Here is a 72,089-nt window from a genome sequence, read left to right on the forward strand (position 1 = left end):
ATATATATTATTATATATTGTATTATTATATTATATTATACATATATTTTTATATATATTATTACATAAACTTTTTATATTATTATATTATATTATATCAATGTTTTTATGCATGATAGAGATATTTTGCCAGTCCACCTCTATTTCACGATCTTATAATTTACAGTCCTCTTTGGCAATTCATCACTGAATAAAATATTTTTAAAATTTACTTTTTTAAAAACCTTGATTACTACATATCAGGATGAGTTCAAGAGAAAACTGTACAGGCAGACTGTTTTTTTTTAGTTATTCCGCTTCTGACTAAATATAGCGATTTGCTCGATCTACTTTTTTTGGGTGACTTCTATAGGCACAAAACGCTTACTATGTTTCGGCAAATGCATTTTTCCATAAGAGATTAAAGTCACCAAAATGGTTTTCTTTCATTGGCAAATGTTACTATCACAAGAACTAATAGTTTTATGATGCTACAGGTTTCATTGATTTTATCAACATATGTGTTAGCCAATAGATGGCCTCACCAGTGGCGTAACTACATTTTTCAGGCCTGTAAGCAAATTCTAACTAAGGGGCCCCTACCAACATACTAAGGGGCTCTTTTTATACTCTTTACACGAAAAAATGTAAAAAAGGTATATAAGGTTTGTCAAGATTTTCGTAACGCAGTAAAGGAAACTTCGGAAATACCATTAAGTATATATCAGTATACTTTTACAGTTCAAACTACTCTCTCAGCTTTTGAACTCTTCGAATGAAACTTTATACACATACTTTTCGGGAGCGCACCCTGTTCACCATTTGATTTGATTGAAATTGGACGTCTATTACAACGTACAAAATTATTTTCAAATGGGTTTAAACTTAGATATAGCCTCCATATAAACTCTCGATTAAGACACATATTTTTCTTAGAAAAACTTTTTTATTTCATAAATAGGTTTAATATTTTATTTGAAGTACATACATATTATGTACTTTAAATTTAAAATTACGTATCTTTTATAAAATGCAATATGAAGTTATTCCAACAAAAAACGTTTCGTCCCACTTTTGATAATTTATTAAAAAGAAACACAATGAATACAAAAATTTATAGTGGGGCCCCCTAAATTCGGGGGCCCGAAAGCGTTGCTTCCAGTTGCTTCCCTGTAGTTACGCCACTGGGCCTCACTAACATACATATATCTGTACGTATAACACTTCTTCACTTTTCAATGCATCCTGTTTATTGGTAATCTTGAAGCTGAGAAATGCTAAAGTATATCACTTGAATTCGAATAAATGATATTTTTTTATACTTAATTTCACTGAGTATTTTTATAAACTACAACAAACATTTTTGTTGCATTCGTATGAGTTCATGTAATTTTGATATAAATTTTTGGCAGTTTATAAAGATCTATTGTCTGCCTTTATGTATATGTACATAGATCTTAGTTTGATTATGAATTAATATTTTATAATCAAATTTAGGTCTGTTGAGAAATACGCAATAGTACATCGGCACATAACTCACCCCCCGAACTCCTTTCAGTTGTAATCCATTAACAGAAGCACCTATTGCGAAAGATACTTCAATATAATCATAAAGTAGTAAAATTCGAAAATAGATTCCTCATAAAATGCTAAAAGTAACATTTCCTTGAAAGGCATTGCATTAATTTGTGATAAGCTTATATCATTTAAAATTGAAGACAAAGCCATTCCACTTTGGAATAATTTACATTCTATATTTATATTAGTGACAGCGTTATACGCTGCAGTAATTAAAAGCAGATACCCGATTGGATATCTGATATCTGCTATATCTGATGTTTTAGATATTGTGCAGAGTAAAATTTTTTTAGTTTTCTTGGTTTAATAAAGGGAAATTCTTCAAATGGTATTCCCTCTTGAGTTGCTATCTGAGTTCGCTCATACAATTCCACATCTGCAATATGACATCATAATTGTTGTATATAATCTCATATATGTCTATTGAGATTTTAAACAATAATGATATTGCAGTTGTAATGTATAACAGTATTTCTAGGGTTCTATATACGTTAGGTAAGGTTAGGTTGAAGTAGTGGCCTTGTATCTATGAGTCCACTTGAACTCAAAGAATAGTTCGGTGTAGCACCACAGGAATGGTGTTGGTTTGTACATAAACTAAAAGGTTAGTATATGACAGATTCTTCATATATTTATATTTCTATTGAATTTTAAATTAATAAAAATATTTTCATGTCCAAATATGTTGAAACTAAGTAAATAACTTTTAGTAATTAAAATATTTTAATTTAAACTCACAGCCGGCAATGGACTGTATAAAGCATATGCCATAAAAATACCAAGAGACGAGATGGTAAAACCACACCCATTTCTAGATTTACAGTAAATTATTATTCAACATAATTTAAACTAGTTTCATAGAAAATATTTCTTTTAAATTTAAAATCCATTGAAACACATTTTCAAAAGAATATCTCTCACAATAGCCGCAAAGAAACTGAGGAATATTTTCAAGTGCAAATTTTCGTAATGACCTTCGCCTGCACTTAAATGCATTTTTATTGCATGTTTTCGCCTTGCCAGGTATGACTGTCTCTTCGCCATTGTGATCAGCAATTGAACCAGCACTAAACTTGGCAAACATTTAGAACTTCCATTAAATTGCTGAAATGCTACCACAAAGTAAGCTCCTGCGTGTTTATTGTGAAAAATCAACAGCAGCCAAGGATCTCTAAGCGAATGGGTGGGTTCCACTCACTTTTTATTTACTTTTGGCTTGAATATTTTTTTATGTTATGGAGAAAGTACGCTTTCTCAGTACACAATGTCTTCGATGTATATTTTTAAGTTCAAAGCATGCGGACAAAAGCAAAACTGTTTAACCCTAACAGTAAAAAAATATCCTGGAGCCATTTGCTTGATATCCTTTTTAGTTAAACTTTTGCTTATTTTTCTAAAAAATTTCTAAATATTATTTTAGCCTGTGTCACTTTTTGTTTTTTTTTTCTCATGTTTCTTCAGTTATTGCTTTGGTAATCACTTTTTTCATTAGTTTCCTTTTTTCCTTGTACCTGGAGGCACTTTCATGGTGTTCTGACTTATTTGAATCACTTCTCTTGTTGATTGAAATTACGGAGGGAGCAGATCTCAGTAGCAGAAGCTTGAAAAGATTTTTAACTCAACAGATTCAACATTTTACATCTTATGAATATGATTTATTATTATTCATATTCTCGTAGATGAAATTTACTTGGAAGCTTTCAATAAATAGAAAAGAAGTTAATATTTTAATAAAAAATATTTTTAAATCTTTTTCTTAAAATGAAACTTCCTTTCCTTATAGTGTAAAATGTTCTATATTAAAATATTTTATTTAAAATTTCCTCAAAATTGAAAAATTCTTAAATTATTTTTGAAAACAATTGAGTATATTAAAAATTTAGTTTCTTTCGTCGAAACGGACACTAAAAATCAATATAATATAAAATTATTTTTATTTTAAATTTACTTTTAATATTTATGTATGTATGTATATTTATATAAGTGAGAGTAGGTAAGTATATATATGAGTTGGTCGAGAACTCGAAAGGATTTTTAATAATCCGTAGCGATATCAGAATCGAGTCATTTAAGCCATTACCGAAGATGTGTTTTAAGTAATACGGCACAGACTTTGGATAATTATCGATTTGAAAATTATCAAAGAAAAATGTAGCTAAATGTAACTCAAAGGAAAATGTACCGTATATAAGATACATGTACCATATATGCAAATCTGAGGTCAATTATTAGTCTGATGAAGTGATAAACAATAATCCAGTCAAGGCGCAAAGAGGGGTTTTGAAGAAACCTCACAGTTAATAGAGAGTAAAGTGCTCAGGTGCACTGACTCAACTAGCCTCAACATAATAATATGTAAAATATATGTACCATATATAAAATATATGTATCATATATAAAATATATGTATCATATATAAAATATATGTACCATATATAAAATATATTTACCATATATAAAATATATGTACCATATATAAAATATATGTACCATATATAAGATATATGTACCATATATAAGATATATGTACCATATATAAGATATATGTACCATATATAAGATATATGTACCATATATAAGATATATGTACCATATATAAAATATATGTACCATATATAAGATATATGTACCATATATAAGATATATGTATCATATATAAGATACATGTACCATATATAAGATATATGTATCATATATAAGATATATGTATCTTACTGAGAGCAAGAGGTAGGATACAAATAAAGCCCGGCCTGCAGAAAGACCGGCTCAATTTGATCTTAATAATTGTTCTCAGTATGATAACACGATTAATATTGGTGAACTAAGTGTTTCAAGAAAACCCTACTGTGCACCGAGCATTTACTTTGTCGCTTTAATGATATATATATATTTATATATATATATATATGAATAGTCTGTCTTCTTCCAAATATAGGATCTCTTCTTCCAACCCTTGCCAATATTACAGTGTACTTTCAATTTGGTGATTGTATTTGACAAAGAGTGGGTTCAAGTAAGCCTAAAAATTTACTCTGTTTAAGCTTCCTGAGCAATCAATCTACATAAATGAACTTATTAAGTCCATAATTTCCGTGATGATCTGTTGTGAATAAATATTATCATTGTAGTTTCAAGTTACGTTTCAGAATAGTTTGCGAATAAACGCTTCATTGAAAAGAATTACATCAGTACCAATTGAGGAATGAGTTTCAATCAATTACTGCTCTTTTTAAGTTACAACACCCGACTAAAAAGTCCAACATCCTAGTCATTTGGTTCAAGATGGTTTAGTTTAAGAGCTAATTGCGAACGTATTCAAATTTATTTGTTTTCTAGTTCAAGATGAATTTATGAATAAACTTATGAAAGTGGTTTCATGATATCAAATCGTTTAGGTTTACAGATATTTTTTTTTATTTATATATTTATTTATTTTTAATTCATATTCACATTTCTATATATTTTTAATGTATATAAACATCTCTAATTACTTAATCTATTTCATTGGTATGGTTTTCAAGTATGATTTATAATGCAAAATCATCTGTTACAGGAAAGCGTTTCAGAAATTCCGATACTGTTTCTGAATTGCGCTCTATACGCCTTTGGCGTTTCTTCTTAGCATCCACCAGATCTTCTAAATAATGTTTCCACTTTACTACATTATTCGGTAAATTTTCAATTGCAGTGACAGATTCTGGTGTCCACGGTGGTGATTCCATATCGATCGTCTCCGGAACTATGCTTGCATATTCATTTTCAGGATTTTGCAAATTTCGGTGATCTAAAATCATTTTCTACACTAACAAATTTTAACTGCTGCAGATAATATATTATTTTTGATAGTTTTAAAACAACTAACTGCACCTAACTGAGATATTAACGATTACTGTTTGGCATTATATAGTGATTTTTAATATAAACAGGTAGGGGTCCGTCACGAATAACTCGTTAGTTAGCGCATGTTTAAAAAGTATGACTTCAAATGGAAATTTGTTGTATGTCTTACATTTGGGCTACCTTTTTTAATGCATATACCATATTATTGAAGTTAGGTAGAGATATATTACTATTTGCTTGACTAACAACAATGCATTTTATAAACAAATTTTGTGAACTTTGTATTTCAGTTTACCTGAATAAAATGTTTAAAAGTCACGGTTTTATATTCGTCATTCCCTAATAGATTGTTAAAAAATTCTTTCCTAGAAGTTATTACTTAAGGTTTTTGAAATAAACATTGGAAGTTCACATAGGAGTTTGAGTTTATTTATAAAATTCAAGGTATTAGTGTTATAAAATCGTATTACGTCTTCTTTTATTTACAGATTATAAGGGCTGTATAATTTAACGACCTTATAGATTATAAAACTATAAGGCTATTCTGAGTGAAAATTATGTAGGTAGAAAAATATTTTTAGATCAAATCAGATCAGACGTTAATAAAACTGATATCGTCATTGCAAAAGTAGAAATATATAAATGAAAATAATAACATTAAGTATTTTTTATAAAATTTAAAAGCATATTAATTAAAAACTTTTAATTAAATTATGAACATAAAATAAAATTGTACAAACAGAAGTTCCTTTTGCACACTTTCAGACGCACGGCATATATCTCTGCCTAATTTGATTGCTTTTATTTAATATCGTTTGAATAAAAAATTCAATAAAATGATTACTAACTAATATTATCATACAAGAAACTAATACATTAAAAAAAACATTAAACAATATTGTAAATAATATGCACTCATATTACTAAGTGCAATTAAAAAGAAATACTTATTAATTTGTTAAAAGATTTCAAAATCCGATAAAGTGAAAAATTTCTAATGACTAAATTGTGTAAAAACGTTTAATAGTCAGTATGTTTTACAAAGCGATATTAATCGATGTATTAAAAATTTTAAGCATTCCTAACTGCTGAATTAAATTTCCTCTTTTCAGAGCTTGGTGTCTCCAGAGACCATATCTATGGGATCCCAGACAATATCAAGCTAAAATAATAACGGGTGCAACGAAGGAAATATAATAATTCCTCTCGGTGTAATCTGTTACTAATAAAAAGTACATCTAGAACATTTTTTTTGCACTAGAGGGGTCAAAAAGGAAATACGTTAATAACTTAAATGCCTAATAGAGCCAAAGTCATAGTTAGACTGTCAACCAGAGTAATCAAGAACAAAGTCATTTATGGCATTTTCAAAATAAAACGATTTAACAATTTTATGAAATCAAATCAAAACTACTTAAGAATCAGTACAGGAATTCTGAGCATTGCAGGTTAAGTTATTACCTTACAAATAGGGAACATAATTTAAGTTCCATTCCATAGTGAAGACCACGAGACCTTAAACTATGTGGTAGGTATATATCGGGAACTGATGCATAAAAAAAGAAAACGATGGGTTTTGCAGTAAGCAAAAGACGGCAGCGTTATGGTAGCACATTGCTAGATATATGTATGGCGTTAAATTGTATCATAAATATTCAAAATTCAAGAAAATATGACAAAATTTCTGTTTTAAGTGTTGTGAAGTGTTATTTAATAACACATTGAAGTTTTGCAATAGCACTATTTTTATTAATTTTTTGTTTGGTTTTACGGTGTAGTGAGAAACTAGTGGTGCTTATAGTTTATATTTTTACAACAGATGTTTAAGTAATTACTTGTTTTTAGTATTTCTGATGTTCAATTTACGTATTGTAGTCATCTCTTTAAGTAAGCTTGCGCTTTTTACTTAAATAGAATAGTTAATTACAATATTATAAAATACTTTAAATTGATGAAATTAATAATTACAAAAACTTGTGTTTAATTGAGTGCATTTTTAAGCTGACCAGACAGCTATTTTGAATATTACCAAATATCCATCATTAGTGGTCAATGACCACACAGTTGCTTTTAATATTGTCAAATTCAAAAATTAGCTGTAGAGATGTATTTGTCATTTAATGGACCACAACAAAAATTGCACATACAAACTTGTAGTTTAAAACTTATATATGGATAATTAAAACCAACAAATATTTACAAAGTCAGGTGGTGAGAAATATTTGAATATTTCCAAAACAGTTGTGTGGTCATGCGAAAAACTTATTAAACACGGTGACAATTCATTTTATTTTATTCCGTATTAATATTGAACAAATTTATAAAAGTATTTATAAAATTTTATAAAACTGCAAACAATTTTCCATAATATTTTTCTATATATTTTATTTTTCATGTACATTTTTGCTGCTGTTAAACGCACCTATTTTATCTTTTTCGCTTATTTAATGCTGTTAGCTAGCACTTGGATTTAGTATTATGTATTTAACTGAATTCCATTTTTGTAATTTTGTAAATTAGCACTCTAACTGTTTCATCTTAATATTAGTTAGTTAGTACTCAAATTGTCTACATATGGTCTGCAATCTGTTCAGTTCAAATAGTAAGAATCTGTGTTCTTCAACGTAAGGTCCTCCGTGATTATATCAAGTATAAGCAACAGCCTAACGGTAAGCTTTTCTCTAGCCCAATCTTTTACAAAACACTCAAATAATTCGTATGGATGAGTACCTCCTTATGCTCACCAGATGACACCACCAGACATAACCCACCTCCGACATTTCACCTACTAACACCTCTCCTGTGGCCTCTTTCTATCCATGCGTCATAAGACTCTGCAATATCTCAACTTATACTTCGATGACAAACATTCAGATTAAAGCATCTAAAGTCACATCATGAGACTTTAACACACTAAAACCACTTTCTAGGAATTAGTGAAGAGAACATTTTCACCATAAGCGCTGAGAGCAGTATAGGAAACTTTATTGCAATAATTAGGAGAGAAAGTTAAGATGAGACTTAAAACCTAGCTAGAAGTTTATGTTTATTAAACCAAAAGATGGGGTTAAGGTGGTATATATATGTACATAAATATAAAAATACATATTTATATGTGCATATTTATTGTATATAATCATATATGTGTATTGTCAGTGTTGAATACATTTATAAGTAATGTGATTGTAATTAGTTCATTATTTATTTCATTTGCATTTTTATACTATATATATAATTATTACAACATTAGCAAATTCTTCAAATTTTTACGCTTCATCACTTTCTAATATTTAATTGCCTGAGAAAATTACTTTTCTACTGTCTGCAGTTGGACAACTGTTTTATAATTTCTTCCCAGCTTAAAAGTATACAACCAAAGACCGCTTGTATTACTTTGCTTACCTGTTTTTAGTACTGTTGGTTGAATATTATTAAGTCTACTGCACATATTTGAGTTAAGTTGAGCATTAGCTGCGTGCGTAAGTGATGTGAATGGGTTTCCTTTGTGACCTTTCTTTGAGTGACCTCCACTCAACTCCCCTACTTCTTCCACAGGGTATAGAGGCTCTTAGTTTGAATTAGTAAAAATTTTATATAAGGAGATATTTTATTTCAATAGTATTTCACTTAAATATGAAAATTTTCACAAGCAATTTGTTTAGTATCTAATGACAACACTTTTAATTTCTTAATTCTTTTTGTAAACACTTTTTTTTAACATTATAAATACATAACAATATATATAGTTTATCTAAAAAAAATATTTAATAAAACTTCTTTGGTGTTATAACTTACGTGTCAAATGATTTAAAACAGGATTAAGCTTACCTGTAAAGAAAAAGAAGATATAGTAATAAGTAAAATATTCATAGGATAAAAATAAATTCTGTAGAAATATAATGGGTTTCTTTATTCCGGTCACTTGTGTGATAATCAAAAGTTGCACTTATATAAAAATGTGAGAAAAGCGTAGGAAAATTCACCAATAACTCAAATTGCAAAAGCACAAAGGAAAAAAAGTTGAAGAAGGAAAAAAGGAAGTATCTGTCGCTCCATTATCAACCTGAGTGAGCAGCTGCTCTAGAATTTTTTCTCAAAGTGCAAGGTTCATCATAGTTGTCGTCATCGTCGCCAGCACCATCACTAAAATTATTTACCGAAAGTATAATAAACGCATTGTAAGCGCAACAAGACGTTCCAGGAACAGGAATAAGTTTTGTTGTAAAAGGATAAAAATTCAGAAAGCGTAGCAAAAACAAGCCAAAAGCAAAATTTTCCTCAATTTCCGTTGGTATGAAGAACGATAAGCTCGTGTAAGGAAAAATCACTTACACTCCGACTGCCGTAAACGTGAAAGCATTTTATCCTTACAATTTCTTATTGCTTTATTTGCTTAAAAGCACAGTGACACCGTCAACAGCAGTAGCGGCAATAGCGGCAGCAAAGCGTTGCATACATGCGGCTACCAAAAGTTGCTGGTATAAAAGTATCTAAAAAAAGTATCTCATAAAAAATTGAAATAAAAATAAAAATGAAAATGGAAATATAAAAGTGGAAGAATGTTGAGAAAAAATATTTGAAAATTGCTTTAAAGAAAACAGTACCATCCGACCAGGCAAACAAAAATTTTTGCAAAATTTGCAGAACTTCAAGGAAGAATAATAAAAGATTATTCATTTTCAATAATAAGTTTTAAAGCATTTTTACTATTATTTTCTTATGCTGGATTTTCATTTTACTTACATTTCACTCACAACTCACAAAAAGTTTGTTTGTATAAAAATTTCTCTTTTATTTATTTTTAAACTGTTTTTCGAAATTTGTTCCCTTAAAACATGCAAATTTATTTAAGTCGATAATGTCGAAAGACTGGCGAAATAGTTGCAATGCGCGCTTCCAAGTAAAAACGCTCCAAAAAAATATAATCAAATAAACAATCTTGTGCAGATGATAGAAAATATAAAATAAAATAAAAATAAAATAGAATAAAATAAAATTTGTGCTTTCATTGTACTTCATAGCTTGTTTCAAAATGTGAAGCAATTTGTTTCAATTACGTCCCTGTTGGCAGGCACATTGTTCCCAATCAATTGCATGTAAAACACGCACAAAATTAAAGCGAAAACATTAATCCGAATTGTGTGTTCGAGGACTTTTTAGGTGAAAAAACAGGAACAAACAGAAGTCGCTTTCAAAACTTTTTTCTTTACTCAAAAAAAAAGAATAATCACAAATTCACAATTGACGATCGACATCAATTTTTGGGGCCAACAGTTTGTATGAATGAGTTTTGGATTTGTTTATGTTCACTCAAGTTCATCCCGATTTATTGAAGTTTATAGTCGAGTGGTTCACGAATATATTTATTTAGATTAAAATATTTAGATTAAAAAAAATTTAGTTTAAATTAAACAGCAAAAAAATTATTGACTTTAAAATTAGAAAACATTCTAGATAGTCTTTTGGAGTATAAATATATCAATTATTGCCTAAGCGTTTAACTACTAATAAGTGTCTTTTGGAAAATGAATATATCAATTATTGCCTAGGCGTTCAACTATTAATAAGTGTCAATATAAATTTTTTTTTTCGAAACACTATACTGCTCAAAAGTTGCCCCTACTATAGAGTAGAAAACTGTAAAAAAATAAAAATTATCAGTTGATATCTTCCGCTCGCACATCGCCTCCAAAAGTTGACAAAACTGATTAAATCGATCATTTAAAAAAAATACAATTATATAATTAATATTATTAATATACAGTTTAAACACCAAAGTATTAGGATAAAATAACAAATCATTGATATAATAATATTAACCTCTCGCCCTATATCATCTCAAAATTGATAATACGCGTAATTTTCGCGCCTTTCTTAAAAGTGACGACAGTTACAAACTGAACATAAAGGCAGTATAATATGGTCTATTACCATAGTATATTGTGCAAAATATCAGAAATATAAATACTATTTAACATCACTCATTTTATATATAAAATATATCAATCATTCATATTATATATATCAATCGCATTTTTACTGAATATATTCAAAATTGTCCACCCTTTCCCTACCCAACCAACCAGCCAAGTAGAGTGTGTTATTAATTTCCTTACATTTCATATCTAACCACGCAGCTGTCCAAACGAATTAGATTAAGACCTTACTGATATTCTAATTTAATAAACTTATAATCTGACTTTTACGAAAAATCAGGCATGTTCGATCTTGATAAGGTTTTGCTCTGATTGAATCATCCGTCGCATTTTGTTCGCATATGACATGAATAATTCTTGAAACCTAAAAGTGTTTCGGACTTTTGTTTACAAATAGCTTTAATTTCTTATTAGTTACTTCTTGTAACTAATGGTACTGTTAATTTGCACAACTTCCAATCAATAATTTGTGTATAATCTTCATCTCTAAAATTTTACTTTAGCAATACAAATTCTCTAATCATTTTATCTTTAAATTGCTTTTCTTTAATAATTCTTTCGTATCCAGTTGTCGAATATTGTCCCTCTTATCATATATTATTGCCAAAAGCAAATTCTCGGCATATATTTCATATTCTTCTTTTTTTAGTTTAGAAATTAATTATTTATATACCTAGTTGGCTATTACTGATCTGAGTCTCCATCAGCCAGCTCGATCAGTGGCTTGCTATTGTCAGTTGGTGTTACCGAGTGCCATCATATCGTTGGTCACCTGTTGTTTCCATCGAAAATGCGAATATTCCCTACAGAGTTCTCAACCAACAGGTACCGAATAAACACCTTATATTATTCAGAGAACTTTCTTCTACTCTTGAAATTGCTTTATTTATACAGCCTTGAAAGGTAATACTCTGTTAAAGGAACTGTTACAGGTAATTATGGTTTACATGCTATATGGTTTACATGCTACTTATGCGCACAATTACTTAACCTTAACGGTTTTGATATAGATAATATTAATTTTAATTAAAATCGTTAATTGTTTGGAAATCCTATTATATGGCTTTCAATATTGAATAGAATAATTTGCATATCTGTATAACACTAAGCAAATATGGAAAAGAAAATGTTTGAAATTAGTCAGATTAAATTGTTACTTTCTTAAGCATTATTAGATGATATAAACGTGTTGTCGCCAGTGAGAATTTAATTATGCAGTCACGGCACAATGACACGAGTAAAGTCACAAATGAACATCTGCCTTGAATAAAAGAATGCCTGATTAACCTTTGAACTTTTCCACACAGCCTATTATTGCATGCTCAATGAGGCTGCTGACAATTCCATATGAATTTTAATCCGAAGTTTACATAATTAACAGTTAATGCAAACTTTCAAAATATTTTCAAGTGTATTTGTCTCAATTACACACATATATACGAATTGAAATTGGTGTGGAAACTTTTTTGTAGGAGACATTTTAATGGCATATTACGCTTAAAAGTGCGCTACGAAAATTTTGCACAATAAAAGTTATTTTGTTTGCTGAAGCCACGATTATTTATTATCATTTGTTTTCCTACTACTCTGCTTATACTGCCATTGTTGTTGTTTACATATTCATGTTGATGTTGTTTTTATTGTTGTTGTTGGTGTTATTGTAGTGGTTGTTGTTTTTGTCGTAGTACAATGTAATGATATTGTATCTTTGTAAGCCATAAATTTTGTTATATTTTACTGTATTAGTTGAAAATAAGCATGGCTTAAGTGGGGTGCAGACTATCATACTGGTGTGTCATACGAGTTGCGCTCTCTCTTGCTCAAATTTCTTCTAGCGACCGAATTTGAACAGGTATGACACACAAGATTAGGCAAAATTTTTGAAGAGTGCTTTTGCGGGTAGTGCTGTGAAAATTTGTGTGTTTAAAATAAAATTTTAAAATTGAAAAAATTGATAGTTAACGTATAGGTTGTGCTTTGCTTATAATTGATTATAATTTTGTATATTTTATATATGCCGCGTTTTTTTTTTGCGATCTTTATATTCACAGCTTTGGACATCCCACAAACAGCGATTACTTTTATTAACATTCGATGAAAGCATCTAAAAATGCTTTATCTGCATCCATATTCATATTTTTTTTAGGTTTATTGGTCATTAAGCACAGTAGTTAAAATGAAAAGATCAGTAAAGGACCGTAGTTAATTTCATTCACTACCTGTAAAGTTTCTTAAAAAATTTTTCATAAATAGATCATACAAATAATGTATATATATATATACATAAGAATGTATATATCTTCATTGTTTTTCAAGAAATTTGATCATTTCCATATTTTTGTTAGTTAAAGGTTATTAACATTTAAAATTCTTTTATTTTAATAACAAGTTTTAACAAAGAAAAGCATATTTAGAATACAAAGTATTATATCTTAAATTTAGGTTATTAATTAATTGTTATTACGACCAATTTTCAATATGTTTTTTTATTACTGGGCTTAGATCATAAATTTAACGATGTTTATATATAGATGTTTTTTTAAAAAAAATTTTACTTATAATCATCGTTTATAAATTAAAATAAAAGAAAATAAAATATTTAATAAATTAAACAAAATATTTAATATATTACATAAAATATTTAATTGTATTTTAATTTTTTATAAGAATTTTATGTAAAAATTTATATTTTTTTTAACTAAGATACAATTAAATATTTAACACAAATTTATAAGTGTAATTTTAATAATAATAATAAATACATTAATAATAAAATAATATAAAACATATTAAATTTATATTATAATTCTACATATTCCACCTGCTTACAATAAATTTGCAAGGCAAAAATGCTCTTGTATGACGTATGAATCGTTAGGGGTGACAGACTATCATACACAACGCGTATGCGAGAGCTGTTCACCAAAATTTTGGTGAGCACGCCAACACGTTGGTAAAGGTGGCAGACTATCATACCTGTGTGTCATACGACGTTTTTCTCTCTCGTATGACATACCAGTATGATAGTCTGCACCCCGCTTTAGCCTGTGCATGAGCACAGATGTGCGTTTGTGTGTGTGTTGTGTGTATGTGGTTTTTATGTTATTTGGATTTGTATTTTAAGATTTTTTCACATAGTATTTATTTTTAATTTTTTTTTTTATTTATTTTTTTTTTATGTATGCATTGTACGAAATACCTGTATTGCTGCTGATTGTTATGCTTGTGTGAGTAATTGTGCTGTTGACTATGTGCTTGAGTATGTGTAAAATTGCTGTGTGCTCCTGTACATTTATGCACATTTCAGCACATGACAAAGTTAATACATTGTGAACCCAATAGAAAATAATACAATACAAAACAATAAAAAAAAAACAAACCAAAAGAAACAAGCAGCAAAAAAAAAAAATTTCAAAATTCATGCTAAATTTAATTTCAATACAACTGTGCAGAGTGTGTGCTTCAATAATTGAAGGTGGAGAGAACGTGGATGGGTAAATGTGTAACTCCATTGCATGTAACCAACTATTGCAATTTCGTTTGTATGTGTATGTGTGTGTATGTATTTTGAGCTCAATTGATTTTTATTGTGATTTATTAGTTTTCGAATGTGCATATGAATTTTATTCTGCATTTTTTAAGTGATTTTAAAATGAGTTTTTTCAAATAAATTTCGTTTAGAACAAAGCAAAGGAATAAACATAAATAAACATTAATAAAAAACAAAAAAATCTTTTAAAATTAGAAATCCAAAACTATAAATCTTTAGAAGAAAGTTTTTCTCCATCTAACCAATAACTGAAAGCTTTGCTTTTTTAAGTGACTTTTTAATCCTTTTCAGGCATAGTGGTGCATACCATACATGTTGGACCCGACCTCGACACGTTTCACTAATTCAACTAAGCTGGTATACCATATATTTCCACCATGTTTTGCAGGATAATAAAACATTTTTATGTTACACCAAAGCCATTCCGCAATTCCATTCTACGTGTCCCAGAATAAAGCAACAAGATTTACTATTCCAGAATTAAACTCACATGAAGCATAATTTATTTCATTACTCCTGTAAGGAGCCAACATAATGCTTTCCTTGTCCAAAATTGATGTTCCTTTTTCACGGTAACTTCCTTCAAAAACGTTGAGAAATGTTCACTTACATTAAATAGCCAAATTAATTATTGTTTACCACATGTTAAATTAATAATAAAGTTTAGCCAATTAAAGATACCCTGTATTTGATACGAATTCAATATTTTTATTTAGGAAAAGTGAGGATATCGAACATTTTCGATTTCAATAGAGAAATAATAAATTAAAAAAGAGTAGAATAGAATTTTTTTATGTCAGTTTGACTAAATAATAAAAACTCTTATTTTGGGCAAATGTAGAAAATAAGGTAAAAGTTTTTAAATTTTTATACGTTATTATTTTATTATCTCAAATATTTATCAAAAAAAAAAATTTTTTTCAATATTTATATGAGAATCCTAATACATTGAAAATTGGAAAAGTTAATATAACTTTCTAAATTTTCAATAGATTTTTATATTTAACCATTCCAAATGTTTTCAATAAAATCACCTTCAACATGAGTTTAAAAATAATTGCTTTCATTTCAATTTTTACGAGAATCCAATTACATAGAAAATAAAAAAGAGCTGAAAGTAGCAACTATTAAATAATACCTGTCAAAATTTCATTACATTGCAATTATTACTCATTTAGTTACAGCTGTTTTAGTGATACTACTTTTTATATTTTTAGAACAATGGATTCAAAACAATTTCAAGTCTGGATTTATTATTGCTCTTTGATAGAAAAAAATATCGTCATAACAAAACCTTGATTATTCTACCCTGACTCTACGAGACAAATAATAGAGAAATTGTTTGCTAACTTTAAACGAGACCCTACAAGACATTTGTCAGCATCGGTGCAAAAGGAGGGAACCAAAAAAGGTGGTGACTTTAAACCGTATAAAAAAGTTCACAAAATCAATTTGGTGATCCGTTAAGCGAAGTTGCAAGCGACAGCTAACACTTTAAAGATTTCACGGAAACGTTCATCTCCCGCATCACCTTTTTTGGTGGTATACTACTAAGTATATAACAATAGGTGAAACTGCGACTCGCTTTACTCCATATTCGATCCAACAAGTTTAGATTTTGAATACTGATCATGAAATCTCTTAAGGCCATGTTATGTCGAGTATCATGGACTCATCAAAATTGTCTCTTTTCGACTTTGACGAAAATGAATATTATGCAGAGTGTTACAGAAATTGTAATCATTTGTGTCTAAAAGACACAAATGTTAATATTTATTACTGAATAACACTGCTTTGCCTAAGTAATGAGGCACAGATAGCCACAGCTCTCATGACCAAATTTGAACCGATAGATTGTTTTTTCTCTCACTCTCAATTTTATGACTTGTATTGAAAACAACAGTTTTGATTTTGACGAGCCCATGAGACTACATAGTATGGCACTCAATTTTTTAATTTATATAAATACTTATACAAGAATAAAACCAAAACTACTTGAATATATAAAAATAATGTTATTATAAGAAATCTACAAAATTTTTTAAAAACATTTAAAAGTAAATTGTTTTATAAATTTTTTAAATATATAATATTGGAATGTCTGCCTACGGATTATCAATTTCAATTTGTTCATCATATATATATGTATATACAGTCAATATATATTCATATATATAGGTCTGTAACAATATTGATGTATTTGCTGTCACATTTTTGTAATTCAGACCATTCTTTCATTAAAGCTGTTGTGACTGGATGATTAAGGAAATAAAAAGTCAATAATCAAAATGTCAGATACGCAGTTCAATAGATGCAATTTCATATTAATTCGTTCAAATCACTGACCACAAAATATAATTTAATTCATTTTATCCGTAGTCAATTTTTTTGACGGATAATTGTTAAATAATTGAATAGTCTTTTTTATACAAAATGTATTATTTACATATTTTTATTACACAATTCGCAAAAAGTTTATTGTATAAAAAAATCTGTAATTAAATTAATCAAGAAAATTTGTAATTTAAATAGGATCTATTGACATATATGTGAATTTTATTTGGATTTAATTCAATTAATTTTAAAAACATGCATGTATTTAAATTTCGATTATAAATACAAATTCATAGAAAAAAATTTTATAGATTTTTTTTGAATAAAAAGGAATTATGTAGTTGTTTAAAATAATAAAAAAATATAAACACTTTTTAATGTTTTTTCTTGTAATTCAGTGATGACCCACAGGATGTAGTTCCATTATGTAAAGTCGACACGGTGTTTTATGTATTCGTTTATGGTACGAGTGGGTAAGAGATTGACAAAGTTTTGAGAGCAGAACAGAGAGCAGAACAATAGTTTAATAATTTAAATTTAAATAAGTGCTTAATAATAAATTATTTAATATCAAAAAGTTTAATCGCTAAACAGATCAAGGAATCAATTTATTTTATTTTTTAAGAACTATAAATTTATCATAAGCTTCTTTTAACAGAATTAAAGAAATTAAGATCCGTAAATTATGTATGATTCTTAATTATATTTAAATTTTATTTTGATTTTCCATTAAGTAAAGGATAGTAGTGATTTCCCAGGGGTAGGAAAATATTTTTTTTTTGGTCGTACTTTTTCAGTTTACTAAATTTTTGCATTATGTGTATTATAAATCTCCGCTACACCCCACACTAAATACACCACTTTTAAAAGAATTTCTATTGAATTAACACATTATTGAGTTTTGCAACTCATTTAAAATGAATTGAAAGTTTTATCAATCCATTATTGCATGTACTTAAATTAAGACTTCAGTTACCACATAGCCTTTGAAATTGTCTTTGAGTCTTTGCTGATTAGAGAACAGAAGGTATTCGTACTTATATCCTTAATAAATTAATTAATAAGGTATTGAAAAGGATTTATTGTATGATTTAATAGCAAGTGCAATTTCTAATAATAAATAACGATATTTATCAATCGATTAATGTTCATGGATATGTTAATTGACAACGCCAAGATTATTAACTCACCATCATAATTTAAAAGATAGTGGCCATCTTATCACATGTCAAAATACAAATATTCATATATAATTTTAAGTTAAATTTAAAAATTTCATATAAAATAAATTTTAAAAATTAGTAGAATTCATTACAAAAATAAAATTTAATATTTCGGTTTAAAATTACACTTAAGTAAATCAGTTTAAAAGAGGTTATTGTGAATTTTGTAGAAATGGCTGAAGCTCTTCCACCTGATCCTACTACAATATTTATGGAAACAGAACTGGGTCAGTTTTTTAATAATGCTATAAAGGATTACCAATTCGCAAATTTGCTTTTATGTGCAACGCCCTCTTTGGCTGTGGGCTTTTGGCATATATATCTATATGAAAAAACCGATGGATCTATAAAACTATTAGCTGAATTTATGGCTCAGGAAAATCAATATCGTATTTTCCAATACACCCCAGTCTATTACGATATTCATAAAATAGTGCTTCAACATTTTGTTACTAGAACCAAAATCGAAGAATTGGCAATGATCTCTATTGGTTAAGAACCCAAAATAACACATACATTTTAGTATTTAAGGTAATTTAATTTCATATTAATATTAATAATTAATATTAATTATATTATTTTTTTAGTATTTGTTTTTTTTTCTTTAAACACTAAATCAAAAATTTTAGTGGACTGGAAGCTTGATGCATTTTGGATTCAGATGATATGTCAATTCTTCTTAATATAAGAAATTTATTAAGTTATTTTGTTCAATTTTGTTATGGCCGTATTTGTACTGAAAGTGTTAATGTGTACAAAAAGTTTTGGGAATTTACTTCAAAATGCAAATTAAAGTTAAAATTATGCAAAATTATAAAAAGTTATATATTCATTTCATTGTTGTATTAATTGAATTTTTAGATGATCATATAGCTGTTTCGAGTTTTTGCCAAATACACATTATCAGTGGTGTTGGAATTATTACTTATATTCAATTATTCGTAAATAGTTTTTTAAGACTGCAAGTACCATTATTTGCGAAAACTGATAGACTTAACAACATCGCATTATCAAATTTCAAAATGGTGACAGGCTCCTCGGGGAGGTATGCAGATCTAAGGTCAATTATTGCTTAGTCTGATGAAGTGATGAACAATAAACCAGTCAAGGCGTAAAGAGGGGTTTTGAAGATACCTTAAATTAAAAAAGAGTACAAGTTCTTAAGTGCACTATCTCAAAACAACTTCAACATAATAAGTGCCAAGTGTTAAACTCGCGCTCTGCCAAATTTAAAGATCAGAGTAAGTGTTCATTAGGCAACTGACCCATGGCCGCACTTGACTTATATGTTCGCGTTTTGGAGTTTTATTAATTTGCTGTTAAAGTTTAAATTTTTAATCTGACATATTTTTTTTTCTTTATATATCTTTATTCTATGCATATCAAAACTTTTTATAACTCATTCTGTTTGCATGTTTGCCCATCGCATTAATAATTACTCAAGCTAATTAACAAGAACATCGCTTTTTTGATGACCACGTAGTTAATAGATAAACTTGACCGGGTTTATTCATACCTTCAATATCTACTTATTCGTATTCAGATTTTTACCTTGACCATGTTATGACCTTGCACATTTCTGGTACTTGTAATTTTTAATTTTGTATCATTTTATGGTGTATCCACAATTTTTATTGAAGAAATATTTAAAAATATTTTCATTGATATTTATTTCACATTCAAATATTTCATTAATTATTTGAATGTCTATGATTTCATTAGCTTTATTTCTTACTTGTGTTACTTATATTACCCATAACATACTTCCACATAATTTCACTTTCCTTTGAGTGCCTAAAGTGGGAATGGTCATTTCATGTGTACTCAATCACTAGGCAACTAATTAATTAAATTAATTTTATATCAAATGCAATTAAGCAACTTTCAGCAATAGCTTTAATTTTAAAGGAGCATGTAATGATATAATGATAAATATATTGAAAATAAAACTAAAAATGCTTTTATATCAGCCAATAAATATAAATCTTTGCATAAATTATTTACTATCCTTATTTGTGATGATGGAGCCAATTGAAGTATTTCACGCACCGTTAAGGTTATCAAATTTTCACAATCTTTGCAATTGCATTTTATCCTGTGAAATGCACTCAATTTAACAATTTTGCATCGATAATTCTTTTGCAACATTTTTAACCACAATTTATCTACCTTTTCTACCCCGAAAGTTTAAAAATGGAAAAAACTTTCTGATTTTCCTGCAAATTTCCGAAATGAAATGTACGCAAATGTAATTTTCTTTTCGTTAGAGGAATGGAAGGGAAAACTTTTTCAAGAAAATCTGCAAATTTGCTTTAGATCAACAGAACGTATGCGAGCGTTTTAGGCAATTGCAGGATTTTATAGTTCCATTGGATGCTGAAACATGTAAGTAAGTATTTGCGTTATGCATACCAACAACTAAAGGTGGCTAATGATGCCTCAATAGTATTTTATATGCTGTCAAAAAAAAACATTTCTTTATATACTTAAAAGATTTAATTTAAATTCTGTTTACTTTTTATTACTTTTGTTTTCAATGTAATAGAAAAAACCAATTTTTTTTAAACCAATTTTTTTTAAACCAATTTTTTTTAAACCAATTTTATTTCAATTAACAAAATTCGATTTTTACCACTTTACATTTTTACTTTATGATCTTTGAAAATCTCTTTTAAATTTGTCAGGCTGATTAGATTACTTTCTGCTTTGGCTAATATGATTACGAGCGGTAACAATGTTTAATCAACTTTAAAAAGGCCCTTCGCCTTGTCGTGCCGACTTAAAATATTGCCAATTTATTTAACTTTGTTAAAAATGAATTTCGATTTTTAACCTTTCTCATTAAATTAATTGCCTACTTTTATTAGACTTGCTTTTTGCTCTGCCTTTCAAGCATTTCGTTCTACCTCCCGAAAGCTACAAAATTACTTCTCAGAACTTTGCTCCTAGCAGAAAAATGAGTTTTTCTTCCATGCTTCAGCAATTAATTGCATGGCGTTCAAGTACCTTTTTCTTTGCATATTATCTTTTACTATTGCTACTTATAAAGTGAATCTTCTCACCTCAATTGTTTACGAACATTTCTAGAAACAATTTTTTTTTTAATTTTTTCCCATCTTTTTTACCTTTTACTCTTTTAAGTTTAATAAGATAAATTTTTTTCAATTTTATTTTTACACTGAAATTTTTATCTTGAACTCTTAAGTTGACAATTAGCCGATGCGAATATAATTGCCACACTTGACCTGTAACAAAAGTTTTTTTTTCCTTCCATCATAAGGACATTTATTTTGTGGACAATATTCATTTAACTCTATTATATTCTGCACCCTAACTTAATTTTGTTTAGACTTTGTTTATACAAATTATTTGTTTAAATATCTTTTTTCTTTAACAAAATTATGGAAAGAAATTTGCTTTTGGGTAAGAAATGCTACCTTTTTAACAACAAATAATTTACTTGTTTACTCTTTTATATTCTTAAATTATTTCATTATTAAATAGACCTTTTATCGTGTTCTTCGAAAGCAAATAATATTTTTTTGGAGCAGAATAAAAATAAAAATGATAATTTTTATGAAAAAGTTTTTTAAAAGGAATACTTGAAGCAAGTCTAACAATATTAAATATGATAACTACTGACGATTCTAATAGACGCCTAATCATATTTAACAATTGTGTAACGTTTCGAAAGGCATCCATAACAGTAACAGAATAACTTCAAATAATTCAGAGTTTCATACTATAATTTAAACACAGATCCCGTGGTACAAATAATATATATAATACATATTGTATATATATGTACTATTAATATATTAAATATAAAGGGTTTTCGAATAGCAAAGAAAGAAAGGACAAACAAAAAACTCATCATCAGTGGTCGTAGAAAATAAACGAATTTAATTAGTTTATTGTCCGTATATAATTTGTTTGGACTGCAAGTGCCAGGCTTAGAACTCGTGCCTGTCAAATTAGAAGCGATGACTAATCATGCTTATCCACAAAGAGCCAAGGCTGCACAAAATTTCAGTGCTCTAGTTCCAGGAACCTGCTATTTTAAATATAGCTTCTTTGTCATTATAAACTTTATATACTTTATAAGCTTTAAAATTTATATACAATATATGTTATATATCAGGAATAATTATAATGATTAATATCTTGGTATCAACGCTTTTGATAATAATATAGGTATACATATACACAGGAAATCAAATAGATAAAATAAAAAATAATTCAAATTTACTTAGGAGAAAAATCTTTCGAAAAGAACAGAGCATTAGGACACTTATAAAAACACAATTATAAAATATCGTACGCTGAGATATCAAGTGAGGTGCAAGAAAGCTCACTATATAAAACAGGGAATAAGAGTTATAGAAATATTGATTATATAATCAAAAAATATATATATAAGTTGACATTTAACAATAATAATAATAATAAGAGCCACATAAGGAGCTATAGAGTGCTAAGTATCTACCGAGATATTCGACGAGAAAAAGTATAGACTACGAAAATAATAGACCAGATTGGTCCAGAACGATACCAGATTAAAGTTTTTAAAAGGCACTAAGTGACAGTATACGTTGTTTAATATGTGTGGGCCCTTTGTAAAATTTACTTTCCTGTCACAAAATATGGTCACATGTCAACTTTCGTCCTTGGCTATAAGGAGCAGGTATCGAAACAAAAGGTACCACAGAAGAGGTGCCAAGTCTCGTCAGTTTATTTGCGCACTCGTTTCCTGCTGTAGAATGCTTAAAAATTAAGCTAGAGTTACGTTGGAGCTGCTGCTTAGTAGTGTAATCTTTATTTATTTTTAAACTAAAAGCTACTTAATTTGATCATATTAAATAACTTTGAATATTTAAACAATGAAAATACTAAATACTATGCGAAATAATCTGTGTTTTATGTTGTCGCATTTATTTCCTTTTCACTGATTTCTACAGCAACTAGCCCAATGTGTTGATTGTACCCTCTGCTTCCGCACATAAAAAGTGTTGGTAAATATTCCAACAAAAGTGAAAGGAGATCCCTTACTTATAAGCTTCTTGTGCACATAATTAAAATTAATCATTGAAGACTATGAATCCTTTTAAAAAAATTAATTCCCAGTAAAAAATTGTATCATTTTTATGATAATTAATTGCTCACTTTGTGTACGGAACGTAGTGTTGAGAAACGCAAAAAAACAGTAAGCAAAGCTGATTAACAGCATAAAAAATAAACAAGCTCAATAAAAAGAGAAGCAAGAAAGGAGCGATAAGGAGGGATGTGTAAACTATCGAAGGACTAGGAATGAACCATTCTATTCGCTTAAAAAAACGAGAACAATAATTAAAGAAAAAAAAAAAGATAAAGTTAAAAAAGAAATAAAAGGGAATAAAAAATAGAACGACAATTGAAATAAACCTCATCTGAATAATGCAAACAGAATGGAAAGAGTGGAAAAAGACAAAAAGTAAATAATAGCAATAATTGTAAATAAAAATAAAAAAAAGTGCAATAGTAAAATTAATTTAAACTTGAATTAAAAGACAAAACTGCAAAAAAATAGTAAATATAGTAGAGAAACTTTGAATATGTAAATGATAAGTGAAATAAGAGAAAAGTTAGTTATTTTAGCTTTAGTAGTTGTTTACTTATTTATTTTAATCTTTTTTACTATATAAAAATCTTTTTTGTAGTACTACAAAAAAAATATAAATTTTGGCATAAAATTCGAATTTCGAATTCGAATTTTAGTTTCTTTAAAGAGTGATATGGTCACTCCAATCTTTTTGTAGCTCAAAGCATTTCTTATAGAAGTCTTTGTCTTATCATTTCAGTTTTGGCAATAACTTTTTCAATAGAGCTTATATCTCTTACCTCAAAGTATATTTTTTTCTGGTAAATGAGTAAATGTGAGAGACTTTCTTCATCTTCTGCACAACTACGATAGGAATTATTTCAAGGGAAATTCAATTTTCTCTAAACAGCTGTGACCTATGAGTAAATCCAACACAAGCAACCCACATTTTATAGAAAGTACTGGATTTTTTCTTAAAAGAACGCAAGTAACTCACATATAGATACCCACGTATTGTGAAATCTTCCCATCTTTTATTCAAAAGTTCAGAGCTTAGCAAATGTTGCATATAGTAAATACTTTCTTCTTCGTCCTCATTTTAGTTTATATTTAAGAATATATGTACAATATATATACAACGTATATTATATATATACAACATATATATAATGTATATATAATATATAGACAATATATGTATATTTGCACGTGCGAATCGTAGAGTAACATTAGCATGACTTTTTCAGTATTATATTCCTAGATTAGGTTCTATACATAAGAAAGAATATATAAATCATGCAACAAATAATGCCTCTGCAAACAAAATTGTATCGAAATTTACCAATCAAAAATAAAAATATAATGAATTAATTCAATTTTTATACAGCTGGTTTATGATTTCCATCTAATATAAACACAGCAAGTGAATTAGTTAATAAACTTCCACAGCAAATTAAAAAAATTCCAGAAAATTGTGCGACCATAAAAGTCAAGAACGGCTTTGGGTTAGTTGGTTAAGGTGCCCTGACTCTGAGCTTCAAATTAGGCAGGAGCCGAGTTCGATTCTTGGTACTTGCAGTCTTAAAAAATTATTTACGCATATTTTATTCCAAGACTACAGATGACGGATAGTCGAAACAGCTGTATGGTCATTCAAAAATTCAATTAATTAAAATGTTATAAAAAAGATTTTTATGTTGTTGTGGTTCACTATTCGAAAAAAAAATTTTTTTATTCAATACATATATACAATATATATATAATACATATATATACAAGATGAAAGATGGACTGAAGTCGGCATCTACTAAGAATAATAATTTTATATTCCTTTATATATATTATATGTATACATTTTATATATATATTGTAATTATACATTATATATACATATTGTATATAAATATTTTATATATGCAATATATATATATGAGAATATAATATTTATATTCTCAGTAGATGCCGACTTTAGTTAATCTTCCACCAGCAAAGATAAGAAAGGTATATTGTATAGTATGGTATATCATATTAGATTAGGTTGGAGTGGCAACTCTATGTCCAAAATTTACTTGTGCTCAAATAATGGCGTATAGTGATACATATTAATCATGTGAAATGTATACACACACAAAAAAAAAATTTTAAATATCCATTACCTTGCGGCGACTATAGGTACTAGAAAAGCGGAAACCAACTGATAATGCCGTATGCATATCTTAATAGCGCAACAAAGGAAGCCTTTAAGAGTGCATTGTTTGAAAATGCGATAACTGGTCACGGAGGAAACACGGAGTACGTGTTGTAACACTAAGTGAGCTGAAAGGTTAATTAAAATACTTTTCATTTGAATTACTTATTTAAACTAAAATCTAATAGAATGGATACATGCTGAAGAAAGATATAACAATATATGAACAAGTAAAAAAAAATCCATCTAGTTTCGCAATTTCACTTAGCCAAGCAAAACATAGGAGAACATTTTAAGCTTAGCTAAGTCCTTCTTAACAACAACACACATAAGGCAATAGCAGATGTAATCTGTGGAAATCTGCTCAGAAGCATTTAATTGAAGCCAAACAAACAGCACAGCAAACCATACCCAAAAGAACAGTGAAGTGATATGAAAATGAAGGCGTTGATGTAGCAACCGCATCTGTGGCAGGTTGCGGTTACTTTAATTGCATATTGCAACATGTTAGCAACACAAAACAACTTCATTATCCTCGCTGCTCGCTTAATGTCACAGATATGCAAACCCTTATTATGGGCAGATGTAGCGGAAACGGAAGTTACTTGCAGCAAATCTATATGTCATGGTTTTAATAAAATTACACTTTAATGCGCGAATTTTTTCTTTGTTAGTTTTGTCGCTCCATACAAATTTGCAAAAAAGAAGAGGAAAACTCTCACAGGCGGAAAAGGAAACTTAGTAAAATGAAAACTAGAAAACTAAAAAAAATAATAAAATATTATAAAGGAAACTGCATGCTGAGTAGATGTTACTGAAATTTCCGTTTTACCCAAAAACTGCAAACAAACAAAAATATGCACTACCACAAGGAGAGCATCAGAGCCTGCGGTGCGCACCAGCTGTACATGGGACGATGCGTGTTGTGGCGCTCATGTGGCGCCCATGTGGTTGAAGTTAAAAGCGTTGCCTCTGTATACTCCATATACCGGGTGGATATGCCTTTGTTTGTGTACCAAAATAATGTGTGCTCCCATATGCAGATATATGCCAAAAGGAAAAGTTACGGGGGCTGCAGCAGAAGTATTGCAATTTCGTGTGCGTATTTCTGTATTAAATTACTGCAGGTGCGGCACGTGTTTGCGCGTGTGTTAGCGAAGCGTTTGTGCACGTGTGTAGATAAGCAAAATTTATGCGAACGACTACAGTTCATTAAAGTTGCAACTTGGTACCCTTCGCATAGATCGCGTCAGTAAAATTGAGAAAACTTCAATTGTTGTTTGCATTTATTGCTTTTAGGTTTAATTTAATAATTTCCAAAGAAAATTGTTGAGGTAATTCGCGCACGTGGAAAAACTGCGTTTACAGTGTTTGAAGTAGTAATAAAAGTAAATATTTTGCTTAGTTAGTAAGTTACTGAATCTGTAAGAGCATATTGTGCTTGCGGTAGATTTGCAATGAAAACATGAAAACACTAAACACTAAAATATTCTTATCCAGTAAAATGTTTCTAATGAAGTGAAAAAGTAAAATAATTAATGTTAAGGTGTGGTATAATTGAATTAAAATCAATTATTATGTGGAATAAAATTTCATTTAATTTCAGAAAAGGTAATTTTTAATTTTAAGTATATTACCATTTCTAATTCCTCTTCTTCTTTCCTTCAAAAAACGTGAGTTATTAGGTAGGTAGGTTGGAGTGGCGGCCTTATCTCCAAAAAGCCCACGTAAGCTCAAATAATGGCTCATTGTGGAACCACAGGAATAATATTGGTATATATATAGATTTAAATCAGATTTTCATACAGCCAACACCGAAAAAGGTAACGGCTCCCCCATTAGGTAAAAGAAAGCCAACCTGACAGTTCTATAAAGTTGGCCATCTCCATAATATTATAGAATGACAGCTCAGTCAGTTTGGAGAGAAAAGAGGATCCGAAGATTTTTGATCTTCTTCTAGTTAAACAAAAGGCACTGACACTGAGTTAGTATCTAAAGCATTTTTACTCTATAACATTCGTGATCATAGTGATCCATTGTAATAGCTGTTCCATTGTAATAAAAAATCCGCTAAATTATGATGACGATTTATTATTTTTTTCTTTCCTTTTCATCATAAGCATTTTAGTATTAGAGAGTATTTTTCTTCTTTGCTTGCTGAAAAGCGAGTTAGCATCTAAAACACTTTTACTCAATATTTGTAATCACTTGGATGATTCACTTTAACAATAGCTCCATTGAATTTTGTTGAGTTATATCATAACTCAGGTGATTTTATAGAAATATAGTATGAAGACCAGTGTAATTTCCTAATGAAATATATTTTATGCACAATTAAATAATTGCAGCTTTCTGTCTTTGATATACTCTTCCACATGCTCTATTCCCAGGTTTTGGTATATAACTTCATTTCGAAAGTAAATTGAAGCTTGTAGCATATATAGTAATATAATATTTTGATAAGTTTGAAGTTTTCTATTGTAGGATAGTGCAGCAAGAATTCAAATTTGATGTATTATATCAGAAAAGTTTACTTGGATTCCATTTTTAAAGAACCAATTGAGGAGCAGTCTTATATGTACTCGTCGTGGTCTAAAAGCAAAACCTTTTCCTTTCTCTCTTCTTTTTACCTTTCTCCTGTCTTTTTCTCTTCTTCTTTTTTATTCTTTCTTTTTTTTGTTTCTTTCTATTTTTTGTTTCTTTCTTTCAATATTACTTTTTGAAGGTCAGTTCAAACTTTTAATGGGAGCACGATTCCTACATTAGGTATAAATGAACGAACCGGAAAATTTTATAAAGATGGCCAAGTCGCTAATTTTGTAAGACGACAGCGCTGTTAGGTCAGTTAAAAAATGGGTCCCGAAGAAATTGACAAGTAAATCAATTATTGTTGTGCTAATTTTACTTCAAAAAATTCGGTCTGAAAAAAATCTCTGGGGTGCCCTCGATCACATAGAGTTGATGCGATGAAAATTAATATAAGTCGACTTAATATTATTGACTAGACACAAATTGTAACAAATCATTTGAACTGAAGAAAAGTTGTACGAAAGTCCAGGAAATAGTTAGAGAGAGATAGTTGCAAAAGGACATGATAATTGCTGGATTGTAGTAAGGAAGATATTAACACTCCCACAAGCTATAGTGAAAGTGTTACTAAGATAGTATTGTCTACAATAAAGTTTATATCTAATATCTAATATATCTGGCTTATAGTCAGTTACTTTGTTGCTAAAACATTAAGCTTAAAGAGATTGCAATTACTAACGAATAAGCATGATATTGACAGCTGGATTTTCAATATGATGGTATGTCTTTAGGCCAAATTACGATTAAGCATTTCAACGATTCAGAGTTTCACACCCTGACGTTCGTACCAAATTCTTTTAGAAACTTATGTTGATTATAACCATTATAAGTAAATGGTATATAAGTATATATATAAGAATATAAGTATATATAAAATAATTTTTATACTTCATGTATTTATATTTAATGCCCTAGAGTCGACACTGAGGTTGTGTAATATAAACATAGATAAATGGTAATCGATAAAAGTGTTAAACTTCATTCAATCCCTAATAATACTTAAATCATATTGTGAATCAACAGTCATCCTAACATCCTCTGCCATATCGTCCGTCCCTTTGTTGCCGAAACATTAAGCTTAAAGAGATTGCAATTACTAACGAATAAGCATGATATTGATAGCTGGATTTCTTTCTTTGAAACGTTATCATCCACTTTACTTTGTTATATTCTTGGGATGCATTTAAGTAAAAAAAGAAAGTTATAAATTTCATAGCAAATTAACTGAAATGTCTGCATTCACTGGGTTATTCACTTATTTATCATAAAATACATTTAAAGCTTTCTGTTTGTTTTGTTAACAAATCCAAGGATTTATTATGCAAATGAAGAGTCACATTGTTATCATGAGTCTGGAGCATTCTGGAGGATTCTGAGAATGCGTCGCAATAATATTTGTCTTTATTTCAACGATTTATTTGAAAGAGATATTCGTATATAATATTTGCGCCAAATTTTTTGTTTTAATGCCAAATCGTTTTTACGATGTAATTTAAGTGAAAATATAATTTCTTGGGTCATAAAGGATGGAAATACAAAAGTTCTGAAATATAAATTATTTTAGTAAAGGCGGAGAGAGTTTTATGTATTCGCTTTGCCAAAAAAATTTTTAATGAAAAATATTCTGGGAAAAGTATTGAAGTTAAAGAGACTTTATAAGCATAAACAAAAAAGCATTTTAAAGAAAAGAATATTAAACAAAAATTTTTTAATGAAGCAATAAAATCAAAGCAAATAATTTGTGTTAACAGAAAACAAATATTTTGTCATGGTGCATTGAAGAAGTTAAATGAAAATATATATTTGTGAGTTCTTAAAGATGAAGATGGTAGAGATAATTGCAATATTTCATTTTTTATTCTTTACAGAAAAGTCTAAACAACAGTATTTTAGGGATTTTTGATCCGCTTTAGTATCTTAAAATCAGTTAAATTATTGTTAAATCAACATCATCAACATCTCATTTAGATATGTTTAGTAGTCAAAAACCGTTCTGGATGCAAATTGGGCTGAATTCATGGACTTTAAAATAGCTGGATTGTTTTATAGTATGTATTTATTTCCATTATATATACTATCCACTTTCAGACAAGCTATAGTTTCTCTAATAGCGATAAGATTTAGGGCCGTTCACTATACTGTATTGTCATACAATATAGCTATTATGACAGCCATATAGCATCATTGACTTATGTGTGGTAAGCTTTCTTTGCCATACATATGTTTTCAATCAACGTATTATAAAAATTTGACCTTCATCTTATATGATAGCGCAGAAGCTTATAAAATGAGTGAAGAGTAGGAATCATGAACCAGGAGTGTTGAAAGTATATTTACCTAAAAATTTGGTTTCTCTTGTATCAATAGGACTTTATATATATTTTTTTGTTAATAATGTATAAAATGTATTGAATTTGATAAAAAGTAATATTTTATTAACAATTTGATAGATTAATTTTCGTTTTAAATTTCTTAAAAAATAATGTATGGGAGTAGGAATAGATGAGGTACTAGCTGCCAATGTAGTGAAGCACTGCAACCATTTTTGATCTGTCGTACTGCAACAAATCTCAACCGAACAAAAGATATTCCGCCTTCCAAATGAAACCCAGAATGTCGGCCGATGCATACATAAGAAAGAATAATAGGTATGCAAATATGCAATTAATACTACTTCTACAAGCCAAGTATGTCTTTAGGTTAATTGGCTAATGAATATTGACTGTGAGCTTCAAATAAAATATAAGCCTAACCTTTGGTGCTTGTAGTCACATAAAATTATTTGCAAATAATTGAGTGTAAGAAATATTTCCAAAAAAAGAAGCCCTTAATGATGGCTACATAAACTCAAAAAAACAGTGTGATCAAAAAAAATTTAATTAAATAAAATTTAGAATTTATTTGTTGCATTTTATTACAGTTTGAAAACTTCTCTATTAAAAATGATTTATATTATAACAATAGTTACTTTTGTTATAATTGCCTATAAAATTAAATTTAATTTAGTTACCATGACTTTGCTTTCTTGAAATTTTGATACTATACAAAATTTAAGATGTTTGGCATTTCCCATTTTTATTCTCAAATGAAAAATTAACACATCTGTGACATGCACAGAAGCAAACATCTTTTAAAAAAATGAAATTAATTAATAAAACTTTAATTTAGTTAATTTTTCTAATTACTTTCAATGAGATTGTCTCAACAAGTTTCACTTCTATAACATTCGATCGATTTTCTTCTTTCTACACAAGTGCTTTTTTTCTGTTATTAATCATATACGCCTTACATAATACAAAAAACACATATAATCAAATTGTTTTCCAATAAAGTGATAATGAACTTCAAGCAACGGCAGCATCTTACGTTATATCATATAAGCATCAAATCCTTATGAAGTACATGATTTGTTGGGAAAAATTGTCACTCATACGCTCCGTTGAACCCTCCAAAAAAAATCTTATCAGTTGTTGTATTTGCTGCCGAGCAATTTAAGCGTAAATCACACACCATTTCCAAATTAGCTGAGCATTATTAATCTGTAAGGACTTTTTGTTACTAAGCATGCATACTAAGCAAACAGCAGAAAAAAAGGACTTAAGCACGCAATGGAAAGAGGAATAGGATTTGAATAAACTTTCATTTAACAAATGCCGACAGGCTCATTAAACACTCCGCATGCATGCGTGTTACGTTAATCATGTCAACATCAAGTCATGTGTTTGTGTGTCCTTACAGGCTAAATGGAAAGCGTTAAGTTAAAACCACAAATTCGATACTATATAAAAGCAACAAAATGATTTACTAAAAAAAAAAATGAAAAAAAATTACCAACCGCACAAAAAACTGAATAAAATTTAACCCAATACGACAACAGAGCTAACAGAGCCAACAATTGCTTAACAGCGAAAATGAATGAAATGGTGCAACGTCAGAATGTCGCAAAGTCGTTGACAATGTAATAAAATCATGTAAATACTTTTGTCGGAAATAACCAGCGACATCCGGTGCCAGTAGTGCGGAAGTGACAATGTGTGGAATTTTTTTAAATATATGCACTCATAGATTTGCGTGTTTATGCACATGTGTGCGTGCCAACGGAAATTTGATCAACAGCAACAACACACAAAGACACAACATGCACAACAGCCACAGCAGTGGCAACTGTAATAAAAACGCCTAAAACTTAAGCTAAGCTGCAAAAATAAAAACGAAAACAAAAAACAAAAAAAAAGCAAACACAAAGCTGTACAATAATGCAAAAACTCTGCTAACGCATACAGCGCCACGCATATGACAACGTCGACGCCTCGCTAAGCCACTAAAATAGTGCTGCTTCTTATGGCTCAACTATAACGAAATCAAATTTCACTCTTTTGCAATTTTAGCAGTTTTTTCCGTCTTACTCTTTGCTTTTTGTTATTGTTGCTGTTTTTGTTGTTGTTTTCGTTTTTTGCTGAAACTTTTATTTATTGCTTTGCATGTGTGTGCGTTATAAGTTTGTTTGCATGTTAATCTTTAAAAAGTGTTGTCAGTGCTGGCAATGCTGGCATTACTTTACTTTTCTATTCCGGATTTTATTTATTTATTTTATATTTTGTATTTCTTATTTTCTTCATTTTCTTTATTTTCCACCAATTTGAGTGTCAGAAATATGGAAACTAAAGTGTCTCATGTATTTATATTATATATATATATGTATGAATGTGTGTGTGTGTGTATAAGTTTAACATACATGCATTGCACAATGTTGTGATTATCGTACGATGTTATGATTATCGCACAGAAATTGTTATTGTTTTCTAAAGAAAAGTAGCAATTTGCATAAAATCCATTAAGCGAAGTGTTTGACATGGTAACTTCTATGCCAATTTCGCTTCTAAGTCAATGAGTCGCGCTGTAGTTTGGCGAAAGAAAGGCTTTTTCCTTTAGAGATTCCAATTTAAATTACACTAGTGTCTTCTGATGCATATGGAGGAAAAGGTGTTAATTAAAATCCCTCTACGCTGTCTTAAGAGGATTGCATATTTTTTAGTGCGTATTTTCTAACTTTGATAGGTGAGTTAGTTGAATGTTGGTTTCACACTACTAAGGAAAAAACTTGGGGAAGTACTTTAGAAATGTATTGCAGTCAGAACTTGAATGAAGATGTCAACCATTTCAGTTTTTGGAATCCAATTTCGGTCTTAACATAAATTAGGATTAAATAAAATTTTAATACACGAAATTGTATAGTTGAGATCTGAATTTCACGGAAAATGATAAAGTTTTAGAACTTTAATACTGACAGCAGCCATATTGGTTAAAATGTACTTAAAAACGTCATTATTAACAAAAGTAACTTAAGCAGACACTAAAAAAATCCTTATATTTACAACTATTTATTTCATTGTTCTCTTTTTTTTTTGCTTGATGACACACGAGTAAGTCTCAAAAGCAAATTTATTCAATAATGTCTGCGATCCACTGTAAAAATTGTTTCATTAAATTGTGATAATGAGTTATTCTGGTAAACATACAGAAGTATAGTTCAAAGTCCAACATATCTTTCAGACGGAATATGTTATATATTGTATGTGATTCAATAGAATCAAACAGTTTAAAAGCTCCGACTTTGATGTACTTTTGAACACTTTAGATTTGAAAGCCTTTGTGTATATTTTTATTGCTGATACATACTTTAGCTCTTAGCATACATTTTAATATAATATTTTGATAAATTTAAGTGATATAAAAACTATCTAAAAAGTTCCATTAATTTGTTCCAGTTCCTAGATGTGTTCGTTCTGACATTATTATCATAAAACACAACTATTTTTCTGTTGGCGAACTAATTGTTTAAGTGATCAAGTTGTGAGATATAGAGGACCGAATTACACTAGGTTGAAGTAGCTCATAATAAACAATTCCGTTCGAATCTCTCTAAACGAAAGGAATTTCCAGAGAAGAATTAAGATAATTAGATAAAATTTAGATAATTGTCAAAGAGATAATTGTCTTTAAAAGCAAAAAAATTCCTGCTTTTATTTAATCAGAATTTCATAGTGTTCTTATTATGATAGCTTTATATTTATATGGCTTTATCATATGTATACTCTGAGTACTCAACACCAAAACAAAAGATCACAGATTGTTCTGAATTTTATATATTAAAAAGTACACACTGAAATTGTTCAAATATGAATATAGACTTACTATCGTATGTAGAAGTAATTAAGATGTTCAATTAAATACGTATCTAAATTTGTTATGATTTTTATATAGACGCATACATCGCAACAAGTCTTTCATTATATTCATCATCTCATAATAGATTAGTGTTTTATATAGACGTATACATCGCAACAAGTCTTTCATTACATTTATAATCTTATGATAAATTAGTGTTAATTTAGGCACTTTCGCTGTAACATCTCATTGTAATTTAGTGTTTTTTTAGGCACATATGCTGCAATAAAATACTATAACAAAATGTATAGCATATAAACTGATAAAATAGACTTAATAGAAATCAGTTCCTAACAACTAAATTCGTATAATATCATTTTTTAATATAAGGATTGTCGAATTGTTGAGAACCAATTATGTTTTGGATACTACAACGAATTTTAATGCAATTAATGCTGTATCTACCATAATACTTCGATTAAGTTAGTTAAAGTAATTTTGAGTTGTGTTTCTTTAGTCATCTTACAAAAGTCATACTGTGAGCTATTTCTTTCCATAAATTAAATAGATATCAATAGTTACAAATCTTGGCAAAAGAGAGAACATATGAAAAACAAAACAAAGTTGGACGAAATACTTTAAAAATTGTTTTTTTTTCTATTAAAAATTTTTATTAGCTCACTTTGATTTATCGGTGAAGTCCGAAAAGCACTTATGTGGTCTTTATATGGCCCAGCACACACATTAAAAGAATGGCGCCAATTTATAGACACACCAACACAAACACACCAGAATGGTGGGAAGTTCAAAACAACAACAATAACAACATTAAAAGATAATAACAACAGCAACTGTTGTTCCTTGAAGGAAATGCAAACAATTAGATTTAAGTTTGTTTATACAAATCTAATAAAAATTTATTAAATTGATAAGCATAAGTGAAGAAATAAAGAAAGCAAAACACAACAACAACCACAACAATAACAACATTAACAACAAAAGTAGGATAATAAATAAAATTAAAGGATCAGTGTAATATAAACAATTTTGGCTTAAATATTTGTGCAAGTGCGAAATACACAAACAGAAATGTTCACAAAAAAAAACTTATATTTTATCTACCAAATCCCCAGTAGGCAGACTGTGGCTTTTATGTGCTTATAGAGTTTTTTTTTTTTATTTCCGGGGCCTGTGCGATTTCTATGTAATTTCAGTAAACAGAAAAATTGCCAATGCTTCACGCTGAGGCTAAAGCGCGAGGCAGTCGCGGTTCAAAATTTTCCACGTACTTGATTCGGCACACAAAAAGCATCAATCTGTGTAGATTGTATAAAATATTATTTATATTTTCTCATGTCCTTATGTCCTGATGCAATCGCTAAAGCCAACACACATGAGAGCCTCGTCGACATTTGCATGGCACAATGCAATATTTATTTAATTTATCACATTTTACACACACAGAGCGAAATATTTAAAAAACCATAAAAGCAAAATACGAGTATAGAAAAAGGGAAAATATTTCAAGAAAAATATATGGGAAAATGTATCCTTGGGGAACATTTGAGTTTTTCGCATCAATGTTATGTTTGTGAATAGTTGAAGTTACCACAAAAGCTGTAAAGCCTGCACGTAATACCGAGAAGTCCTTTCTTGCTGTTGATTTTTTATGTTCCTTATGGGAGCAACTTTAGAGATTTTCAGCACTTTTTCCGAAGTGCTTAGTTTTGTTGATTGTTTGTCTTTATTTTTGTTTGTTATTTTTGATTGTTATTCTATTTTATCTCCTCTTTGGTTCATTTTTATTTTTTTTTATTTTTTTTTTTGAGTATTTGTGTTATTTCGACAAGTTCACTTGGTGTGACGTTGTTAACGAAAAATTTCTTAAAAATCAACAAACAAAAAAAGAAAGAAAAAATAAATAGTCCAAAAAGGAGTAGACAAATAGTTAGACAAACAAGAACGAACATCAAGAAAAAATAAAAAACATACTCTTCTTTACCATCGCTGTTAACTTTATTCTCTTAGTCCTTAGTTCTTAGTCCTTCGTTATGTGCATGTCTTTGTCTTGTTCATCATATTCCACTTTGCTCAAATCTTTACTTTCACTGAACTTAACTTTGACTCTACTTCTTATACTTACGATATTTTCTTAAATTTTTATGAGCGCGCATCTGCTTCAATTTGCTGTTTCTTTGGTATTGTTTCAGTGACTGGGACGTCTGGGTTTCGTTTCCTTTGCTGTTGTGCTGCTGTTTCCCTTGCTTGCCTCAATGGCAAACGGAAATGGTTGTATTGAGTGCATTAGAGTGCATTAAAGTTTTTCCGCTTGGGAAGCTGAGATTTGCTACTGCGTTTATAAATTTCTTATTCCTTCTGTTTTAGGTTGTGTAAACATATAGAATTCATGTACCAAGTACCCAAGTGGTTAAAAACATCGCAGACGTATTATCATATACGAGTACACTGCCTTTTTACTTTTTTTCTTGCTCATTCTATTTTTTGCCTTAATAATTTCTATAAATATTAGCAAAAGCTCAAGGCGCTCCATATATTATTTTCAATTAAAAAAAAAAAACTTCAAATTTAATATGAAAAAATTTAAATTTTTAACTATCGTTTTAAAATAAAAGTTATTATTAAGTAAAGATTTCAATCCCGATAATTATTTGATATGTTAAGATCCTAAAATCAAAAAAAAAAAATAAAATACAAGCTCAATGAAAAGTACCAGTTGTAAGTCGACATTGAAGTTATTTCGAGTTATTTAAGGATAGTACATGCTTAGCCACCCAATTTAATTCTGATCATATACCTAACAATCATCACCATACAATGCTGTTATGCTATGTGGAACATCCTCCTTTAAATGAAAATAGAAGTCGCACATCTTATTTGTCAAATTTCTTGAAGTTTTTATAATAAAATTGATCAGATGGATGATCATAGTAATTTTGTATAATTCTATAGATCCTTTAACATATACATAAAATTCTTATAGTTTCAATCAATAAATTTAAACCGTTGAATGGCCCATAGCATTGCCAAATAACTTTATATATCTTATAATATTGTATATACTCAATAGAAATCCTCATCACACCGTACTATCATTTTTTAGAATAAATAATTTACACCAAACCAATAAAAATGCAATATATGCTCTTAAAAATCTTGAACGCAAAAGATGATGGAAGTAATGATACAATTAGTACTACACTAATGAATATACGAAGTAGTGAGGTACAAACTATCTTCTATGTCTGACAAAAACTAAAACCAGAAATTTCTACAAAAGAAATTCTTTAACAAATGCAATGCATTTAATAGAATAACCATTTACAAGTATACTTCAAAGTATCTGGAACCAAGATGGTTTACCGCTCTTGTGATGACAAGGTAAATACTATACTCCGTATCTCCTAGGAAAAAATTTATAAAAATTTTTCACGAGATACGGGTCTTCTTATTCTATGAAGGATCTCATAAAAATAATTTCAGCCAAATTGAAGATGATCAGATCATTTTTTATCAAAATTCTTCCGGTTTGTAAAAGAATGACCCATATATTGCTTTCATTTCATTTTAAATATGTATTTGATAATATCAACAGAAGATTGCTTCCACAAAACTTAAAGAGACTAAAAACGTCAGCTACTATTCTTAATTTTATAAAATTCATATCAACGAGACTTCAATATCGAATATAAAATAATTGATTGCTTTTAATATATTTGAAGTAGAACCTAGGATAAGAGAATGGTGTTCATAATCACCACCACTTCTTATTGTCGTTAGAGATTAGGTAAGCTTTGATCTCAAAATTGCAATCAAGTAACGCTGTGGATCTCCTTTGCTCAGTTTCAGGACTTAGATTTTACTGATGTTATTTGTTTAATTCAGCTTAAGAGATTTCAACACAATGTTACAATGATTGCAGTGATCTGTAGAATAATATCAGTGAGATGAAACTGCTGTAGGTACCTGTTTACTCCCCAATAACCTTGTTTATGCAATAACCTTGTAAATGTTGTTGCGTTGGATTTAGATGGAACTCGACAGATAATTGTTTTCAAACAAATTTGAACGGATTTTAAAGTTATTAAATCCAGTTAACTCTCAAAAATTATATTATTATAATTCTCGTTATACTACTTTTATTTTCTAATAGACATTTTAATAGTAAATAGTTCTACCTATATATATTGACCTTATAAAATAGAAAAAATTAAAATAAAAGTTAAGCTGAATATAAGAACTTGTTTCAAAATTAATATTTAAAACTAAGTTGTTTGAATAAATGTTAAGAAATAACTTAATGTCTGATGTTAAACAATGTCGAGATAACAGATACTCCACTATAAAATGTAAGATTAGGTTAAATCCAATAAAATACAAAAACTTTTCTTTCATTGTTACTATTGTTCTATTGTTTCAATAATCACGAATCCCAGTTAAATTAATTTGAATGGAATAATACAAATAGAAGTGCCTTAAGGCTGCTGCTTACTAACAGATAAAATCACTAAAAGAGTACATAATTAACACCATAATTAGGATGACTACCAACTCCTAACTATTCTCAATATTAGAAACAGTTAATGTGCATTGAGTCAAAAGCAAACTGTTGTTTTAGCGCAGGAAGTTACTCGTATTTTCCATTGGGACACGATGTGAACAGTTGGGGCATATACTTAAACAAATGGAAAATATATTCAAAGAGAGAGAAAATTATTAAAATAAAAGTTAAAAATGTATATATAGACAATAAAGTCAGTCAGTTTAAGATATCCTGGCAATAAACCATAAGAAATGCTTTTAAAGGAACAAAAGAAAGTCCTGGAAAAATTGAGAACAAAAATTATTTTATAATTTTCAAATGTCAGTTTAAAAGAAACGCAGATAATGCAGGAAACTGAACAATAATGAACTTAAAAATTGACTTGTACAAATTACACTTAATGCAGATGGTTAAAGTGTCAAATGGATGTCTAAAAGCGCATCCAGACATTGAAGTGAATAGTCCAAATGTCATATAAGGCGCAAAGTGGAACAAATTAAACCAATGCGACATAAAAGAATTTAAAGATTTCTTTTTAAGTAACAGTTCAAGTCATTATTAATGCTTTTGAAATCATTTTCAAAAAGAGTATAATAAAAATTTTATTACAAAAATATTAAAAAAATTATTTTTATGTGCGGAAAAATTGATGCCATTGAATATGAAAAATCAAAGTAGTTAAATGTGTAATAATTTAGAAGAAAATGTTAAAGCAGGAAGGAAAAATGAAATAAAAATAGAGAAAATTACTTACTTTAAGAGTAAATGTTTTAATTTATAAAGATAACAAAAAATTCATTACTTGAAATCACTAAGTATCATGAACTCGATTAGAATTTAAGTATTATTCTGGGGGTTCACAGTGCGTATGAGTGATTTCTTTATAAAGTTCAAAGAATAAAAAAGTTTGAAGTATATGAATGTATAATACAATAAAATATTTATTTTAAATTTTTAATTTTATATTATTATAATATATTTATTACTAATATTAATTGATACTAAATAAATTTTCAAACTTATTTCTTACAAAAAAACAAATTTAATATTTTTAGTAATATTAAAAAGATGATTTAGTGATTTGATTTAATGATTGAATTGTTTTCATTACTTTTTGCAGTATTTTAATTAATTAAGATTTGTTGAAAAGTTTGTATGTAGTAAATAACCAATCAGAAGTCAATTAAGTGCATCATCTATTACTATGCTATGAGCTAGTTAAGTGGAATTTTCAATAGAAACAAAAAAAGAAAACAGTGTGACCATGTCATGTAGTATCCTTTCAATATATGTCCTAGAAATTAAATAATATAAGTAATTATCTAAATACATTGCATCTTACACCAATACAAAAATATTAATTAACTAATACAATAACAACTGGCGAGTCTAAGTTGTAGGATTATACTTCATATTGGACATGGTTTGATAAACAGAAATAATTGATGACTCTGAGTGATAAAATTATTGATTCCCGATTAATTAATAAATTCATTAATTAATGTAAATCAAAATAATTAGCATTGAACAATAAAAATTCCTATTCATATATTCGCAATAGAAATAACAACATCGTCGTAGAGCTCATTACTTAAGTTTCGCATGACACTTACTATATATATATATATACAATATCATAGGAATAAAAAATTTAGAAGAAAAACATAAACGAAACCGTATTAATGTCATAAAAAAAAGTAAGTTAAACTGTTGTATAATATGACAGTAAACCAACGGGACAACGCTGTTTACTCTATTTCTTTCTTCTTTCCTTGGAAAATAAATGTGAAATTAAATAGAACCAACAACTTAATGTCCTTTATGCACACATTAATGTCCCTTAAATGTTGCTCTTGTTGAAAATTCAACAAATGTCAAGTAAGTTTTTTGTTGAATGCTAACCAAGCAGAAGTGACTCTTTTATATTCGGTATAGTTCACTTTATTGAAGCTTTTAAGGATATGAGCGTGTGCTGTGAATTTTTGTTATGATAGCCAGAACAGGGATGTGTAAACAGCAGTGCGTGCTTTGATATTTTTTAAAAATAAAGTTTTAAAATATTTAATAATAGCAGTGTAGTGCTTATTCTCTTTTATTAAAAGTGTTTTATAAGAAAGGGATTTATTTTTGAATTAACATTCCTAAAGATAATACACATATATTCAAAACGTTTAGTTAATGTGAGGACATATAACATAATCGATTGATATTCTCTCTAATTTTTTAATTTATTCTTAATATAAATCATTTCATATAAAACAATAACAATTATGAAAGATAAAAATAGAAATAGATGTTAGCAAGGACTACAACATACTAACTTAAGATGAATTCTGGATAACTGTTGCGTTAAATACAGAAAAAATTTAGTTTAAAAAAAAAAATTAAAAAGAAAATAATTAGAAAAAAGTTAGAATACTTAGTATAATAATTCTTTTTGATAATAATTATATATATAGTCGCTTAAATTTGTATTAAGAATCATACATTAAAAAAAAAGAGTATTGCTAACAGTCGAGTGCGATCTAAGGTTAAAACACATCTCCCTTAAAATATTTTTGAATTTTCGTATAGGTTAATTAAATGTATGAAACAATCACTTTTTCACTGAAACATATCGGTAATTACTTTACTTCGCGTTTATCGTAACCGTCCAGGGGTATTCAATCTTCAAACCTACAAATTGAAGGCTCTGCTATTAGCATTATCTATAAGAAAATTACATGAAAGTTCTTTTCACTCCTAAATACAATTTTATTCCGCATGATAGTCACGTTGTCAAAAGTGACAATCTCCGATTCCTTGATATTAAAAACGCTTCACGTCGTCACAAACTGCTAAACTTGCAAAGACTAATACGGTCTCTTTTTGTATACTCATTTTCTCTTTAGTCCAGAATCTTATGCACACAAATAAATCATCTTTATTTTCTAACATATGATTACTATTATAAGCACTTACAAATCATATTTTACATACAAATCATACTTATAAAATCATATTTTTATGATTATTATTTCATGTAAAAAGAATCTGTAATGCTCCCTTACTTACTTACTTAAGTCCATAACAACTTGTTATCGGATTTCGACCTGACGCAACATATCTCTCCAGGTGTTTCTGCTGCAGGTGATTTCATCAGTTGCGTATATCAAGTGCGCTTAGTGAGTCTCAACTTAATCGCTCAACCAGAGATAGGGTCTATCCGTTGTCTTTTTCCTCTGGAGCATCGTCATTCAGCGAAACCAGTGGATATTAATTCGCTAAATTATTATAAATATTGTGATAAAGCTCATACAGTTCGTGATTCATTCGAATGCGGTAGTTGTCACTCACTTGTAGAGGATTAAAAATCTTATGAAGAACTTCTTCTCTTATGGAAGTTCTTCTCAGTGCTATTTCATCATCCTGTGATAGCATCCACGCTTTTGTGGTAAGAACAGCACAGGTAGAATGTGCAAGCTATAGTGCTTAAGTTTTTGTCTATCAAGAGATAACTCTATTATTAAATAACCACTATGGCCCCCAATTATCTACTAAGCACCTATTTCGCACCTATTCGCAATCGTTATTCATCTTGTGATCATCTGGCTGACATCGCTGTATCAAACAACTTATTTATATATTTTTCAACAGTTTAAGAAATTTACTAAATTCACTTTAATGTATTAAAGATTTTTAAATTTACTTAAATTGCTTTAACAAAAAAAATCTACTTAAACCAGAATATACGCTGTGGAAATGTAGTAGCTTCTAATGATGAAAAAAATATTGTTCAAGTTGACAACAGTTGGTAGTATGAGTTTTTTTTGTATATATTTTCATTAATATTACTTTAATATTATTTATATTATTCTATTTTTTATTCACTTGAAGAAAATTTTTTCCTGTCATTAGAATATTTGTATGCAAATCGTTTGTTTTGTGTTTTGTTTGTCTTGCTTCCAACATTAATGCCTTCGGTCGTAACAAGTCATACATCAAGACTGACACTGTCAGCACATACACAATGCGTCCATTTAATAGATCATCACTAACATTAAGTGCACAGCAACAATACGACTAAAACCAACGAGCATCCGTTATGCAGCCATCATTATCATAGCTATCATTATCAGGTCCGGCCTCAATGTAGTCGTCATCAGTCGGTGTTACCACTCATTTGTCGCAGCAGTACACAAAAGCATATCATTTCCGTATAATAATATCAAAAGGATAATAGTCGTCACTGGTCATTAGAATTGTGCGGTTGTGCAGATATGTGGCTAAGTTGTGTGTCTACAGCCAACCATGTAAGCAATGCATAACTGGCTCCAGCTGTGCATGTAAACACACCCACACCATTCATAACTTTTGAATAGGAAAAAAGTTGGCAAACATAATCGCAAACACACAATGCTGTCATCATTATCACCATTATCATCATGGTCACCCTTTGCTCCAACATCAAATATCCAACATCAAATCGTACGAACTACGAGTGCTAACTCATAATTGTAACCATTTTCTATAAATTTCTTCCTCTCTGGCATAGTCACAGTCACACTCACAGTCACAGTTATAGTCACAGTCACAGTGCACAGGGCATTAAATTGCTTCTTATGCTTTTTTAACTCTCTTCCTGTATGCAAGAATGCGAATTATATAATTGCGGGACTCGAAGGGTTTGCATTTAATAAATTTTAAGTGGAGAAATAGTTGTTGATTTTCTGAATGAGCTAAGTTGGATTGCGTTGAATGGCCTCAAAGGAATGACTCGGAACTAACCACAAAGCATCGGGTTGTGGTTAAACTGAGGTTAACAATAAATGCGCTGCCATATGTGCTATTCCTGCTGTTAGCGATGTGGCTTATGTTATCATTGTTGCTGCTATTATTATTATTGTTGTAGTTGTGGTTGTTGTTGTTGTTGTTGTTGTTATTGCTGTTGGTGTTACTAGTGTTGTTTTTGTATTCTGTAGTTAATACTGCTGTCGATGTTTGTGTTGTCTATATATAAACGCGAGGAAAAAGTTAAAAAGTCACAAGTGTTGTGATGTGATGTCATGATAGGAAGCAGAATGTATGAAATATGTTGGCAAGAGTTCTGTATGACTTTGTTAAACAATTTTCTGCTTTTGTACTTGACTACTGAAAGGTTTTTAGTAATCGAGGAAAAAAGTTCTATAATCTTTAAATAATTTGTTCTTAGTTTTTTTTTAAATTTAAAAAAATATAACCTTGGTAATATAATGCACAGAAGGAAAAGAGTCTTCATGTCTTTAATAAAAACTCAAAATTATTTTAGAATTTAAATTTAGATCTTTTTGGAAAATAATATTTTATTATTAAATTTTGTTGTATCACTTTTGAATGCAAATATAAAGTAATTTACAAAAGCAACCTGGTACGTACAAAGCCCACTGACGGAGTTTCATTGAAATATTAAATCATAGAAAGCATTTATCACAGACGAGCAATTTTGTCTACTCGTATTTGAGCATATTTTACAAATTCATATCCAGGACTGCCAACTCTGTGAAGCACCTCTCTCAAGCAAGGCCCGTCCATAATTTAATATCTAAAATTGAATTTTATTAAAATGGAAAATGTTGTGTTCTAATTATTGCAGAGACTCAGCAGAGTATGAAAAATAAATTTCATATAAATTTCAAAATAAATTTCAAATTTGTGTGAAGGTCCTGTATTCAAAGCAATTTTTAAAAAAATCTCACTTAAAATAACAATTTTGATATAAATTTTATGTAAAACTGATGTTTTGCTAAGTGAAGATTTTAAAATATAATTCATTCATGATTCATTAAGCAACTAGAAAATTTTATATATAAAATAAACTAGATGTATATTTGTTATATATAATAAATCTCTTTTAAACTAAAGTGTTTAAATTGACGATCAAATTGAATCTCAATTACAATTTAAATACTAATCAAGAACCAGATAGAGCCGCGATACTTATTATCTACGGTGAATGGCCGATATTTTACAAGATACTAATTGATTTAGTTCATTGCTTTAATTTATATATATATATATTATCTTGGTATATTTTACGTATGCGTCTAAATTAATACTAATTACAATGAGATGATCGCCATAATGATATATTTATTATAGGGTATGTGCCTAAAATAGCACTAATTTATAATGAGATGTTATAGCGAATGTGCCTAGATCAATACTAATTTACAATAAGATGTTATAGCGAATGTACCTTAATAAATACTAATTAACAATGAGGTTAAAACCATAATGAAACTTTTGTTGCAGATCATATACCTAAATGATTATTATAAATTATCTAGGTGTGCCCGTCATTAAACATCTTAATTGTTCTAAGATACAATTATAGCTACATATTCATACTTGAACAACATGTAAATACGAGAATTCAAACTAACTCAGTAATAGCAAAGTGAAATGTCAGTTAAATTATTGGACAGTTATAAAAAGTGGAATAATGGAATTTTTATCCCTCGTGAAAACGTTATACTTTTCAATACTAGCAAAAGTAATGAATCTAATATTAACGCAGTGAATGTTTTTTACTTAATGTTTATTAAAATATTAATATATATATAAATATAAATATATACATTTCATATAAATATTAAAATATTATATGTGTAAAGAAAAGAATTTTTAAATCGTCAATACTTGTCATAGTCTTTAATACAAAGCGTGTGGACAAGATCTAAAATGGTTACCTTTCTTAAGGAACATTTAAAATGTTAATGATTACCTTAGCACCACTACCCATTGATATATCAAAATGAAGCTTAAATATCTACAAATAATAGCTATAAAATGGCCTGCTTGAGATCACAATTGGGAAAATGCTCTACACATTTGCCCAAAGACCCTTGGCATAATTTATTTATCTTTAACTTATAGTTAAGTGGATAACAATATGTGTGATTCTGTAATAACTTTATTTTTCACGGTTCAAAAAAATCAATCTGACAAGGCATGACCAAATGCAAGTTGGAAGAAGTAATAACTGATATTTCAGAACCATAATTCCAAGAAACTTTAGCAATAAATATAATCGAAATATATATCGATTTTTTTATTACAAATTCATCTATTCGAGTTTTGTGTCAGATATTTTAATAACAATCTTATTAATTGTTTTATTATTTTTTATTATTAATTGCTTTATCAATTTTTTATTAATTTCTTTACAAATTTTTTTATATATGTGGTTTTATTAAATTTTTTATTAAATTTTTATGAATTTTTTTATAAAAACTTTTTCATTTTTTTCATTAAAATTCATTTTAATTTTTTATAAAATGTTTAGCTTTAAGTTTTAAAAATGTAGGAAGCAAGAATTTATTTAAAATCTTTAATAAATATTTAAGATATATTATTGTCAATAATTTTTATTAATATAAGTGAAAATTTATTTATTTACCTTTTATGTTAGATGACCAAGCGGTATTGAGTATTCATAGTTGCTCATACGTCATGAAGACACTGTAAAAGAAAATTATTTTAGGTATAATTTTATTTGAACATAATTTTGTATTATTATAAATGTATATTTTTATTATTTAATATGTAGAAAAAAATATTTACATGAATGAAATCATAAAAATTAAATTTAAAAATATATTTTCACCTAATATAAAATATTTTTACATAAAATTTATATATTTTGACATATGAGCATTTAAATACTGTCATAATTGCCAACCACTAAATTTACTTAAAATAAATAAAAATTTAATTTTCCAAGCAATTTTTCAAAAGAACTAAATTCCACTTTTAATGTCAAACTCGGCGCTCAGCAACCCGCGAGGAGTATATGGCAAACTTTACTGCTGCTAATCATACTTAATTTGAAAAATGAGCAAAAATATTTTAAAAAATCATAAAAAATAAAACGTTGCCAGCATTAAAAAGTTTTATTGCATCAATAAGGAAGTAAAAAAATTATTGTGCTAAACTTTTATATATATTATTTATTAAACTTTGCCCATTAAAAAATAGATGCATTTCTTAATGCAAATATTAATAAAAAATTTTTCGCATTTAAAACATTTTGGTAATTTGCTTAAGTTTGTCCCACAAAAAACTACTTAAACAACTTTTTATTTTGTTGGTACTTTACAGCACAATGCGTTTTGTTGTTTTTTTTCGTTTCTTCTATCTTTTTGTCTTTTGTTTAGGAGTAACTAAAAAAAATACAAAAAAACATTATAAGTACTTTATTTGAATTTTTTGCATATACGAGTTTTAACAAAAGCAAATTTAAAAGCAAAAGTCGTGCCGCAATCTCTACAAACCCAAACACAAACAAAGCAAAACACACGTACGCAAATAATAACACAACGAGGAAAATGGCGAAATATAAAAAGTCATTTTAGCACCACAGCAAAAGCAATCAAAACAACAACAATGACAAGTGTCATAGCAGTTACCATACAGCGACAAAAATTTGATTGCTAAGAAAAAAAATTCAAAAGTGAAGTCGTCGCTGGCTGTTACTGATGAATGATAACGTTGCCGCCGACCACACAAGTTACGCACACAACAATAAAACGCGAAGAAGAATATACATAAAAGTGATTTACTTTTTTTCGCATTTTTATTTGTTTTTTGTTTTTATTTCAGTTTTCATGTGTTTGAGATTTGTTTTTTGGTTTGTTTTTATTCGCGCTGCGACAACAGCGTTTTAATTTCCTTTAAAATGGTTGAGGAGTTAAAAAAGCGCATAAAATTAATGTTAACAACCAGAAATTGTGACAAGCTGGTCAGTGAGGTTGCCACTTGTTTCCAATTCTTTTTTTGTGTTTGTTTTTGTGAAATATGCTTTTTAAAACAACTTTTTTAGTTGACATATTTACGAAGTGTTGACATTTAATTACGATTAATTTAAATAATCAAAGTAAAAGTAAATAAACATAAAAAAAAATAAATAAATAAATTTTTAAGTAAAATCCTCTTAATTAGATTTCTGATGAATAATATAACCAGTAGAACCGCATATATGAATATATGGAATAGAACTCGAAGTTAAGTGGAATATATATTCAAAATCAATATATAGTATATTTGTATTGTTCGATTTTGAATGGCAGTCCCGTTTTAAACCCCTTGCTCTTTATTTTTTCATACTTCGAATATTCCAGTCATTTTTCCGCACCGTTACTCAGTTTTGTTTTGCCAATGATTGCTTGATCTATACCAAGTCTATACTTAGAAAAATAATGTGGTTGTTTTAACCAGATTTTAACTAAATCTTAGTTCAAAAAATTTTTACTCGGCGCAATATATTGATTCAAACATAACACATGTTGCTTTTTATATCTTCTTCACCACATGAGCTAAAATTACATTTACAAAATGATCAGGTCAATTTAATTAATATATGGATAAAGCATATTTGTCTGAGTGTAGATGTACAAGCGAGGTTAGTAATATCCTTAACTCTCACCTAAACTTCTTCTCTAGTTAATATAATACATGGAAAATCAAACTTGAATTCCCATAAATCTTGACAATTGCCTATGTTGACTGATATCGCAACAATGCTAGAGGCTATATGTCCTCAGCCGTAAACCTATGAATTGAAGGTCCTGCTAATAACCTTACCGATAGGCTAAAATATTTGTGAGCTGCTTTTATTCTTAAACACAACTGCATTCCACACATTAGTCACGTCATCATGAATGTCACTCCTTGCGTCTAAACATACTTTATGTCAACACAATCTGCAATCCGTGCAAACTTTATTGTTAAAAGTAACTAATATGACCACTCCTTGCATACTCATTTCCCATTTGGTCCGGAATCTTATGCGCCCAAAATAACGCCGTTGTGTGAAAAGAGAAAAGAGAGTGACTCGAATCTCTACAAGAGCAGACCTCATGACAAACATTATACCAACTCCACTATATACAAGTCTTCAGCCATTGAATGATTAAATGATTTTTTGTTAATCTTAATATGAAGATATTTTACCAGACATCATTACCTTCTGTATGACAATCATACTTAATCAATTCTTACTTAAAATAAAATAGTAAATAATATGAGGTATTTAGTTGCCTAAAATCCTGAGCCTATATCTTGACAACATATTGAGTGCCATATATTTCGCACTTGATGTACAAGACTAGAAAAAGTGCGCACACAACAGAGGTGCCTGAATAGGCATGTTGCGTTAGGTCGAAACGGGATGTCACGGTAACAGGATGTTATGATCATAAAAAAAATTAAGTAAATCAATTTTTTTTTAAGTGAAAACTTTTTACATATGCAGTGATGATGTAAATTAATGACGAGATTATAATTATAGATTATAACCAATTTTCCATAATTAATTTCCAGTTAATAATTAACAATTTCGCACTATCCATTTGAAAATCTTGGTTTATGTAAACTGTTTTCATTTTGTACATAATTTTTGCATTTGCATTGAGGTATATTCTATATACTTTCCACTCAATCAGCTCTCAATCATACTCAAATGTATGCATTTATAGTGGTGTACATTAAATAACAGCACATAACCGCGTCTGCTTTAGTATGGCAACGCAGAACAAAATAATTGACGAATAAAAGTCTTGTTATGCTTGCAAGTAGCTAAAGAAGATTACTATATGAACATTTTCAACGTTAAATATATTTAAAATTTGAAAAAAAAAACAAAAAGCACACAATTTAACTTTTATGTTACATCGAAATGATCAAAGTCAAATATAAAAATCTTTCACATCTATTTTTTTTACTATGAAAAAGTAAAAGGATGTTAAAAGGATGTTGAAATTTTTATTAAATTTTATTTTAAACTTAATAAAATATTTAACAAGCACAAAGCTCAAATGCAGAAAAACCAAAGGATGTAAAGTTGCGTTAACAAGGACGTTAATTATATTTATAACTGCCGCTACTACTACTACTACGACTACTACTACTACCACCACAAGTGGCTGCAATTACTATGACTGCGCACAAGTAAGTAAGCAAGCTTTTTGCATGTTCCCTTCTTCCGCACTTGACGCTCTACTGAAATGAAAAGTGAATTTACACAATAAATTAAAGTGCGTATTTATCTTATCTGCAGTTTTGTATGATTTCTTGCATGTCGCCATCATTTGTGACCTTAAACTTACTCAAACACACTCACACTTGTACCAGCAATAAAAAAATAAATTTACTTTTTCGCTTACTCTTACTCAATTGCAGACAACGTTTACTGTTAGTAAACAGACGAAGAAAAAAAAATACACTCATGTATTTGTGCCAGGAAATAAAGTAAAATTAACGCAAATAAATGCAGAATTATTGTAGCAATAAATTATTCCTGTTTACATACGTTGGATGGGTTGTTGCCTCTACTTATGTGTATGTGTATGTGTATATAGATGTGTATGAGTGTATAAGTGTATGAGTGTATTATGAATTGAGTGTAAAAATGTGCGCCACTTTGCATAATTGCAAACTCTTAACAACGTCCCACCTAACATAGTATGACTTGAGTAAATTCACATAAACACATAAACAAACTAAATATGAGTGTTTTTTTTTGTTTGCATTTTATGCATTAAAATTCTGTTGCACATATTTGGAAAAATTTCACAAATTTGCATATTTATGTGTAAATGAGTGTTGTCGCTTTGCATATAATTTCCATGCATGCACACATAAATTAATTAGTTGCCTGCTTTACATATTTTTCTTTTTTATTTTAATTTATTTTAAGCTTTTCATTTGATATTATTGATGTTAATCGTGTCTATGTAGTAGTACTCTACTACTTATGTTTACAATTATTTGTATAAAATGTACTGCGAATGATTTAGGTTTCCATGTTTTGTCTACAGAATCAAAACTAAGCAAATAAATAAATATTGTCCACTTTTAGGCGTATGTTTGCATCGCACAGTGTCGCAAAATCAAAATTACATGATCAAAATTAAAATCAGTAAAAAGGTTAAAATAAAATTTTTCGTGAATATAGTTATTGAGATAGGGTTTCTTTATTTCGGTTTTGAGTTTATTACATTTATCGAAACTTTTCCAAAATTAGGTCCGAATATGGACATCCTTTTGAATTTCCTTAAAAACTATTACAAACAGAAAAATGAAATTTGTTTCATTCGAATACTTACTGTATAAATATAATAGGTAGATAGGAAAATAAAATTCGATATACTAGATACTTATACTTTATTACTAAGATTTAAAAAGTTTTATTATATTATATTATTCTATTATTCCCCCATAAAAATAAATTTTCATAGAAATTGTTTATTGTTTTTAAAAACCTTTATATTTCTGTTAGGTGATGTAAGTCCATTATATGTATAAAAACATAACTTTGAGCCAAAAATGGGATGTAATCTCGCAAAAATTGGACTAATTTGCAAATTCTTCACTATTTATCGAAAAATTGTTATTTTTAATGGTTTTTAAAGTTTAAGATATTTTTATTTATAGTTTATTCATAATTTGACAGGCATGAGTCCTAAGCCTGGAACTTGCAGTCCGAACAAATTGTATACGGACTATGAACTAATTAAGAAATTCGAATATTTTTTAAGATCACAGTTGATGAGTACTTAGCAATAATCAAAATAGCGTTATATGGTCAGCTACATTTCAATAAATTTAATAAATTTTTGTGTTTACCCGTTCTTTCATTGCTATTTGAAACCCTCTAAGTTACTCATAATGTGTAAAAAAAATTTTAATTTTAATAAAAAGCAAAATTTTATAAATGAAAAAATGTAAAAATTCAGTCAATTTCACTATTATATATTATACATACAAAATATATTCAAGTTTTTCAAAAAATAACTTTTCTTACTGATAGTCAAGTATTAAAGGTTTACCAAAAATCATAAATTGTTTGTCGCACTCTATTTTTTACACTTATGTTAGTTCCCTAAAATCACTGAAAAAATAAGCAAATTATTACCTTCTATAAACCTCCTATATATTAATAAAAAAAAAACTAATATTTAATAAAACAATAACACCCATTATTTTACAAATATGTAATTTGTTACTTATTTCAAGCAAATCGGTTGAAAAGAAATGAAATTTTCACACATTATGTTCAGGCATACGATTTGTAGTATTCCCAAAGTCTACGTGTCTATTGCGATATTGAGTTAGAATCAATATTAAAGGCTTTGGGCTGTAATACTTTAAAATAAAAACCATCTTAAAAACTATATTTAAAAAAAACAAGTTGTTTTAGTATCTTCATTGGTTCAGAAAGTACCAAATTTTGATCATTTAATTTCAATTCTGCCACACTGTGCGACGCCAGAAAGGTGCCATTTATCATAATTCCGCGCTCTTCTATAATACAATTTTGTTTGGGATTTATTTATATAGAGTGTAACAAATTTTAAAATAATGGTTTTCTTAAACCATCATTTCTCATAAATTTATTTTTATAGTCTTTTAAGTTCTTTCAGTATTTCATTGCCAAAATTTAAGTCTTAAGTATTTAGAATGAAGTTTGGTTAGTCGTGAAAATATAAATGGAAACTTTTAATTAAATATTTGGTACATAAAAATACGATTTAGAAATGATTTTTCATCATTAAATAGTTTTGAAATAAATTTAATTATTATTTTCATAGTCTTTAGGTTTAAGTAACATCAGTTAGTAATATAGTTTTAATAAAGAACTGCGATTTTAACAATATCAATTGGAGTTATAACTAAAAAATCTTCAAAAAAAAAAACAGTTTCAATACAGCACTGCATTGCTGTTCTCTGTTTTAGCGAAATTAAGACAAGTACTGAAAAATCAACCGAAATTCGATGGATTAGTATCTCCATTATTACAAACAAAGTGTTGTACATAGTGTCGTTTTTTTTTATCAAAAATTTAAGCTTTCCACTAAACTAGAGAATACAATAAATTTTAAATTGTCAAGAAAGACAGTAATTGTTTTTTAACTAGACCAGAAATGGGATAATAACAAACAATGTTTATCAATTGGCAACTAGTGATGTTATCATCACGTCGGATAAGTGGTCAATAACAGGACAATAATTCTATGGAACACATTTTTAACCAGCATTGCTATAAATCCAAAAGGGGCTGTACATGGCAATTTGTTGACCTAATATTAGTCAATTTAATTTTAACTCAATTTAGCTAACGCCTCTTAAGCGTATCTAAGTGGGGCGATAATATTTTGTTTGGATGTGTGATCTATTTTATGATTTTGAAGCACATCAAAGAATACCACTCGCTCACGGTACAGACAGATATAGATAGATTAATATATCACGTCTTCCAAATTGTATTATATTCTGGGTATACTATATTTACCATAAGAACTATCGTCGAAAAAGTATTTTCCGTAGGAAATGTGTTGTTAATAAATTTATTAAATTTTAATAATTAAATTTATTATTAAGCAGGCCATAAAATCAACAATATATATATTCAATGTATCTAAAATAGTAATTAGAACAATTACATCTACATTTACTGCAGTGAACATCTTACTAAAAATATTAGATGTTCATCAAGCCATTTCTAAGAATTTACCGCCTCTTGAATAATTAGAGTTGCATATCATTGTAAGTCTATTTTATTGTCATTATCTATCATGTTGATGTCTATATATACTATTATTTAGGAGTTAATAGCTCGAGGTTTATTAACTTTTAAGTTATTAAAACAATCTAAACAGATAAGGAAGAAGTCAAACAAAGTTCTAATAGTTGAAAATATCTAACGAAAGACAGTAGAAATTAGTATTTTATATATTTTTTATATATATATTTTTTCATGTAAGCTTTTACTAATTATTTATACAAAATTTTTGCAGTCTTATCTACTTTAGTTTCCAAAAAAATAAAAAAATTTTGCTATAAAACTATTGTAGAATATAGTGACTTTACTGTAATCATTTATTTTTATAACTGGCTAAAATGTTTTTCTGCAGATTTGCGTTTCAATTTTAAAAGTAAATTTTGGTACCATTCTACGGTAATATTTATATGCAATTCTTGCCAAAAATATTAAATAAAATGCTATGTATTAAAGAAATTTATCTATAAGATTTGTTTCTATCAATAGAGTAGTAAAATAAATTCAATCAACGTACTTGGTTTTTCTTAACAATCAAATGTATACTTGAATCGTGAGGAAATAGAAATCAAATCAAGCTATTTGCTTAACTTATATTTTGTCTGTATATAAAATATATTGATTAATTATTGAATTAATTTTGGAAAATTGAAAACTTATTTTCCATCTGTACCAACTGTACACTCGCAGTAAAGTAATACGAACTCATTTTAACATTATTAATTATAAACATATCGGCTGTAAATGCCCTTAAGCCTAAATACTCCAAATTGATTAATTAATTTAAACTAAAACGTGTTATTTGCATCCTATTTTAATAAGCTTTGGTGTAATATTGAGTTTATGAAATTTAAAAATTTCTTATTTTTTTACTCACGTTCAACGGTGCGTATGAGTAACATAATTTATACAATGTTGCACATTTTTATTAAAAAAAATCATACTTTCGAAAATAAAATAAATATTTATTATTATTTAACTATTATGTAGTTATTGTTTATATTTCTAGACTCCCTATTAAGTTCTACATTTTTTTGAATAACATTTTAAATAAAACAAAATATATTCTGAAAAAAATGTTAAATATTTTGGAAACAATTAAAGTTCATGGCTTTGTTGAAAACAAGATATTTAAATTGAAAGAAGCAACAAATTGATGTTAAAAAAATTATTTAAAATATATTTATTTAACTTTTATAGAGAATTATTTACCTTCTGAAAATAGCATAAACGTATTTATTAAATTTTCTCCGGCAATTCAACAAAAATAATATCAATGTGTAAATACAATATATGTTGCTTAAATTTTTTATATTGAAATTTTTATATATATTATTTAAATTGAACTATTTCACTTATCTCCGTTGCAAAATTTTAAATATTCGTATAAGTTCTACTGCAAATTTTTCAACTGCAATATGACTTGAAGTAAATCAAGTAGAAAGAATTCATTTTCGTGATTAAATTTGTTAAAAATACAAGAGAAATCATTTTTGCTTTAGAAGTTATTTTAAATTGATTTATTTTTAACTGCATACCATAATAAAATACCATAGAGTACATAAAATAAACAAAAATTGAAACAAAAATATGAAACTTCCAACTCAATATAAATGAAGTGCTTTCCATATCCTGCAATTTATTGCACAACTTCAGCAATAATATTTTCTTGAGTAGTTTGTATTGCAAGAATATTTTGAAAATATCTGAGTTGGTTTCGTGGAAAATTCTTTTTTTTAAATCATTTTTATTTCAAAAAAGATAGGTATCCTTTCCAGCAAAGCGAATTTTGGAAAAATCATTTCAACATTTCTTGTATGTTTAAGTATTGAAATACATTTAATTTATTTATTTTGAATAATTAATTAAGATGTTCCCATAGTTACTATTATGTATACATATATAAGTGAATATGTTCAATAACTACGTATGCTTTATAATTGAAACAAAGTAATTATTCATATACTAACGCTTATTAAAAGTAATTTTTTTAAGGATTTCATCTATAAATAATCCTTTTTAAGTAAATATATTTAAGATATAATTAATTACACAAAGGTTTTTGTGTAGCATATATATGGTAAGTAATATACCACAATATAAATGAGTTAATAGATACAAAATCTATTAATCTTCATTTGACTTTAACTTTTCGGTATTTGTAACAATAAACACATTTCATAATATTTTACAAATTAATAATACCTCCAAAAAAAGAATTAGGTTCGGCAATAGAAACGTTTTAATCAAAAAATAATTAAAATTAATGGTATTATACTGCCATCATTATCTAAAATAGAGTCTTTAAAAATCTTTATTTAAGAAGTTAAGATTCAATATCAATGAGATGTCAATGTTCAAATAATAGGAATCCTAAATATACCTAAATATACCTACATATATTGACTATGGAGAGAAATGTTTAACAGCAACCTATTACAAAATTTTAATGGCTGGCTATATGGTGCTTTGGTTATTCTACTACAGATTTTTTTTACCCAGCATTGATTAGAAATCATGATGACATGTTTTGAGATCAACATTGTAAATCAACTAATAAAACCTCTTCAGTGTGAGTTTCAAGTTCCAGCTATTTATCTATAACTAATATGAAGTAGACAAAATTTTGCATATTTTACATATAGAATGGCAGATACTCAAAAAAAACATTGATAAACAAATTATCAATGACCTTTTTAAGATCATGGTATGTCATTTCGAGGTTATTATATCTTATGTTAAGGTTTTTCCGAGTTAGTGCACTGGGTACTTTTAGTCTTTCTTTGCTGGGGGTTTATGCAGAGTCCCTCTCTTCTCTTTGACTAATTTTGGTATACCTCACAAGCTTCGCTGATTATTCGATGACTGAACTATGATCTGCATATCGCCGCGTACAGTTGCTTTGCTCTAAGATTAGATAATGCAACATTTGTGCATTTAAACAAACTTACAATGCAGTATTTCATATAATAAAAGAAAGAAATCAATATTTATATCTTTGACCAAAGTTGCTTTTCAATATTCTTTCTACATTGGCCTTACAGAGAAAACGAAGGTAAAGATATCAAAGTTCCTTATCTCTATCAAAACAAATGACGGAGTAGTGTCCACTAAATTTAACGAATTTTTCTATGTATAGTAAGTAAATAAATAACATTAAATTTCTATTTATAGGAACCATAATGTCTAAACAAGTCTAATTAAGAATAAACTAATATATAATAAATTTTCTAACAGTATACCATGAAAAAAACTAAAAAGTTTTTTGTTATAAGATGTGAAAATGTAAAAGGTTCTATGCTATTATCATAGAGTTTCAATTTTTGAAAATTAAAATAGACTCAATGAATATGAATTAAATAAAAATATAACTTAAATTTTAATTTACACTATGAAGTAAATATCTTTAAAGTAAATGAAGTAAAACTTTTTATTAATAAAACATTAATATTTAATTTCGATCTCAGCTAACTTCCAAAACAAATGAGGCCATAACAAAATTAAATAAGCTAACTTTAATCATCCCCACATTAATGATTGGTATATTTACTAGATCCAAAAGGCATCAAGCTGTTCAAATAGTGTCAAGTCGCTAAACAAATACTTTATAAATAAAATAATTAATATTAATTATTAATATTAAAATTAAATTAAATTACCTTAAATACTAAAATGTATGTGTTATTTTGGATCCTTAACCAATAGAGATCATTGCCAATTCTTCGATTTTGGTTCTAGTAACAAAATGTTGAAGCACTATTTTATGAATATCGTAATAGACTGGGGTATATTGGAAAATACGATATTGATTTTCCTGAGCCATAAATTCAGCTAATAGTTTTATAGATCCATCGGTTTTTTCATATAGATATATATGCCAAAAGCCCTCAGCCAGAGAGGGTGTAGCACATAAAAGCAAATTTGCGAATTGGTAATCCTTTATAGCATTATTAAAAAACTGACCCAGTTCTGTTTCCATAAATATTGTAGTAGGATCAGGTGGAAGAGCTTCAGCCATTTCTACAAAATTCACAACAATCTCTCTCAAACTGATTTACTTAAGTGTAATTTTAAACCGAAATATTAAATTTTATTTTTGTAATGAATTCTACTAATTTTTAAAATTTATTTGATATGAAATTTTTAAATTTAACTTAAAATTATGCATGAATATTTGTATTTTGACATGTGATAAGATGGCTGCTTTCTTTTAAATTATGATGGTGAGTTAATAGTTTTGGCATAGTCAATTCACATTTCCATGAACATTGATCTTTTGATTAAAATTATTTAAATTATTTAACAAATCCATTTCAATTCCTTATTAATTCATTTATTAAGGATATAAATACCAATGCCTTCTGTTCTGTAATCAGCAAAGATCATCACAACTCCAAAGGCTATGTGATAACTGAAGTCTTAATTTAAGTACATGCACTAATGGATTGATAAAACTTTGAATTCATTTTAAATGAGTTGGAAAAGTCAATAATGAGTAAATTCAATAGAAATTCTTTAAAGAGTATTGAAAAGAAATATTTGTAATTACATATCCCCCAAGATACAGCAAGAATTGTTCAAGCTCAATTAAGATCAGTATATAGCTATTTTCAAAACAGTTACATGTCACGTATAAACATTCCATATACAAACGACCGTTCAATCGATCTTTGGATCCACGGATAAATTGCATTGTCGTCATATAGAGAATATATTATGACCAAATCATATTATTTATATCAATTATCTACTCTTATGAGTATATATTCTCGCAAATATCATTGGATTCGGCACACTATCTGCACTATCTGAAGAACACCATCTAGCTGGTTTCAGTTAAGAAATGTTCGTGCCATCATGCATCCTTTTTCCCACAACCTTTCTTCTGCTTTGTCTACCTTTATCCAATCGTATTCTTACTCATGTGCTTGTGTTACAATTCTGTTCATGTTTTATGCAATATAGATCTGCACGATTAAGATAACAAAGTTAACGATAAAATCCAGAAGACGACTTAAAAAAATACTCGATGTAAAATATATTACTGAGCAAGTAATCGTTTTAAGTTAAAAGTCAAATCTGATGTTTCTTCTCTATAAGAGAAGACTTTATTTTATATTTTTTTCTGAATAATACAAAAAATAAAATTTAGTATTATAACTTAAAATAAATCTGCTAGAGTTATATTATACGTTAAGTGTATGGTATTTATCTATCGAAGTTAAAACTACTTCAAGAGATATTTTTGTTATTTTTGTTAAAAATAAAAAGCAATATAAACATACATATGAGTGCTAGTACATTCTATTTTTTAATAAAACATTTTCACTTCACAGTCATTTCATATATTTTATTTGAAGAAATGAAAACAATTGAACTATACTATTTCCATTGCAATTTTTATAGAATAACGGAGGTTCAAATTTAGCACACATGTCTGTCAGAAACTGCAGTGCAGCATCCTTTAATCCTGCAATTTCTTATTAGAATTTCAAATGAAAAACAATGATTTTTTCATTTGCTCGTTTAGGACTGCCGGCAATTTTTAACCAATAAATCAATTTGACTTTCAAATTAAGTCAAAATAAAATTTAATTAAAAATGCAAAACACTAATGTTTGTATTTGAATTCTTCAAATTTAATATTTTGGAAATGATACATCCTTGCAGTTCAATTTTATTCTAAATGGAAGAACTTTATTTTATTTCTTTGTTACATTTCAAACATTGCAATATATCCTTTTGGAATATTTCTTAAAATAATATAATTGGGAGAAAAAAATCTGAATATACTGTTATTTACTTATTTAAATAAGTTTACGGAAACGTTAAAGCTTTTTTCAATCAAAATAAAGTTTTTATTTAATTTAGCTTAAATAAATTTAGTATGAATTTAAGGTTTATGCATGACACTCTTGCATTTTTAAGAAAAGTTAAAATATTCTATAAGAAATTAATAATCAAATAAATCAACCAATTTTAATAAGACTTTAAAAATACTCTATATTCTAATGAGAAGTGCATCAACGTACCTCTCCGGATCTTTATTATTAACATAACATTGTCATAGATGGCGGCGAATTAGAGTTGGGTTTGAAATTTACGCAGAAACGAACATGCTTAGGATAGCATACTGAGGATTGCTAATGCGTATCAAACTAAAATTATAACACCTAAAATTACTGCTGCTATTGTGTTAGAAAGGCATTTATAAGAAACTTATATTATCCTTCTGATAGATTCTTCTCTAGCTATACTGTAATCGAAACCTTACAATTATTATAGTGTGAGGCTTAGACATAACAATATATCCATTGTCTCTAAAGTAGAACATAATGGTTAAAATAATGATTAGGAATTCACATAAAAGCAGCTCATATTACATCTGAAGTGATTCTATTCTGTTGTGCATATTTGATCGAGATTAGTAGACATGACAATATATCCGTTATCTTGATAGCAACACATAGTGGTTATAATGACAAGTAGGAAAATATATACATATCAATTACTAATATTGGATTTTTTAATAAAAGCCGAGAAGCAATTACGGTCATTAAGCATGGGTTTAACATATATTAAAGCTAAAGTCATCCATCCTGTTTTGCATATCTGAACGATATTAAGGAACGTAATCATGTATCCGTTGTCTTAGTATCAGAACATCAGATAAACCAATTTTTAATGGTACAACCATAAACAATATGATTTTTTATCATAACATTCACATATGAATAAAAAACTGTACTTTTGAGATGTACTGTTCCTTTCCCAAAAAGGTGAAAATAGGTGGCAAGAACATCTCATATTTTTATTATCCTCTGCTGCTATATGACTGATATATATATTTTTATATAGCAACATATTTTGAGGACGCAATCCTGACATAATCCGCTTGCTTTTTAATAATTGAACTTTGAATCACATAATTGCATATCTATAGAATATGGAAAATAGAAAGAAATACTGATAAAACTGTGTGTGTTACAGATAACAATCGTAAATCAACCAGAAGCCTCTATTGAAAATCAACAACACACTTATTAGAACTGTTGATAAAGCAAATTACTTCGAAATAATCACTGGCTCAAAACTAAATTAGAAATACAGGTAAATAAACAGTCAAAAAGAAAAATAGTTTATAGTTAAGAGTATACACATTATAAACTTATATTTGCCGCTTCATGAAAACATAAAATGTCCATTCCAAATAAAATATCTAACTATAAAATTATAATCCTTTCGCGGATTCTGAAATAATCTGAAATCCTTTCGGGGATTCTTCTGTTTTGCGTACCAACAACGTTAATCGTTGGTATAACAACGGGCTGAAGTGGTATAACTTTAGTTGACTTCACTGGAATGCCTGTATGTTAGCTTGTCTAAATCTTACCTAGTAAAGAACAGAATTATAATTTTTAGAGAACCTTTCCTTAAAATCCCTATAGCACTATATGAAACTGCTATCTGTCACGTTAGAAAATAACTCTTATGATAATGTAACAGATCCATATGCAATTTATCCAACTGGATTAAAATAATTAGTTCAAGAACTCAGATTAAAAATCTTAATGGTAGAAGTGTGTAAAAGACATGAACTGGTAACAGCTCAGATGTAGGAGTGATGTCGTAATTATGAAAAACCATCATTTTAAAGTATTTTACTGTTATTGTGTTTGCCTCTCCGCTTACCTAACCTAGTAAAATTAAAAGATTTATAAAATGAAATAAAAATCACATGAAATTATAAATGATATTATAAATTATAAAGATAATTTTTTATATTATTATTAAATAACTGCAAGGCATCAGGAATTGTATGAACAACGATACTATTCCATAGTATTTTGCGCTAATGTTTATGTATATGTTTTCATTTTTTTCAATTATAATATTGTTATATCTCAACGATTATCATCATTGAAATATAAGCCTCAAATGAAATGATATATTCTTTAGTGACACAAGTAAGCAACACAACAAAATACACAGGATAGACAGTAATCTCCTTAAATGCCACAATACATCCTCGTTACTCGAATATTTTCCTCTCATTACCATTAACGTTTATGCTATTTTAACTCAGTCGAGAAGACAATTTAAATTTATACAAATTGAGTAAATTAATTAAGAGAATAAAATTCCACATTTAAATGAAGATAAATAAACTTCACTTCAAGAGTTGCAGTCTTTTCTGGAATTAAAGTTGAACATTTTTCTTTATTACGATTATTATTAATGAAAAAAGAAACAGAAAATTTAAATAAAAAAATGAAATGACAGCATATAAATTTTAAGTAGAAGTTTAAGAAAATTTACAAAAGTTGTTGAGTGCATGTCACATACAAAAACTCTTCCTTCCATTTTCCTCTCATTTTCCTGGCTGATTTCCGGATTGGAAAATACAATACAAAGGGGAAAAAATTAATACAATAAAAGTGCAAGAAATAAAAAAGGAGAAAAATCAAAATAAATAAAGAGCAACTTTTCATGTACAAGTGTTTCTGGCGGCTTGTAGATTTCCAAAGTTTCTTTCATTAAGAAAGTTGGAAAAAGTTTTGTGTAAGCAAAAATCCCGAGGAGTATACAATAAGCCGCAAAGATGTATGCACAATGTTAAGGAAATGAGCATTTACTTAACTTATATCTATATATTTATATTTATCCGGTTAATACTTAATTGCACAGAGCATAATTTGTTGAACTCATTCCGAAAATGTTACACGCCCATCCATCCACCCGACACTTAACCCGCATATTAAAATCGAAATATTAATAGCCAAAGGTCTCTAAGGACTCATTTAAGTTAAGAATGGTACGACTGCTGCACACTTCATAGCCTTCCCAGGACATTAATTTTGTGTTCAAGTCGGACTGACCTTGATACATTTTCACAATAATTTAGTTAACTTTTAAAGTTAACTTATAAATTTAATTAGAGAATCCATATAGTTTAAGCTGAAACTAGTTGCTATCCTAATGTAAATTTATATCCACTGAGTATTGAAATTTGATAAGTAATTATCACTGGTAAGTGAGTTATGAATTGTTGAAAGGATTTAGCAAAAGTTATGTGGGGATAAAAGCAAAAGTTAGGAAATGGATATTTTGGAAATTAATTAAAGTTTATTTAAGTACTAATGAAGATTAAAGGACTATTAAATACAGCATTTTATCAGGAACCATAAATGATGCAGAAATGTTTAAAGTCATCGAGTCAATTTATATGAAGTTAATTACGAAAATGTTGGGATAAAGTAAATATATTGTATATAATTTATTTAAAATTTTTATATCTTCTGTTTAAATAATATATTTCCTACTCAATTTTAATTTGTTTTTCATCTAACTCGTAAACATACTTATTTTTAAGATTTAAAAAAAAAACAATAAAAATTTCTATTCATTGAACTCATCAACTTCAACGTATTATATTCATTGGATACTTCCATCTACTTCTTCAATATTGCTGTCTTCAGCTAACTCTGCTAGATTCTCTGCTAGAATTTTGGGAGACTCCTTTTTACTACTTTTTTTTATACCAACAAATTCTAAAGAGGTTTGAAACTGGTCTCTAGGTGAAATAATTAATTAGTTTGTTGCCCCATTATCATTATATGACACTTATGTTATGCTTAGAATCAATGCATTGATGAAATATAAATTTTGGTTATTTGCCTTATATGAATCTCAATTTTTTGCAAATGATCTCTCCATTTTATTCAAATTTTGTTTTGCATTAAATAAATTTTTGTTATTTATCTTTTTTAATCAATAGAAAACAATAAAATATAACATATATGTTATAATGTATATAAAGCAGTATGAAAACTATAATGACTTTTGTCGAGGTTGTGGTTCTGAGAATAAGAAAGAAACTGTGCTCCATCTTATGTAACAGTGCCCATCTTTAGCAAAGAGAATATCTAAAATTTTTGGGGCCTCTTTTCTTACCGATCTGAGTACGCTGTCATTCTGCAAAATTATAGACTCTGCCAATTTCATAGAACCGAAAGGTTTATCTTGATTAATCTTTACTTAATTATGGAGTCATTGCCTATCGACGTTGGTCATATACTGATCTTTAGTCTATGTGTGAACACCACAACGGGTTCATCTCATTCCAGTAAAATTATTTCTGGATTTAGCGACTTTTAATTATTAAAATGTTAAAGGACTATTAGCACAGTCTTATGATCAAAAGTCAGACTTTTTGAAAATTTATCATGACATCATGTTAGTTTTGTTTTAAAGATAAATGGGGTTTCAAACATAAAAAGTTATCTCTAATATTTAGTGAAACAAATAAAATGAAATACGTATTTATGTACAATATTATTTAAATTTTTTTCAAAAAATCAATGGATGTTTATATCCTATTAACGAGACGAACATTAAAGTAAAATAGATAATAATTTCGATTAAAAATCTGTTTTGTATAAATTTTTTATGTATTAATAAAATGATTTCTTGACTTTTACAATCTTTTCAGATATCGTCATATATTCAACATTAGTGCTTGTGGCATTAATTATGAATATATGTATAACAATCTATTAGTTTGGTTTTTGCATCATATAATTGCAAGTGTCTGGAATAGAACCGTGTAATATTTTAACAATGGACTCAACTGTTAACACATACAGCAAATGTTTGTCTACTGTAGACTTACACTTAATAATTGTCTCAATGTTTATCTAAATGTTTGTCTACTGTAGACTTACACTTAGTAATTGTCTCAATAATATGTTTTCTAATAATACATAAAATTATTTTATATTGCAGATTTATTTCAGTTACTTTACCTTTTAAATGCTTTTCTATATTATCCATTTTAACATAAAAGGTGACAAATGTAAAGACTCATAAAATATTCATTAAAAATTAAATATTATTCTCGACGTCAAAAATGCGAGAGGTCTTTAAATATTGAATAGTATTAAAATACTTAATAAATATGCATAAATTTCTTTAAAAAATATCTGCAAAAGTACATAAAAATGTCTTTGATGTAAAATTTCAATGAATTTACCTTTCAACTTATATTCCATAATACTCCATATAACATAAAAGGTGATGAATACGAACATACATTAAATATTCATTTATAGTGTTAAACTATAGCGCTCAATAAGGCGAGAGGTCTTCAAATATTGAATAGTTTTAAAAAACAATAAAAAATTTATTACAATTTTATGGGTATTTTATGGGTATTGAAACTATTGATTCATATATGAACCCAAAAATACAAATCCTAATAGATTAGCTGAAGTTAAAGAGAAAAATAAATCACTGCGAATATTACAAAATGTGTGTTGCCTAAAATATTTTCTTTTATCTTTTTGCCAAATTATTTTAAAATAAAATATATAACATTAAATATTTAAAGCCATCTTAAAAATATATCTATTTCATTTTTTCTCATTTTATAAATATTAATTTTATTTAAAATTTTTTTAAGATATTTAACTAATAATTCATTGTTGGTTGAAGCTTAAAAATCCCTAAAGCATTTTAATGTTTCTGAAACAACGAAGAAGCAAATCCTTTTGACATTCCATCTGACAGTTAACAACAGTTTCGGATATTTTGTTTATGAAATATCCTGTTAAACTCGAACCGCATTCAATCAATCAAATAGAAAAATCAAGAATTCAGTTTAGTTTTGATTAATCAAAAACGTGCTTGTCAGTTATTTGAAATTATTTGCAAAAGACACGCAGGCAATTTCAGATATTCGAAATTATATTGCCCAATGGGGCAGTAAAAATGATTGCGTTTTTAAATAGTAAAGATTTTGATATGTGGGCATAAAAATTATATAAAATTTTTATGGCACTTTCAGATAGAAAATAAAAAATGTCACGCCTCAAACATTTATGAATGTTGCCAAAAACTATAATAACTTCGTAAATAATTTTGGGAAAATTCGATGATCGATACTATAAGCAATGAAGTGGATTTTTTGGTTAAGATATAATTAATATATATTGTCATGTCAATAATATATATTATCAATTATGAGCAATTACAATCAATTGTAAAAAAGTTCAATTCTATTCTATTCTATTCTATATTCCCTGAAAATAATCTATAATATAATAATCTATAACAATCTATAATAATAATTTATAATAATAATTAAATTTATGCGTTAAAAAGTCAAATATCAAATAGTCCCAAAGCTGTAGTGAGTATTATATAAAGTCCAAACTTTTGAAAACTCCATGTTATATTAACAAAAAATATATAGCTTTTGACTTTCTGGCAAGTTCTCTGTAAAAAAAATGAATTGAATAATTTTTCCTATATGGAAATTGAAAGGTTTTACAAATGAGAAAAATAGATATGATTAATGCATTAGTTAAAATAACTAATTTGATTTAACTTATTGCTGGTATCTTAATAAAAAACTCAATTATATGGAGACATCAATCAGTTGTTCATGAGACATCAGTTATCATTACTGGTGACGTTGAATATAAGAGTACAATTATAGTTTATATTAAGAATTTACTTTCTTTCGTCCAAACAGACACTTAAAACCAATTTAATTTATAAGTATCACATTAAACTCTATTTTATCAAATCCGATTACAACACTGATATGCTCTCCAAATTTGATTAAAATTTTAATACTCACAACTCACTAATCGAAAGAACCTAAACATATTTATTATAAGCGCATTTTCTTATTATATTAGGTACCGAGCAACTATATGAATAATCACCATCAAAATTAAAAACTTCTCATTTCATCAATGCCATAAAAACATGACATATAAACATGTATCTTAGCATCCCATTACTACCTTTCCCTATAGATGATTTAAGGTTATGCCTCGAGCAATACTGCATAATTCCATTAGGGCTTTCGATTAACTTCTACTTGCGTTAGTTAAAAATTAATGTGTTTTAAGTTTTCAGTCTAGTTTTAAAACAGCCCGTAAGCATAAGTGTATCTTTTTTGATATTTTGTAACTAAGTTTTTGATTTAGGTAAAATGAACTAAAAGTTTTACATGTATAAAATAAAGTATCTCAAATACTTTAAAGACATTTTTTAAGTTGCACTAAATATTTAAAACTATAAGTAATTACTTATTCATATTCATAATGTAATGAACTTTGGAGTAGCACGTCGAACAGTTACCAAAACTTGGTCTCTAATTTAAAAAATATGCAAATATCCAAGGTTCGATTTTCATTTAAAGTTAACTTCATATAATATCTCTTCTTGAATACAGTGCTGAAAATAATACATTATGAATAAGTTTTTGTTCACTAAATCAACATATATACTAAAACTTATAACGAGATTTAAAACATTAACAAATGGAAACATAACGTTAACAACAACTGCTGAAATGAAAACCCCAACAATAGTGTAAATCCTTTGTGAACTGACTTTAGCAAAGTTCGATAACTAAAGCTCCTAATGTAAACATGGTTTTAGTGTACTTATTGTGATTCATTCAACATAAATTTATACAGAAAGTATTTTTGCTCTATTTTAAATTCTAAATATAGCAAGCTTTGGAATTTTTTTCAAATTTAATTTATAATTTTAAGATAAGAAAAAATTATTAAAATTTTTTTAACAAGTTCAACGTTAAATCAAATCACAACAATTTCATATACAATCCGAAAATTAATATTTTAGTAGGTTTATTTTCGCATACATACATACAAACTAAGCTGGGAACCAATTAGGTTACTAAGAGTAAGAGAACATTACACCGGGAGTACTATACCTTATATTCATGTAAACAATCAGGTGAGCTTTACTTTCATTAAAAATGCACATAAATACATATAGAAGCAAACTTCATTGAAGTGAGTGCTGAAGTATTGTTCCGAATTGTTATTTATTAATGATAACAATAAAGATTTACTTCTTCAAGTTTATATTAACGCCTCTATTACATCTATTACATATTTTTTTAAGCCGTATTGTTATTTTGAATTGAATTAATTATTATGTGTATATAATTTAGATTCATCCACATTACTCATTGTTATAGGAGAGTACTTTTCTATAGCTTGACGGATTGTTCTTTGGGAAGGATGAAAGCCCTGTCATCTGAATTCCACGGCATTGATTTAGTCTACATTCTTTTAGTTCTAGCGAAGAATGTAGAATGGCTAAAAATCGCTGATTATGGTATATGGAAATTATTTGATGGACTGCCACTCCAACTAACAAACCAACTATCATCAAATTAATATAATTTTTAACTTAATAAAGTATCCCTTTATTCTGCATCACAGAAATTATTTTGCAAATTTAACCTAATTCTATCTTAAGGGTTATTGCGAGAAATGTGTAATAAAACGGCGAAAAATCGCTGATTAAGGTACATTTGGCCTGTCATAACCAACCGAATTAATGTAATTTTTAACTTAATAAAGTATGTTATATCTGTATTCTACGTAACCGAAGTTCTTTTACAAATTTAACATATTTGACTACATATCTGCATTATATTTAAATTTGAGCTTCCAGAGACTTCCATTCTCAATCTATTTAAACTAATCTAATTTTTAATTAAATTAATTAACGGTTTTAGGTTGATTTAGTATAATTTTTTTTTTCACTAGACATCTGAGTTGCTGGCAATGACTGCTTTAAGTTCAAAAATTAAGAAGTATAAAAAATTTTATATTAACACATACGAATTTTATGTTTTCAATAAACTTACTAAAAAGTTCATTTTAGACTTTATAACATTTTATCTTATAAACAGACATATACTTTTGCGACCTAAATTCTTTGAAAACACAAATACGTAAAATAATTACGTTAGAATATACGTTAAAATAATTAATTAAATAAATTAAACAAAAGTCGTTGAAATGAACCTTTTCTCCCTTAATGTCATATATTTCATTTGGCTGGACTCCTAAAAACCTTTTCAAAATTCAAAAATCTATTCGGAAAATATAAGGATTAATTACTCTCATTTATCTCGAGATTTTTCCAACTTTATATACCTTTTATGCATATTATGTGTACAAGTTCTATTACAGGAACTATTTATTTATGTCTTAAATAAATATATTTATAATATTTATAATGTTGTCACATTATATTGAATTTATGACAACAATGAATAAAATATATTTGAAATGTATAATATTCAAAAGTGATTATTTTAGAGATTTAAATAATATTCCATCTTGCCACAAACCTGACTCAAAGTATATTAACTTAAATGTCTATTGCAAAAGCTGGTATACTTATCATTATTTTTGATAAGGGTTTAACTGATAATTTTCTTCGAAAAACGATTACAATATAAAGAAAATATATTAAAATGATTGACAAGTAATAGCTTAGTATGGGAATAAATTATTAATTACACATGAAAAACTATTATATTCAGATTCGTAAGGGACCCAATAAAGTAGGATTTATTGGGGTGGTTCAACCTTTTAGTGATGCAATTAAATTATTTACTAAGGAACAAACTTATACATTAATATCAAATTATATTTGTTATTATTATTTTCCAATTTCTTTATTATTTTTAACATTATTAGTATAAATATGTATAATAAATAAACATTTTCGTTGAAACTTTTAGAAATTTTCAAATAAATGCATAATAATTTATATTATTTAAAATTAAAGGTAAGTTATGATAAAATTATTATAAAACAGAAATATTTCTAAAATATTAAAATAACTTTTTAAACAATTTTCAAAAAATATTGGTTTTCCAACAATTTAAAAATAATAACTTTAGTTGAGTGGAAATTTACTTCATTTACTTTTAATTAAAAACTTATGAATTTTAACACATTGACTGTTAGTTACATGTAATGTTACTACAAGATATAAACGCCAGCTCATGTCATGTAAAAGTTTTGAAAACATCCTTTTTATATCCGAAACCAAACAAAATAACAAGGCAAACATTTTAAACATTTTAATTTAATGTTTTATCAAAAGTCTGTTGTGCTGTCATGTTATAAATGAAATTAGTGCCAACTTTGTTATTTGCAATATAGAATTTTTAATTATTTTTTATTAAATTATTTTTTAATTATAAAACTGAAAATTCCGGAAATCGGAAATTCTTAACACCGAGACACATGTACAATTAAACATGTCCAAGTAGAACGAAGGCACACCTTCTGTGCTAACATTTTTAATGGAATTTATGATTTTATCACAGCACAGGAAAATTATGTCCTGCAGTGAAATTACAGATTGCAAACTAAAAGTTGAAACTTTGAGAAATTTTCAAATAAATAAATATTAATTTATTTTATTTAAAAGAAACTTGTGAACGAACCCAAAAACTTTAAAATTTTATATTTTTTGTTAAAATAACAGATTTTAAAATTTTCAAATCAAATAGTTTTAACCTTTAAGCAGTTAAACTAATATTTATTTAGTTACACATTAAAGTAAACTAAAATCGTAATATAAATATTTTTTATTTTTTTGGAAAACAAACTTTCGTTTAAAATTAAAACTACGATTTATAATAATAATATATATAAAAAGGAGGCACACATATCTATTTACCACTTAAAACATTGCATTCCCAATGATTATAAATTTTAGTTGAAGTTGCTAATTCATTTGTATCCCACAGGATATGGTTGTGCGAAGGATTACTTGAAGCACCGACATTCACAAATATTCACACATAAGTGCACAAAATTTTTCAAATCCAATCCGAAAGTTTGCAGTAGAGTTTTTGGTTGGGTAGCACTTTGGAAAAAAAACCCACTCTCCAGTGCACAAATAACTTTTATAACTCAATTTTTTATATTTTTCAAATATTTTTTTTTATCTTTTGAAGCAATTTAAACATTAAAGTTGCAATGAAAAACTTTCCATTGTATGTAAAGAAATTGGCCGCATATGAATGCTTTTTACATATTAGCGAGATTTAAAAAAAATTTATTCAAATACTTGACTTATATCTTAACGAGTTGCTTACATAAACAAACTACAAATTTTATTTTATTTTATTTTTATTTTATATTTATTTTATATTTATTTTATTTTATATTTTTTGGAACAGTAAATATTTCACACCCACAAAATTTTTGGCTTAAATTTTTTTTTTTTTTTAAACCGTTTTAAGTAAATTTTTTATACAAGACTTAGTGCCTCAGTTGGATTAAAGCCAACAAGTTTTTCCTCATGTGACTAAAGTAGGCGTTATGTATTTTTCCCGCTAACGAACTACACCGACGAAAGGATAAACGTTAACTGTTTCCAGCTTAAGTTGCAAAAATCTTTCTGGCAGTCACAACCTACACGAACGACGCCAGGATTCGTTTTGGCGTTTATTAAACAATTTTTATGAATGAAAACATTGAATAATTGGAAAATGAAACATAGTCCTTTGGCTTTGGAACAGTACCAGCGCACTGATACCGTATAACAGTTTACCTCACACAACTGAGAGAGTAAGAATATGTTGTGCTCTTCTCGTTTATTAGAACTTCACACCAACAAGTGATAAGCGCATTATATTTACTGATAAGAAAATTAGTTGTGTAAGGTCATGAACACTAAATAAATCGGACAGGATTGCAGATTGTTTTTGCGCGAAAATTATTTCGGGATGAAGTCGTTGAATATACAATAAAAAAAATGTAGAAAATTCTAATAAGATTTTATTTAAAATATATTTTTTTTTTATTTAAAAAAAAAATATTTCATACCCAAAATCAAATAATGTCGGATAATCAGTAAATAGCCAATTCGCTGTATATGAATCATCCACCGATAAAAATTTTATTATATTTTAATAAGATTTTGTTTATAATATTTTTATTTTTTATTTCAAAAAAAAATATTCCATATTACTTCATATTCCATATTACTCCATATTCCATATTAATACCAAATAATGTCAGGTAATCAGCAAATAGCCAATTCGCCCTATACGAATCAATTCCACCGATGAAAATTTTAATATATTTTAATAAGATTTTATTTAAAATATTCTAATTTTTTATTTCAAAAAAAAAATATTCCATATTACTGCAAATTCCATATTAATACCAAATAATGTGAGGTAATCAGCAAATAGCCAATTCGCCCTATACTAATCATTTCCACCGATGAAAATTTTAATATATTTTAATAAGATTTTATTTAAAATATTCTCATGTTTTATTTCAAAAAAAAAATATTCCATATTACTGCATATTCCATATTCCATATTAATACCAAATTCGCTGTATACGAATCATCCGCTGAACAATATTGTATTTATATTTACTAGAAGATATCCTAACATTTCAAGAAATGTTTCATTAAAATGAAAGAAAATTCTTGCGAAATAAGCTTACTTTGTCAATAAATCGTACATTCCATCTCCCACGAATTTTCCGAATAACTCCCGGAAAATATACGACTACTCTAGAACATCTTCTTCTAAATGGGTTAAATGTTCTTTGTACAATGGATAATAGCAGGTCAAAAAAAAATTTGAAAAGTATAGATTAATATGTAGTACT

The sequence above is a fragment of the Teleopsis dalmanni genome, chromosome 2 (genome assembly GCF_002237135.1).
Source record: "Teleopsis dalmanni isolate 2A chromosome 2, ASM223713v2, whole genome shotgun sequence".
NCBI classification, from domain to species: Eukaryota; Metazoa; Arthropoda; class Insecta; order Diptera; family Diopsidae; genus Teleopsis; species Teleopsis dalmanni.